At 42.9% G+C, this 62,646-nt stretch overlaps 5 protein-coding genes across 6 annotated transcripts; 4 read left to right on the top strand and 1 right to left on the bottom strand.

The window, feature by feature from the left end:
- Window positions 1–10,372: 10,372 nt before the first annotated feature.
- On the bottom strand, window positions 10,373–21,159 carry LOC103994953 (uncharacterized). The gene is made up of 8 exons (XM_009415422.3): window positions 20,847–21,159; window positions 18,789–18,848; window positions 17,114–17,284; window positions 16,848–17,030; window positions 16,549–16,679; window positions 11,317–11,485; window positions 11,081–11,210; window positions 10,373–10,708 (listed from the first exon to the last, which is right to left on the bottom strand). Exons 1-8 carry the CDS (start codon window positions 21,060–21,062, stop codon window positions 10,503–10,505), a joined length of 1,266 nt encoding a protein of 421 aa, XP_009413697.2. The 5' UTR covers window positions 21,063–21,159; the 3' UTR covers window positions 10,373–10,502.
- A 14,798-nt stretch (window positions 21,160–35,957) lies between these two features.
- Window positions 35,958–37,802, top strand: LOC135587591 (transcription factor MYB61-like). The gene is made up of 3 exons (XM_065079170.1): window positions 35,958–36,243; window positions 36,316–36,445; window positions 36,535–37,802. The coding sequence occupies exons 1-3, from the start codon at window positions 36,111–36,113 to the stop codon at window positions 37,514–37,516; spliced, it is 1,245 nt and encodes a 414-aa protein (XP_064935242.1). The 5' UTR covers window positions 35,958–36,110; the 3' UTR covers window positions 37,517–37,802.
- A 4,845-nt stretch (window positions 37,803–42,647) lies between these two features.
- LOC135587590 (protein phosphatase 2C 32-like) lies at window positions 42,648–49,670 on the top strand. Its single transcript, XM_065079169.1, has 4 exons — window positions 42,648–45,553; window positions 47,030–47,143; window positions 48,523–48,787; window positions 49,387–49,670. Exons 1-4 carry the CDS (start codon window positions 43,157–43,159, stop codon window positions 49,500–49,502), a joined length of 2,892 nt encoding a protein of 963 aa, XP_064935241.1. The 5' UTR covers window positions 42,648–43,156; the 3' UTR covers window positions 49,503–49,670.
- A 515-nt stretch (window positions 49,671–50,185) lies between these two features.
- LOC103994956 (germin-like protein 5-1) lies at window positions 50,186–51,344 on the top strand. Its single transcript, XM_009415425.3, has 2 exons — window positions 50,186–50,480; window positions 50,563–51,344. Exons 1-2 carry the CDS (start codon window positions 50,282–50,284, stop codon window positions 51,105–51,107), a joined length of 744 nt encoding a protein of 247 aa, XP_009413700.2. The 5' UTR covers window positions 50,186–50,281; the 3' UTR covers window positions 51,108–51,344.
- Window positions 51,345–57,765: 6,421 nt separating this feature from the next.
- Window positions 57,766–60,156, top strand: LOC135587589 (rhomboid-like protein 14, mitochondrial). Of its 2 annotated transcripts, none has more exons than XM_065079167.1 (2): window positions 57,766–58,229; window positions 59,041–60,156. In XM_065079167.1, the coding sequence occupies exons 1-2, from the start codon at window positions 57,972–57,974 to the stop codon at window positions 59,821–59,823; spliced, it is 1,041 nt and encodes a 346-aa protein (XP_064935239.1). In that variant the 5' UTR covers window positions 57,766–57,971; the 3' UTR covers window positions 59,824–60,156. The 2 variants fall into 2 exon arrangements, with proteins under 2 accessions (XP_064935239.1, XP_064935240.1); XM_065079168.1 differs by having other exon boundaries at window positions 58,097–58,229; window positions 59,087–60,156.
- The last annotated feature ends 2,490 nt before the right edge of the window (window positions 60,157–62,646 follow it).

The raw sequence follows: 62,646 nt of genomic DNA, 5'->3' as shown, positions 1-62,646 counted from the left end.
ACGGAAGTTCGCCAGAAACTCACCGGAAGAAGCAATTGACGCTCCGGAGCAAGCTGCAGAAATTGTCTTAGGATTTATCGTAGTTACGACAATGATTAAGTTAGAAATGGGAGGTGATCCCATTAGCTTAATCTTTGGGCAATTGGGCCCCTGAAAAACCCAAATTAGGCCGAATGGATCAACCCATTCGGACCCTGATTGTTGTGGGAGGTGCAACCGCCCAAGCCAGGAGGTAGCACCGCCTAGGCTAAGTCTCCGAGCGAGACTGGGCGGTGCAATCGCCCCAGCCAAGAGGTAGCACCGCTTGGGCTCAGTCTCCGAGCGAGACTGGGCGGTGCAACCGCCCCTGACAAGAGGTGGCACCGCCTGAGCTCAGTCTTCGAGCTCTGCCAGGCGGTGCAACCGCCTCAGTGAGGAGGTGCAACTGCCTGAGCTCAGTCTTCGAGCTCTGGCAGGAGGTGCAACCGCCCCTGACAGGAGGTGGCACCGCCTAGAGGCTCAGTCTTCGAGCTCTGCCAGGCGGTGCAACCGCTCCAGTCAGGAGGTGCAATCGCCTGATCCCGGAATTCCGGGAATTGACAATTTTGAGCTCCAAATTTGAACTGGGTTGGGGCCTATAAATACCCCACCCATTCAGCACTGAAAGAGAACAGACATACACTCGAAATCTTGATCTCTTTCTGTGATTCTTAGAGCTCAAAATTGTTGTAAAGGCCAAAAGTTCTTCTCCCTCTGTTCTTCCAAGTTCTGAGTTGTAAAGAGAGGAGAGAAAATTTCTGTATGGGTTGTCTCCTAAGCCCGTCAAAAGGAGTGAAACTGTAAAAGGGTGGTTGGCCTTCGCCTATTGAAGGAAGGCCTCTAGTTGACGTCGGTGACCTCGTCGGTGGAGGAAGCCAAAAGTGGAGTAGGTCAAGATTGACCGAACCACTCTAAATCTCGGTTTGCATTTACTTTGAGCATATTATCTTTACTGCAAACCTCCTCTGAAGCTTACTGCCTTCTGCGCTTTTACGATCGGGTTTCAATCCTTTTACTTTCCGAATCAGCGTTTAGACATAAATCTACTTTTTCGTACGATCATCATATTTCAGATTGCGTTTACGTTTTGAGCTTTACCATAACTGCAAACTGCCTTCATACTCTTGCTTAAACTGCATCTTGCCTAATCAAGTGATTTAGGAATCAGCATTTAAACGTAAATCAGCATCTTCGTACGAACGTCGGATTTCAGTTTGCGCCTATATTCTGGTTTTTATCATAGCTGCAACCTGCCTGCATAGATTAACTTTAATATCATCTTGCTTAGAATCGGATTTTACACAGAAATTGTTTTTATCATTCGAATGCAGTTTCGTTTTAATCGTAGAAAGTTTTCCACTGCACTAATTCACCCCTGTTAAATCTCGTATTTTGATGATGAAACTACTTGATATATGTTTATGATTTAATCTGCATTTTGAGTGACGCAGGGTGCTTCGATCAGGATGAAACAATTAAAGCAAGAACATCATGTTGTGCCGGAGGAACATGTCAGAAGATTGGACGTCGGGCCGGTGGATCGGTCGACGTATCGACAGAAGGCTTCGGGCCGTGGACTCGGGCATCGGGCCAAGAAGAGCGGGTATTGTGCCAAGGATATCGGAGTTGCGAAGTCAACTGGCCGATTGGGCAATAGGCTGCAGGAAAGGACGATGCGCCGAAGAATCGGACGAAGCGTCGAGGGACCAATGACATGCCGGACAACTTGGTTAATTGCTTAGGATTAATTGTCTCGATCGAAGTTTTGCTTTAATTGTGCAGGATTAGCTATGATAACGATGAAGACATAAAGTGAAACAAAGTGTCGGAGTCAAGCGCGAAGGATTTGTTGCAAGTTCAAGAGTTCGACGGAAGTCCGAAGGTTCGTCGGGAATGCTACCGGAACTAGCCGAGAATGAGTTGGGAGCTTGCCGAAGGGTTTTTCGGAAGCTCGCCGGAAGGTTCGTTGGGAGTTTGCGGAGCTCGCCGAGAAAGATCGGAGCTTGCCGAAGAAGCTCGTTGGAACTCGCTAAGAACAAATCGTGAAGTCTAGGAGCTTGCCGGGAGTCCGCAGAATGGTTTCCGAGAGTTCATCGGAAGACCGCCGGAAGTTTGCCGAAAGCTCGCCAGAAGAAGTCTTGACTTGCGGACTTTGTAATAGCTTATAAAATGTCTTTAAAATCATAGTTAGCACATTAATTAGGGTTAGGATTAGGTGTTAATCCTATAACCCAAGTAGGGGCCAATTAGGCCCAAGTTCGGACTGGTTTGGGCCAAGTTTGGAGCCAAACCAAGTGAGCTGAAATAGTGAAAGAGGTGGCACCGCCCCAGCCAGGAGGTAGCACCGCCCAGGCTATGTCTCCTAGCGAGACTGGGAGGTGCAACCGCCCCAGCCAGGAGGTGGCACCGCCTGGGGCTCAGTCTTCGAGCAAGACTGGGCGGTGCAACCTCCCTGACAGAGAGGTGGCACCGCCTGAGCTCGGTCTTCGAGCTCTGCCAGGCGGTGCAACCTCTCCAGTCAAGAGGTGCAACCGCCTGATCCCGGAATTCCGGGATTTGATCGTTTTGAGCTCCAAATTTGAATTGGGTTGGGGCCTATAAATACCCCACCCATTCAGCACTAAAAAGATATAGAACACACACTCGAAATCTTGCTATCTTTCTGTGTTTCTTAGAGCTCAAAACTGCTAGTTCTCCTCTTTCTATTCTTCAAGTTTGAGTTGTAAAGAGAGGAGAGAAAACTTCTGTAAGGGTTGTCTCCTAAGCCCGTCAAAAGGAGTGAATCTGTAAGAGGGTAGTTGGCCTTCGCCTATTGAAGGAAGGCTTCTAGTTGACGTCGGTGACCTCGTCGGTGGAGGAAGCCAAAAGTGGAGTAGGTCAAGACTGACCGAACCACTCTAAATCTCTGGTTTGCTTTCATTTTGAGCACTTTATCATTACTGCAAACCTCCTACATAGCTACTGCTCTCTGCGCTTTTACGAACAAGTTTCTTTGCAGTTTACGTTTACGTCTTGATTCTGTTTATAACTGCAAACTGATTTCTGCGAACGAGTTTCTTTGCAGTTTACGTTTACGTCTTGATTCTGTTTATAACTGCAAATTGATTTCTGCGAACAAGTTTCTTTGCAGTTTACGTTTACGTCTTGATTCTGTTTAGACGTAAAACTGTGTTTTAGACGTAAACTACTTTTAAACGTAAAACTACGTTTAGACGTAAAACTACGTTTAGACGTAAACTGCGTTTAGACGTAAAACTACGTTTAGACATAAAATTGCGTTTAGACGCAAACTGCGTTTAGACGTAAAACTACGTTTAGACGTAAAACTGTGTTTAGACATAAAACTGCGTTTAGACGCAAACTGCACTGCGCTTAAACGCAATCTGCGCTTAGACGCAAACTGCGCTTAGACGCAAACTGCGCTTAGACGCAATCTGAGTTTAGACGTAAACTGCGCTTAGACGCAAACTGCGCTTAAACACAATCTGAGCTTAGACGCAAACTGCGCTTAGATGCAAACTGCGCTTAGACGCAATCTGCATTTAGACGCAAACTGCAAACTGCATAAATTGCGCTTAGACGCAAACTATGTTTAGACATAAACTGCACTTAATCATAAGTAATCTTAGAATTGGCTTTTGCATCAAAATAGTTTTTATCGAACGAACGCAGCTTTCGTTTTTAATCGCTGAAAGATTTCCGCTGCACTAATTCACCCCCCCCCTCTTAGTGCTCTCGATCCTAACAACCCCCCCCACCCTCTTAGTGCTCTCGATCCTAACAATTGGTATCAGAGCACGGTTTTTCTCATTTCGGATTTACACTCGAGAGAAATGGCTCTTCATAGCTTTCAAGAGGGCTTTTCGGTCTTTCATCCACCATTGTTTAACGGATTGGACTACACTTATTGGAAAACTCGAATGAGAGTTTTCTTGATCTCTTTGAATTTGGATTTATGGAATATCATTGAAAACGGTTTTCAACTTCCCTCTAAACCGATAAACGAATGGTCGGATTTGAAGAAGTATTTCTCGTTAAACGCAAAGGCTATGAATGCCTTATTTTGTGCTTTCGACAAAAATGAGTTCAATCGGATTTCTACGTGCGAAACGGCTTTTGACATTTGGCGAACACTTGAAATCACGCATGAGGGAACTAGTAGAGTTAAAGACTCGAAAGTTAACATTTTATTGCATGATTTTGAGCTTTTTCGAATGCAACCAAACGAGACTATAGGCGACATGTACACCCGTTTCACGGATGTCGTCAATAGTTTAAGAGCTCTTGGAAAATGTTTTTCGGATTTTGAACTCGTAAACAAGATTTTACGTTCTCTTTCTAAGAAGTGGGATTCAAAAGTAACTGCAATACAAGAAGCTAAAAACCTAAACAACTTACCACTTGAAGAACTAATTGGTTCGTTGATAACATATGAAATGGTGCACAATGCACATGATGAACATGATGGACAAAATCACCTTCCAAAGAACAGGAAGGATTTGGAACTCCGGACAAATGAATACCACTTAAGCGATGACTCAAGTGATGAGGACAATGATGAACTTGAACTTCGAACACTAAATCTTAATAAGTTTATTAAACAAAAATCTAAAATAAACAATAAACTTGAACGAAGGAAGAGGCCAAAGAAGAAGAACACAAAGTGGGATGAATCGAGTTCCTCCGAAGATGAGGAGAAAATCAACAAAGGCGAGGTGGCAAACTACGCCTTAACCACTTTCGATGATGAGATAATCGAAATCCCCCTAATTTATTTTGAAATTACTTGATGCTTTCATGATGTATTTTCTTTTTTAGTTTAGAATTAATATTTTTAAATATATATATATATATATATATATATATTATGATCATGCTAGTAATTTCGAAAATGAAAATATTACATATTTTATGATAAACAAACAAAATGATTTTGATTGAAAATATGAAATCATGGTTAAGAAGTAATAATGTGTGTCATGTTGATGTCCATTGTTATTTCTCGATTTTGAGTATATTAAATCATATTTAATTTGAAGTTATGAGTATATATTTTTGAAATTATGTATGATGATTCTTGATAATTGTGGATTATCGATTTTCATGATAATAACAGTGGCTTTAAAAATTGATGCATGTTTTCATTTGACATAAATGAAAAGGCATGCTAACATGAAATCGATCACTTAAGATGAAACACTTAAAAAAGGGGAGAAATATATGAATTGATGCTATAAACACTATGCTATGATTATCCCATACTTGCATCATCAAGAGATATATGAATTGATATGATTGCCATATTTGCAATGCTTATATGAATTGATGCTATGATTGCCAAATTTGCATTATGCCATGTTTGCATCATGCGTTAAGATATCAAGAACTTGTATCGCAATTTTACGCATTGATATCTTACCATGTGATGAAATGCTATAATTGATGAACACTTAAAATGTAATCCTCTATCTTATTGATTTTTCAATAAATCTATGCTTGTCATATATGAATTTATTGAATGTAATTTTGAGGATGATTTCAGATTTGACAAATGATTGATTTGTATTTACGACATAAGATACACTTTAAATATGAATCATGCTTCAATCATTTTCTATCTCTAGAGTTCTCGATTTTGATGAAATACAAGTGATAAATTCATTTATGATATCTTGTAAATCACTTGAATTATGAATGAGTTTTTTTTATGATGTGTTAAAAGAATCACTTAAAAAGAAAATGTTTTTCCTATCTTATCGAGATTAATGATTTCATGATATTGTGTGAATCTCAAAATTGATTTTGATGAAATAGTAATAACGTTATTCATGTTATGAATCTTAAAAATGATAATATGCTTCATGTGATAATATGAATACATGAAACACTTATGATATGATTTTTATACAATTCCGTGTATTCATAAAATATTTATCTCATCATCCAATAACTCTTCTTGATATTCCTTATGAGATGAAATGAAATAATGCATGAAATACAAATGAGGAGTTAATGATCATGCATAATAGGATGTAATGAATTCTGACATTTAGATACCATCGTTTGAATATCTATGATCATGTTGTCAAAATGATATATCATGAATGCTTGAATATCATGTTTGATATGCTCATGATGATGATTGATTTTTCGGTATCGTGCATAAAAAAATAAAATGTAATGTTAATGAATTTGTGCATTGAAACTATAATGATGCACAAATAAGAATGATTACTTACCTTTGTCATGATTTAGAAATTGATATAAAGGGTTTTTCCCTTCTTTTTGACAATGACAAAGGGGGAGATAGATTGCTAGCACAATTCAAGAAAAAGGTAAAAAAAATTACACTTCTCAAAAGAGAAGAAATTGCTATCTTGAACATCACCGATAATTGCTAGCTTGAAATGTCAAGAAAATGTAAAAACTTGTTTACCTTCTTGCACATCTAAAGAGAAGATGCAAATGTAACACTTGCCAAATTGTTTGCTTGCCTTATGTAAAACATTATCTCTTGCTAGTTTGGCATTTTGCTAGCTTGCACTTTGCAAAGAAAGCAAAAATGACACTTCTCAAAAGAGAAGAAAGAGCTTGTTATCTTGAACATCACAAGCTTGCCAAACAAAAATTGCAAAAGTGCTATCTTGCCTATCTCAAGAAGCAAAACTTGCAACTTGCACATTGCAATAGGAAGCAAGAATCATAAGCTTACACAAGAAAGCTATCTTGCATTTGCTAGCTTGTATGTAGTAAAACTTGCATATCGTAAAATTTGCTAGCTTTTAGTATAAAGAGAAGCAAATAGTTGCTATCTCAAGAAAATTAAACATGCTAAACTTACACCTTGCAATGGAAGCAAAATTGCATGCTCAAACATTACAAAGGAAGCAGAAATTTGCTAGCTTGCAACTTGCATATTTCAAGAAGCAAGAGTTGCCTTCTTGAACATCTCTAAATTGCTAGCTTGCATGTTCTAAAAGTGCTATCTTCTATGCTGTAAAACCTGCATATCTAAAACTTGATAGCTTGAATGTTCTAAGCATGATGTAACACATTGCTAAATTTTTTGGCTTCAAAACTGCATGATGATAAAACTTGATATTATGTTTTTCATGCAATGAGTTAAACCAAAATCACAAACACTTGATTGTGGTACTTCTCCTTTTTGTTGATGACAAAGGGGGAGAAGTATGTTGATGACATGACATGTTATGCATAAGTTTATGCATAAGTTCATGATGACGTGTTGCAAGTATTCATGATGAATATTGCAATGACTTGAATTCAGTTTGAATTCAAGATTCTATCAATATGGCATATTGATAGGGGGAGTTTGTTTAAACTCCGGGAGTTAAGGTTAACTCCGTCATCAAGTAGTTGTCATCATCAAAAAGGGGAAGATTGTTGAATCTCATATTTTGATGATGAAACTACTTGATATATGTTTATGATTTAATCTGCGTTTTGAGTGACGCGGGATGCTTTGATCAGGATGAGACAATTAAAGCAGGAAAATCATGTTGTGCCGGAGGAACATGTTAGAAGATTGGACGTCGGGCTGGTGGATCGGTCAACGTATCGACAGAAGGCTTCGGGCCATGGACTCGGGAATCGGGACAAGAAGAGCGGGTATTGTGCCAAGGATATCGGAGTTGCGGAGTCAACTGGCCGATTGGACAATAGGCTGCAGGAAAGGATGATGCGTCGAAGAATCGGACGAAGCGTCGAGGGACCAATGACATGCCGGACAACTTGGTTAATTGCTTAGGATTAATTGTCTCGATCGAAGTTTTGTTTTACATGTGCAGGATTAACTACGATGGAAGTAAGACATGCAGCAGGAGTTGCGCCGGAATCAAGATAACGATCACGTTGGGAGTTCGAGAGTTCGACGGAAGTTCGGACGGTCATCGGAGGTTCTGCGAGAACAAATCCGAGAAGTCCATTAGCTTGCCAAAGAAGCTCGTCGGAACTCGCCAAGTGGATCGTCGCAAGTCCAGGAGTTTGCCGGAAGTCCGCAGGAGCATCACCGAGGGTTCATCGGATGATCGACGGAAGTTCGCCGGAAACTCGTCGGAAGAAGCGATTGACGCACCGGAGCAAGCTGCAGAAATTGTCTTAGGATTTATCGTAGTTAGCACAATGATTAAGTTGGAAATGGGAGGTGATCCCATTAGCTTAATCTTTGGGCAATTGGGCCCCTGAAAAATCCAAATTGGGCCGAATGGATCAACCCATTCGGACCCTGATTGTTGTGGGATGTGCAACCGCCCAAGCCAGCAGGTAGCACCGCCTAGGCTAAGTCTCCGAGCGAGACTGGGCGGTGCAACCGCCCCAGCCAGGAGGTAGCATCGCCTAGGCTCAGTCTCCGAGCGAGACTGGGCGGTGCAACCGCCCCTGACAAGAGGTGGCACCGCCTGAGCTCAGTCTTCGAGCTCTGCCAGGCGGTGCAACCGCCTTAGTGAGGAGGTGCAACCGCCTGAGCTCAGTTTTCGAGCTCTAGCAGGAGGTGCAACCGCCCCTGACAGGAGGTGGCACCGCCCAGAGGCTCAGTCTTCGAGCTCTGCTAGGCGGTGCAACTGCTCCAGTCAGGAGGTGCAACCGCCTGATCCCGGAATTCCGGGAATTGACAGTTTTGAGCTCCAAATTTGAACTGGGTTGGGGCCTATAAATACCCCACCCATTCAGCACTGAAAGAGAACAGACATACACTCGAAATCTTGATCTCTTTCTGTGATTCTTAGAGCTCAAAATTGTTGTAAAGGCCAAAAGTTCTTCTCCCTCTGTTCTTCCAAGTTCTGAGTTGTAAAGAGAGGAGAGAAAATTTCTGTATGGGTTGTCTCCTAAGCCCGTCAAAAGGAGTGAAACTGTAAAAGGGTGATTGGCCTTCGCCTATTGAAGGAAGGCCTCTAGTTGACGTCGGTGACCTCGTCGGTGGAGGAAGCCAAAAGTGGAGTAGGTCAAGATTGACTGAACCACTCTAAATCTCGGTTTGCATTTACTTTGAGCATATTATCTTTACTGCAAACCTCCTCTGAAGCTTACTGCCTTCTGCGCTTTTACGATCGGGTTTCAATCCTTTTACTTTCCGAATCAGCGTTTAGACGTAAATCTACTTTTTCGTACGATCATCATATTTCAGATTGCGTTTATGTTTTGAGCTTTACCATAACTGCAAACTGCCTTCATACTCTTGCTTAAATTGCATCTTGCCTAATCAAGTGATTTAGGAATCAGCATTTAAACGTAAATCAGCATCTTCGTACGAACGTCAGATTTCAGTTTGCGCCTATATTCTGGTTTTCATCATAGCTGCAACCTGCCTGCATAGATTAACTTTAATATCATCTTGCTTAGAATCTGATTTTACACAGAAATTGTTTTTATCATTCGAACGCAGTTTCGTTTTAATCGCAGAAAGTTTTCCGCTACACTAATTCACCCCCTCTTAGTGCTCTCGATTCTAACAAATATAATTATCTTAACAAAATAAATTCTATGGATTATTTTGGACTATATTAGGAAGTACTAATATTATTGTGATACATAGATAAAAATATGACATTAATGATATACAATTGTAACTTACTTTGCTAATTAGACTTAATATAGCATTATTCTATTTATTGAACTTATTAATATTTTTTTATATTCTCTTGCATATAATTAATTTTCAAAATTCAATATCAAATTGAATAAAATAATGTTTAAATAAATTTTATTTTATTTATTTTAGATTTTGAACCTTTCATATCTAACTAATTAATGGGTCTGGATGAATATTATATTATGTATCCTATCTAATTTGATAAAATTAGATATGATTAAATTATTATTATCGATCAATAGAAAAGAAGTCTGATTATGATAAAATTCCTTAGAAAATAACTTTGATACGAAAGACTCTCCTAATAGTCCTAATTACCTATTTTAGACCTTTTACTCTCGTCTATAAATAAATAAAACTTTATTTACACTATACACACAATACACGAATTCACGAATATATGAATACGTGAGAAATTACATCTCTTTTCTCATTTCTCTTTAATCAAGTAAATCAATTAATAAAAAATTATTAATTATCTCACATATCCTCTTTATTCTTAAATCTATCGTTCATAATAATCCTGTGACAAAAAAATGAAAGAAAAAAAAATCTAATTTTCCTTAGATATCGATATTACTATAGTTTTTAGATCTGACGATGATATACTCATAAATAAGATAAAAATTTTCTAAATAATATTAAAATTACACATCATAAATTTAAATCTAATGTTATTTGGTTTTAGATTATAACATTAAATTTTTTTACATAATAATAATATATTATAATTTTTATACTTAGATATTGAACTGAAGAATCAAATGATCGATTGAACAGTATGTTTATATATACATATCTCACCCTCAAAATCATGTGCTGCTGTTCTTTCGAAAACATGGAAAGAGCACCATGAACACAGCTGATGCCACATGAACTAAGCAGCCTCTAGGTTGAGCTTAGACAAGGTCTGGCTCAAGGTTTGGGCGGCCGCTTGTGAGCTTGTTGCTGCCTTCACATCTGGAGCCAGTGGTTCCTGGAGCCGAGGATGATGCATCTCGCCAGAAAGTTCGAGTTCTAGCTTCTTGAACTCTTCTTCGATGTCTTCTTCCTCCACATCCAATGCTTGTAAGGGCATTGATTCTGTAAGAAGGAAACATTATTACCAAATAAGCAAACCAAAATGATTCAGTTAGAATTTGGTACGTATGCAATGGATCAATCACATGCAACTATTTTTGGCTGCTATCAGAAGCTACTCAGATCAAACTCATAGCATATCTGGAGCGGGAATGTAACTCTCTGTATGGGGCAATGCATTCAGATTATATATGCCACCATGATCCTTTCAAAGTACAGTACTTTTTGAACTTTTTTAACTTTGCTGCTTCTTGTAGCACACAATTGCAGCACCGGCTGGCATTCGCATTTGGCCTATTGTTTCTTCCAGCAGATCACATTGCATTGGCACAAATGCATGAAGTAGCTCAGCCAATAGATGTGGTGAGAAGTTACCTAAGGATTCATCGACTTCCTTTTGTGCTTGAACATGTTTGTCAAGCTCGTCCAGGTGGTCTTTAACTTCATCCATGCTGATCTCGTACTCCTTCATCGCTCGAACGCCTATTTGGATGGCTTCATAAACCTGATATTAAGCAAATAGAGCTCAGAGTTCAAGATGCATGGGTGCTACTTACCCCAAGTACTACGAGATCAGATCTATTATCAATCACATTTCTATTGTAAGCTACCTTCTTTGTAGATTCGGCATTAGCAATGTTACTGAGAACCTTTTCCACCCGGTCCAAAAGCAACGTGTACTTTGACCTGCTTTCTGACAACATCTTGGACTGCCGTATGCATCTGAATGCAGCTTGTTTATTCCCTAGCTTAAAGGAGGTCAATGCCATTTTCCGAGAACTGCAGAAGCACATAAAATCTAATGATACAATCATCTTGTACAGGTTACTATGCTGGTCAAAAGATGGTAAAGATGGATATATTCACATCAATCCAAATGTGAAGATCTGTATAGAGTTTTCTGAATGGTTGAAAAGGAAATTTAGGGCCTCTTTGGTATTGCTCTTGTTTTGTGTCATTTTGCTTGAGAACTCAAAACCACAAATGCCTTTTTGTTCATAAAAAAGTACTTGCACTTTGTGACTCATGTTCCTTAACTGTAACCCCCTAACTCTTTAACAACAAACGGCCAAAAAAAATTATATAAATAGTATTCTTATTTCCAGTGATTTCAATAGGCGCTCGCCTATGCACTCGGGCGAGGCGAGGCGAGGCCCGAGCGCCTCGCTTCATTTCCAGGCGACGCGCTTCAAAGAGGCACCGCCTGAGTGCTCACCCGAGCCCAGGCGTTGGGCGCTTCGGACGAGCGCCTGGGTTAAACCAAGCAACCGAACCAGCGTTTTAGGTCTCGTTCGGTCTCCGGTGCTTTAGTTGGTTCGATCGAACCAACTAAAGCATCGATATCAGCGCGACTTCCGCAACCCTAACCCTGCTCTCCGTTCACGCTGTCGTTGCCACTGTCGCCGCTCCCGCTGCCACTATCGTCATTCCCGTTCTTGCTGCCGCTGCTCACTGCTACCGTTGCCACTTTCTCTACTCCCGCTCCCGATGCTCACTACTGCCACTGTCGCTGCTGCTGCTCCCTGCTACTGCTGCCATTGCCACTGTCGTCGCTCCCGCTGTTATCGCTGCCACTGTCGTCGCTCGCCGCTGCCGCTCTCGCTTTTCTCAATCAGCACCCTCGGTCTTCCCTTATACTCCTCTTCTCTTTCAATAGTATACTGTTAACAGTATACAGTATACTGTTAACTGTATACTAGTAACAATATTATTATTTATTATATTAATATTATATTATTTTAATTTTAATACTGTTATTTTTTATTTATTTGAAATTATTGTTAGGTTTCAAGATAAATGGCAAGTGTACAAAGCAACTCAATAGAATCTCCAATGGCATCAAAAAAAGATCCTGCATCGAAGTATAATTATCTAAATGATCCAAAAGATCCTAATATAGTGACTTGCATGTTCTGCGATAAGACTACTAGAGGTGGTATTTTTCATACAAAACATCTAGTATGAAATTTCAAGAATGCAACAGCTTGCGAAAAGTGTCTACTTGAGGTAAAATAAGAGTTGCTGAGTTATATGAATGAAAAAAAGACGCAAAAGAATGAATCTTACGGGAATTTACCAAAAGACAATGTTGAACATCTTAGGGATGAAGAAGAAGATTATTCGATGAGTATTAACCCAAGTGGGAAAAAAGTATACGACAAAAAATGAAAAGAAATTATAAGTACTAAGAATGATAAAAAAGGACCGATGGATCTATATATGTTTCAAGGATCACAAAAGCAACAAAGGCAAGCATGAGGCTCAAAATTTAGACAAACAAATATAAGTGATGCTTGTGATATAGAAATAAGAGAAAGAACAATTCAACACATTCCTCGCTTCTTCTATCAGACTGGTCTTCCCCTTAGTACAACTCGTTTAGACAGTTTTAAGGAAATGATTGAAGCTATTGAAAGATATGGTGCGAAATTAAAACCTCCAAGTTATTATGAGATGCGAGTTTCATTGTTGCAAAAAGAGTTGAATTATACAAATGACTTACTAAAGGGTCATAAAGAATCATGGGCAACACATGGTTGCTCTATTATATCAGATGTTTGGACTGACAGGAGGCGCAGGAGTATAATTAATTTTATGGTTAACTGTTCTTTAGGGACTATGTTTGTGAAGTCAATAGATGCTTCATCTTTTGTAAAATTTGGAGACAATATATGATTTACTTGATAAGTTCGTGGAAGAAATTGAAGAACAAAATATCGTTCAAATCATAACCGACAATGGAAGCGCTATGTATTAGCTGGTAATATTCATCTTTTGAATTTTTTTAATTTTTTAATTTTTTTAATTATTTTATCTTTAATTAAATATGTTAAACTCTTAAGTCTTATCATTTTTATTATCCTTTGTTTGAGGTAAATTGCTTGAAACGAAAAGATAACACTTATATTAGACTCTATGTGCGACACATTGTATTGATTTAATGTTGAAGGATATTAGAAAGATCTTAGACATCAAGAAAACCTTAGAAAGGGCAATTTTTGTTGTTAGATTTTTTATAATCATATTGGGGCTTTAAATATGATAAGAGAATTCACAGGAAACAAAGAATTAGTGAGATATGGTGTCACCCGATTTGTTACTTCATTCTTGACATTACAGAGCATGCATCGTCAAAAACATAATCTGAGAAACATGTTAATCTCTTAGAAATGGGTGATAAGCAAATGGGCAAAAGAAGCAAAAGGCAAGAGGGCTACTGATATTATCTTAATGTTATCATTTTGAAATCATGTAGTTTATATATTAAAGATAATGGGCCCTCTTGTTCGAGTCCTTCAGTTGGTGGATAATGAAAATAAACCTACAATGGGATATATTTATGAGGCTATAAATAGAGCAAATGAGACAATAAAAGGTCTTTTAATAAAAATTAAAAAAAATATGAGAAAATTTTTACAATTATTGACGAAAGATAGAATTGTCAACTTCATCGTCCCTTACATACAGTAGGATATTATTTGAACCCCAAATTATTTTATAAGATTAAATTCGTTGGGTTTGATGCAGAAGTTTTGAATGAGTTACACCAATGCGTTGCAAGATTAGTTCCAAGTCTTAAGGTGCAAGATAAGATTATTCTTGAATTATCTTTATATAAAAATGCCGGAAGTCTTTTTGAAATTCCAATGGTCCGATCCAGGACAACTACGTCTCTAGGTATTAATAATTTGATATAATTAATCTCATCTACAGTATGTTACTATATTATTGCTAATAATAACATAAATTTTGCAACCGAATAGTGGAGTCTATTTGAAAATTCCACCCCGAACTTACAGCAATTTGCTATCAAAGTACTTAGTTTGACATGCAGTGCTTCGGGTTGTGAGCGAAACTGGAGTGTCTCTGAGCATGTAAGGATCACTAAATATTTTTGTTTTAATTAATTTATTTATTTAGATATATATATTAATATATTTTTAAATTATATGAAATGACAGATTCACTCAAAGAGAAGAAATCGGTTGGAACATCAACGATTACATAATCTTGTTTACATAAAGTATAATAAAGCCTTGAAGGCTCGTCATGATTTACAAAATAAAATTGATCCAATCTCATTGCAAGATATTGATGATTCAAATAAGTTGTTGATGGGAGAAATTGGTGTCAACTTGCAAAATGCCGAAAACGAGCTTGTATTTGAATATGATAGATTGACATGGGGAGATGTGGCAAGAGCTTCAAGTGTTGGAAAATTACAAATATATACAAGACATATGACAAAGAGAAAAATGAGTGCAAAAGCATCAAGCTCAGCTCCTGCTATTGTTGAAGCCATAGAGAATGAAACATATTTTGATGAAGAGGAAGGACAAGAGGAAGATGACGAATTCAATGAAGATGATTTGTATAAAAATGACGATAATATTGATTATGATGAATGACTTTGATTTAAAATTTTATTGTTTTGAATTTTGAGACTTTTTGTTAATGTGACATTATGATTTTGTACCTTAGATTTTCTTAATTTAATAGCATATTTTTTATTTAAAATTTTAAATAATTATATTTATTAATTATATTATATATTTTTATATTTTAGCACCTCACTTCGCTCCGGCGAGCACCTCGGGCGTTTTTGGACCTTGGCGCCTAGCGCTTTTTAAATCATTGCTTATTTCTTGAAATGGGTGGTAAGTATATGAGACTTACAATCAAGAATTTTAATTTCGAATAATACCGCCCGTAGCGGGCGGTACGTAACGGTCCTCCAGCAGACTGGTACGCAGACCGCCTGCTAACGGATGGTACTGTCGATTAGGGCTGCTTTTGCCCTGTTACCACCCTAAATCGATCGGTGACGGTCGATTTCGACCATCGTTGCCCGCTATCGAGTAGTATTAGCCGAGGGAGAAGAAAATGGAGAACCTAGAGATCAAGCACCGCTCTCCCTCGATGATCTCGATCCGTTGTCGCCTCCATTGTCGGACACCGCAGATGAGATGTCGTCTCCTCACATGAGGCGATGAGGCCTTAGCATCGTCGACGACTTCTCCTCATCCGCAAGAGGAGAAGAAGCCTTGATGACATCGCGGGGAGAAGAAACGGAGCGTCGTCAATGCGACATTTCTTCTCCCTATGCGGGCAGAAGAAATGAGGTGACGAGGCGACATTTCTTCTCCCCTTTTTTGCGCGGGAAAAAGGAAACCTCGATTTCTTCTCCTCACGCGGGCAGAAAAAGGAGGCAACGTCGTCTTTTTTTTTACTTTATATATATACACACACACACACTGAGCGGTACACCCTCTATACCGTACCGAGCTATGCTCGAAACTTCGGTACGGTACAAAATTACGCTCCTTGCTTACAATGATGTAGGATATGAATACAAAGTCTTGCTAACTTCTACTAAATCAAAACTTCGGTACGGTACAAAGTCTTGTTAACTTCTACTAAATCAAAACTAGATGTGAATAAACCAGAAACAAGGCAGTTAAATCGCAAATTAAGGTTCGTCAATTATTTGAATATGGCCACTAGACAAGCATATTATGTTACAGTGCATGAACAATGGGTTCTTGCTGTCAGATAATGGCAGCACACAAGTTTTATTGAATGAGCTGAGAAGTGCTGCAAAGCGACTAAATGTGATAGGTGTTGAATAGTATCATGGCATCAAGTTTGCAGTCAAACTAAACACATTTTCTTAGATATTTGCAATCTAATACAGCAGCATAGCAAATACGATTCTTTTAACATTTGCATGCAGCAATTTTTTTCTTTCAATACATTAAGAATGAAAAACAGAAGTCAAGTATGCACCAGTTTTTATCTATTAAATATCTTGATTAAAACAGCTAGAGGCAGAGAATAATTACAGCTTCCAACGGTTGTCAATCACATTGAGTTGCTGCTGCAGTTTTTCTGTCGTCCAAACTAGATGCAGAACATCATTGTCCAGGCTTGAGATTCTTGTTAAAGATGATGACACCAGGGACACTTTCACACCCTAAAGACATCAACCGAAGTACATATACTGAATATAACTGTAAAATTAACATGAAATTTGATAAGTAGCATAGTACAGTTCTAGGAACATTAAAAGTGATATGACATGATATCATAGAGTCAACCATCACAGAATGTGTCCACCTAAATAATAGCCAGATCAGCTTACCTCAATAATGTCTTCCTTTCTGATTGATAGGTATTGTGCTTTTCCGCATCCACATAGATAACTTAAGACTGTAGAAGCTTCACCTGATCTTTTGCAGATGCTCTGAAACTTGTTCATTGTGATAACACAAGTGGAAGCCCAATGGTTCTCAGCAAGATTTTTTATGACATTAGAAGCACTCTCCTGATTTCAGGACAGAATTTACAGATCAGGGAAACATATCACATGAATTAAAATATGTCATGGAATTATGATTTGGCACTTGCCTGAAGTAGCGGTTTAAGGACGAGATGCTCTTCAAAATCACCTATTTTAGGTGATCGTCTAAATCCACCAATTAGCTGTCCTGCTCTTCTCAGCATCTGATAGAGATGCCCACTAGATGGATCAATCAGCTCTCCTCGAAGTAAAATATCACCATTATTATACATTTCTTGCTGAAAGAAATAACCAAAGACTGAATTGGTCCGAAAATTTGGAGTAAGAAAGCTAAAACTGAGAATATCCTAATATACAAGACAAAATCCAGGCAAGGTTCAGAACCAAACATAGTCTTCCTGTAAGTAAAAAAGCAGTTCTAGCTTCAGACTTAAGATAACCAAAGTATTTAACAGAAAGATGCCTCCATCAACATGGCATGGCTTTGTAAACAGTTCACTCTTCCTTCCACTTGTGGATTTAATCAATTCTTATCAACTGTCCATTCTAAAAGTTAAAGTAACCCACACTTTCTCCAACTATAGAGCATTGACAGTTCTCTCTTAAATTTTATACAAATGCTTCCAGTAAAATTCTTCAATCAGTTTAAGTGACTAGCAGCAGAAATATCCTGCTTACCTGAATATGATTTCCAGTATATCTCTAGGCATATATAAATTGTAACTTAGCCAAAAGAAATCCTAGTATACGGCACAATCAGAAATCAACAGAAACAAAGTTGGCAAAAACTGGATGAGAACATACTTAGGTGGCTGCCAAATCTTGGAGAAAATTAGAAATGAATAACTGGATGGGACAAGGTGTGGATGTGACATATATAAAGCAAGTAGTTATAAAAGAATAGAAAATTCAAAAACAATTGGGAATGACCAGCATATCTTTGGTATTAAGTACTCCTAGAATCATGCTAACTAATGGGGTTTGAGGAGAACCCTATGCAACCAAAAGCATGGATTTGTAGGTGATATCCCAACATGGTATGTACCAAGTTGCCACAGACTTCATGCTGGCTGGCAGAAGCACTACTCATTGTAAAGGTTGCAGTGGAGCCACGGGACTCTCGTCTCCGTATCATATTGCACTGCCGGCAGGTAGAGGAAGTAGGCACAGTTCTTGGTCCAAAAAAGTACCATCAAATGAATGCAAATTGTAAAAATAAAAGGTGTACAAGGTTTGAAGAAAATGATCAGAGGACAATGATCAAACTGATTTTTCTGAGATCCATTAATGATTTTTAATGTAAGAAAAGCAACAGACTTGGCACTACCAGAACCCTGAAGCTTCAGATGTTCTTAAGGATCCTTCCAACTGACAATGATCTCTTCCAACTTCTACAAAGAAAGAATCACCCACTTAGTAAAAGGATTGTCTAAAAAGCACTTTGTGTTTTCAAGAGGAAGAATCATCACAAGCATGCTACTTGCGGTTTATATTGCTGAAAGAAAACATTGAAACGATATTTGCAAAACTAAGAGGTTGTGTGGCAATAAAAAAAATCTGAGGCTCTTCTGGAGATATCAATGCTGGCAAACATATATAACATCAAATATGTTTAGACACATATATGATGAATGCTGTCATGTTATACAGGAAACAAGCTGCCAAACTTCAACAATTATCATTGCAGTTGACCATATTTTTGGGTCATAATTAGCATAATGATATATTTACATAGAATAAGTGCTCTCAAATGGACCAAACAAAAAGATAGATTTAGCTCACCAGAACCCTGTCAAGGCACAATGGGGTCAGTCCTCCTCGGGAAAACCATATATTCTTCACCTAGAAAGCAGAACATGAGAGTAGAGACAATTATAACTCTATTATGAACTTGAAACAATGAAGATTGTCCTTAAGGATTATTTACAGAATAATCATTTGCTGAATCAAGCTATAGAAAGGATGATATCATCAGCTACTGAGTGAAAGCGTCAGCACTCATGAAATATGCTTCATGACCAAAAATGACTATTATTAGCTTAGGCTTTAAAAAATTTGCCAAGGCATGAATGAGTTAGTGATGTGAAAATAATACGTTAATAACACCCTTCAAGAGACAAGAATTACTATATTTTTCTATATAAATCATGTAATCAATATCCATCCTTTGCTGAAGTTGCACAAGTGAATTGAAGTACTGGCAGTTATAAAGAAGGAAAAGAACACCATGTCACTATTAAAAAGAAAATTATGGTTGATAGTATAGCAGAACTGTACCATCCATGCATATATGACAATATATAACATAGACATCTCACTTTCTTCTGGATAAGGAGATTACAGAACTGTAGGGATGATCATCGGATGAATAGAAATGTACTCATAAATCCTGAACTCCAACAGCTCTTTTTCTAAAGGCTGAGAAGGTGTTGAAAGCATCCTCTAAATCAAGTTTCCTAAATGAGATAACAAGGGATGATGCTGCCTTGATCTATAAGTTACAGTTGTAGCATTTAATTTAACCAAGCGTAGAGGATCCATTATTATATTATCCTATAATAGAAGTTGCATAGGCATAAAATAATTATTACATGGGAGCTTATCCTAGAGTTATGGCACATGTTTTGCAAGAGGATATATTAGTAAGCTGGAAGTATCACAAATCCCAATTTGGTTTGAGAATGACCTCATCCTCATTCCTGCAAAACCTTCAGTTGGGAGAACTCATGTTAATCAGAGGTAGTATATCATTAACACTCTAAAAGAGTGTAGAAACTTTCAATTAATAAGTTTAGATGGCTAAATAGGTTGGCTCTTGCCCTTTCACACTATCACCTTTGATATGATGATAAGCTACTGATAGGGGATATATTGTCAGCTAATCATCTAACACGTCAACGCCACATGATGTTCACAGAAGGAAGAGAAGACGAAGCTTCCTTCTTGCCATTTATGATCAGAAAGGCAATCACAAGCTTCCTTTCAGTTATTTATAATCAAAAAGGCAATCGCAGACTTCCTTCTTGCCCCTAGTGACCAGGTATAAAAGCTCAAAGAAAGGAGAGGTAATAACTGTATCTTTCTATACCACACACGTTCGCACTCACACACCTCGGGTTAACTGACTTGAGCATCCAAAGGATCGGGTCAGGAAACCTTGCCTGACCTCGATCCTTATGCAGGTGGCACCTCGAGAACTCAGCGCTTCCATCTCGGAGACACCTCAGACAATCTTGGGCGAACAGGTCCGAATCACGTTGGGATGACCAAAACGTCAACGAATTTTTCCCTTAACAGCTACCAAAGACATGAGATTTAGAGATTATAAAGGTGCATATAATCACAAAAACTAACTAAGAACATGTCTTACACTCGAGGAACTTCATCATGCCCTTCAGAAATGCACATGAGCACAGAAAGGCAAGTGCAACACCATTAAATTACATCTTCTCTCCTAACGAAAGCAAGAACAACGACCATTCCGTGCTTTTATAACATCAATGCACAGCTATACCCCACTCTTTCGTGTGTTATGATTCCAAAAGCAGGTATAAACCAATTCTTATCCTACAAGTCGGAGATCGGTCGCTATACTAACAGAAGATACTTTGGGAAAAAATGGTCAACGATAAACATCTCAAATCATCTCGAAATCAGAGAACGTATCGACAAATCGACGAGACAGACCAACCTTTTCAAGATCCATGCCCCGTAAACCGTATCAAGAACCGTCAGACATGTTTGGCCAGACAATAATTCCGACCAGAAAGTTGGTTAAAGTCATCGACTTGCACAAGAATTCCAAAAACGATGACGAGCGAATTCGTGAGAATCACTAACCTCGGAGGATCGAACGGTGCATACTCCGAGATGGCGAGCCACTTTGAGGATGAGATCCCTCCAGAAGACAAACCTGGGTTCCCAATCCGATCGCTGCCCGCTGAAGGCCTTGAAGCGCGCCGTGGCCGCGACCTCGTCGTCCCAGTCCAGCACTTCTCTTCTCACAATCTCCTCCACCGCGGAAGAAGAAGAGGAGGGGGGAGGAGACGAACCCATTAGAGATCAACAGATCCCTATCTCGTGCGTTCAGGCAGACGCTCGTTAGGGTTCGAAGAGGGAGAAATGGGCAGGAGGGTCATTCGGAAGCATAGTAAGGGCATTATTGTATATATGTAACTTATATCGCCCGAAACGTTACAACACGACCCCGTTATAGCCCACCAGATGGGGAATTGATCATTTAAATATATACATATATATATAATTAAAAAGAAATATATATTTTTTTACATTTACTCATCAGGATATTTATGCTTTGCTATGGTGCTTCATTTTGCAATAATCCAGATAAAAGAACAACTCTAAATTAAGTAAATACGATTAACGCATGTTAGGTTAATTTTTAGATGGAATGGGAAATGAAATAAAATACTCACTTCATCAAATAGATCAGACAACCATAAATTATTTAATAACCATGTGCATGCACATGGGCCGGCCCAGAAGAAAAATAGCCCTGTTTTAATTTACGTGGGAAGCCTTCGGATTAGAATCCTACGCGCATTAATTCTACTTTAAACAGCGTCACCATATCTAAAAGATTAGTTACCGGATAAGACATCACATATTTATCTATAGATATAGACATAAGACTCTCTCTCTCTCTCTCTCTCTCTCTCTCTCTCTCTCTCTCTCTCTCTCTCTTGAATGTGAGTGCCCCAATGAGTCGAATTAGAATTTTGGTTCTGATACATTTTCGAACAAAGGTTTGATCTGGATGCTTATAAACACCGGATGAGAGGCGTCACCCTATTGCTTTATGGAGAGAAATTTGTGGAGGAGGAAGTTAAGGACCATTAAAGTTGCTTCAACACAAACCTCGGAAAACGGTGGTCCATCCGGGACGGCTGTTGCGGTGGTGGGAACTCCTCCTGCTGATGTCTCTCTCCATCAGTCTCCGCTGCGCAAAATATCACCTCGTGGTCTACCATCGCCTCCGGTGAGACGCATACTGCTCACAATAATGCACCATGTCGGTAAGCTTGGATCTGGAAAGAGAGACGAAGCATGGAATCTTAATCCCTGCTCTGTTCTCGTGAAAAAAAGGTTCTTCGGGTGCGACGATAAGACACTGAAATCACTCACCGTCCACTGACCAAAAGGAGGGGCAGCACTCGAGCCCACTCACGCATGTTTGAGCCTTTCTGACTCCTCTCTGTCTTCTCTTTTAGTGTGACGGTCTCTATCTTGGATCAAAAGCTAAACACCTTTTGGCTTCTCTCTCTTCGTTCTCCTCCGTTCCACCGTGACTCGAGCTAATCCTCCCCAAAAGAGAACCGTGAGATGCCTAGGATGTGTCGTAATCGACTAAAGGATATATGTTTATGGTAGAAGATGGAGTCATTGGCACACTGTGCCTGTCAAATACTTTAATACAAACCACATAAACAGCTGGATCAGGAGCTAAACAAAGCATCATCAACGAACGAGGCAGTTGTCATTTCCTGTCAACTTAGCTATCCTCTCCGAAGGCTGGTGAGGGGATTTGGAGGTTGTGTAATGATGGGTTCGGGATGATGACGCTCCAGTGCAACTTCTTATCCTCGCTTTGATCACTGGTTAAACCCTACTCGGCTTTGCTTTGCTTGGTGGAACAGCAAGCAACCACAGAAGCCTCATCTCGCATCTCCCCTGCTGATCCGTTGGCATCAATCACGCTCGTGCGTCTTTTTCGACGAGACGATAGAAGGGGTCAACCTCAAATCTATGGTATTATTAAGCGTAGTTAGCGGGTTCTATACAGGCTATCATTGGCCTTAAGCTCACAAATCGTTCGTGCCAAATCAAATAAATATTTTCTAAACATGATTTAACAAAACCCCACGTAAATATAAAGTCCCTAAGAGAAAGAAGATCATAATATTATGCGTATATATATGTATATATGTATAATGGATATGCATGGCACATGGTTTTTACCTTGCATATAAAATAAATGAAAGGATTCTCCGGAGGCCACGAGCGCCGGGGAGGCGGTGGGCGACGACGGCGACGCTGGCGGAGCCGGGTGGACCCTTTAGCCGACGACGGACGGCCGCCATCGACAGGGAAGTGGGGAGGGGGGGGGACCGACAGAGGAGCGGCGGGACCGCGCGCACGTGCAGCGGCGCGGCCCACGCCCCGGTGGGACGTCGCTCTCCGACGAGGAATCGGGGGTCTCGCGTAAAACGCGAGCGGCCCAAGGAGTAGCGGATTCGGAATTGATTGAAAGCCACCCTGCGCTTTCGTCATCTCCCAAAAAATAAGCCTCCTCCGATCCCCTCGCCGTATCTCTACGCCAATATATGTATCAGTGATCTTATTGTAATGTTATAGATTTGATACATAGATCAGAGAAGAACGTAAATTAGTTTTATCCGAATAAATGTGTTATTATTACTTGAATCACCTCTTTGAACTCGGTACGTGTGGGTGCAGATGCGATTGATAGATATGATGATCCACCTTGATGAAAGTGTGCGGAAGAAGGTCCATCAATTCCCTCGAGTGGTCCATTAAGCTCGTAGACATCTTCTACATTAATAGCGATCACCAAATCCCATCCCCAGTGGTCATGATCGCCGGAGCTGTACCCCTACCGACAATAACTCGGGTAGAAGTGATAGAGTGAAACCTTTTTGGCCACAGAATGATTGATCGAGTGCATGTCCATGATGACATTCATCACTCTCTCCGCGTAGACCGTGTAAACAAATGCATCCGACGATGACCACCACCACAAACTACATTTATTCAGCATGGTTGCATGAAGTACTCGTTCTCCATAATATTAATGGGCGACGAGTCGGGATCTTTTCTCCTTACATTGGCTTGCAGTGTGTTTGGAGTGCAGCCAAGGAGATCACCTGATAGCTATCTGTTTCTCGAGTCAACCGGAGGAGCGTTTAGGACAAAAGGAAGGGAGTGGAACACATACTGTCGTCGTCTTATGGTGAAGGGAAATCGAGAGCGAAGCTATATATGGATGCGTGGAGCCGCCACGGGGAAGAGCAACTTTACCTAGAGGGATGGGAGGTGGGTGGAGCTCTCCTCTCCTTTACATGCATGGGACAACGTCGACCCTACGTCGTTAGGACAGTGGCCTTCGTATTCTTCTGAGTGTCTTACCGGGGTCCTTAAATAACTCCGCGGCCAAAGCACGCGTGCATGGCAGGTCCTTGAAGAGGATGGGAGGGCCCCTGTGTAGGGCAACAATCGTGTCCTGCGGTACGTTCAACGGGTCGTGGCCTTGGAGATCCTCGTCCTCCGTTGCTTCGCCACTGCGCTTGCCATGCGTGCACGCTGAGTCTGCACTAATTAATGGCGGATGCATGAGAGTGACTCGAGTCTTTGGTCGCATGACGACGTGCGTGCGCGGGTCGAGGGCGGACAGGCCCGCATGGCGGTGGCGACACCTTCTTCGATCGGCCGTCGTCACCAGAGTTCCCCGAAGGGCCCGCCCTTGTCGGCGGTTGCCTCGTGCAGTTGCCAGACAGCCCATGGTGATGAAACTGTTGCGGAGAGGCTCCCGGGGCCAAACATAAAAAAGACGAAGGTCGTCGTTCCGAAGCTTTCATCAACCATGGCTTCCAAAACAGGACCACTGAGTTTGGTAAATCTTTCCCAGAATTTATGTTAAAAGATTTCTTTCATGCTACTCGTACAACCTAAGACCGCCAAAGATATGACGGACAGATCCAACTCCCAAGTCTGACTAAAAATTGTAGTATATCATTTTTTTTTTTTTCTTATTCATCAGTCATTCAAGTCCACCACCTTGGGCTTTATTTCACCGTGCAATTTAATAGCAGAGAAGCCATATAAACGGACATCTCCAAATCGTAGGGAAGAGAAGAAGATAATTAATTACTTGCGAGCTTCCAAGAACAAATGCAGTCTGGTGGTGGACATGCTTCTCGAGATCGTTTGCGGCAAGCTTTATCTTCAAGAAAATGCAGCCTGGTGGTATCTGTTGATGGATTGATGCGCCGTGGCTGATAAAGTCAGCACGGCCTGGTCTATAGGGTAATGTCGGGAGTCTCTGGTCGGTTGAGCTGGGTTTCGAGATCGATTGAACACCACTTTGAGCATCGACAGTGGGGGTCTGATCAACGCCTTCTAGCATGCGATGACAGCTTTCCTGCAAAAAAGACCGTCGTCGGATGTTTCCCGACTTTGGTCCCTCTAATGATCAAGTCAATGGCGAGTTGGAGTTTTTCTTTTTCGCCCTGGCCGGATAAGCGGAACAGTGCCATGCGGTGCCGTCTTGAGCTTTCCGGGACAGAACGTATCGAGCCATGCCTTGATACGGTCTCTGGCTCAACACGTGGGGGTGCTCCTTGCTGTAGTGCTATGTGGCATCGCTCGTGACGCGGCGTGGACCCAAAATATACCTTATCACTTCTCTCCCCCCTCACCCCTCCCCATCGAGGCGTGCCGTGGGGTCTTCGAGAGGGCGAGAGGCACGCCTAGGTCAGAACGTTGTTAATGTGGACTACTTGCGAGGGGAAGTTGGATCGACTTGTCGTGGGGCAGCGGCGTCCTGGCAGGGCGATATTGGTAGGCCGTCGGTCAGAGGACCGAGCCGTGTGATTCGAGTTAGAGACTGGCACCGTAGGCCGAGTAACTGATCTTGGGCTCAGGCTTGGTGTCGGTGAGTCATGAGTCGGGGATCGGTATTAAGTGATTCGGTCGAAGAGCTAGGCTGGCGATTCGCAAGTCGAGAACCGATCTGGAGTGACTCGGGCAATGAACTGGGTCGGCGAGTCATAAGTCGGGAATCAATCTGGAGCGACTCGGGCAATGAACTAGGCTAGCGAGTCGCAAGTCAGGAATCGATCTGGAGCGACTCCGGGATGCACAGAATGGCGCCATGCGGTGTCGTCCCAAGCTTTTTGGGACGGGACGTATCGAGCCATGCCTTGATACGATCTCTGGCTCGACGCATGGGGGTGCTCCTGGCTGTAGCGCTACGTGGCATCGCTTATGACGCGGCGTGGACCCAAAATATACCTTATCACTTCTCCACAACCCCCCCCCCCCCCCCATCGAGGCGTGTCGTGGGGTCTTCGAGAGGGTGAGAGGCGCGCCTAGGTCGGAACGTCGTTGATGTGGTCTACTTGCGAGGGGAAGTTTGATTGGCTCATCGTGGGGTGGTTCTAGGCAGCGTCCTGGCAGGGCGATATTGGTAGGCTGTCGGTCAGAGGACCGAGCCATGTGATTCGAGTTAGAGACTAGCACCGTAGGCCGAGTAACTGATCTTGGGCTCAGGCTTGGCATCGGCGAGTCGTGAGTCGGGGATCAGTATTGAGTGATTCGGTCGAAGAGCTGGGCCAGCGAGTCACAAGTCGGGAACCGATCTGGAGCGACTCGAGTGATGAACTGGGCCGGCGAGTCGCAAGTCGGGAATCGATCTAGAGTGACTCGGGCAATAAATTAGGCCAGTGAGTCGTAAGTCGGGAACCGATCTAGAGCGACTCGGGCAATAAACTGGGCCAGCGAGTCATAAGTCGGGAATCGATTTGGAGCGACTCGGACAATAAACTGGGCCAATGAGTCGTAAGTCGAGAATCGATTTGGAGTGACTCGGGCAATGAAATGGGCCAGCGAGTCACAAGTTGGGAATCGATCTAGAGCGACTTGGACAATGAACTGGGCCGACGAGTCGCAAGTCGGGAATCGATCTAGAGTGACTCGGACAATGAATTGGGTCGGCGAGTCGCGGGTCGGGAACCGATCTAGAGCGACTCAGACAATGAACTGGGCCGGCGAGTCACAGGTTAGGAATCGATCTAGAGCGACTCGGTCATCGCGCCACGTGGTGCACTTGTTGAGGCGGTGTTAGATCTAGCGGGAGACCATGCTACGCGTGGAGCCATACACCACGTGGCATGCTTATCGGGGCAGCATTGGTTCGGGCAGGAAGTCTTTTGTTGCAAGTGGCCTTTTGGCGGGAGATATCAGGTGACGAGGCGTTTCTGGCAGGATCTTCGAGACCGACGATTCTAAGGAATCTGAGGAGTTATGATGGTTTTAAATGCTACGACCATCTCTCTCCTCGGATAGCTCAATCGTCACCTTCGCTGCGGAGCAGCCTGCTCTTCATAAGTTCCCTCTGGAGGGGTTTTCACCATTTTGCTCATCTGCCATCGCCTTGTCATAGCCCTACTTGCCCCTTCGTTCAGTGGCCCGGCTTCTTCCCCTCATCCTTACTTCGAGATCGGGATGTCTTTGCCTTCTTCTTCTTCTTCTTCTTCTTCTTCTTCTTCTTCTTCTTCTTCTTCCGAGGGCCTAGGAGATGCCAATTTGTCTTCTGGGGGTGTGCCTATAGAGGCCATGGGGTCTTCTACCGTGCTTGCAAGCCTTAAGTTGTGGCATGATGTAGACTCGGTGGTGACCGAGGAGCTTCTGGGGGAGCTTCGGGATTGTTATTGCATCCCAGAGTGTTACGATGTTTTTGCCCCTCGGGCGAGTCAACGGCCATATGATCAGTTTCCCCAGGGATTTGGGCTGACAGTGGGTGCCCTTGAGATGGGATTGCGGTTCCTGTTACATCCCGTTATCGAGGATTACCTCCGTAAGTGGGGTATATCGCCGTCCCAGATGGTACCGAACTCTTGGTGCTATTTGGTGGCTTTTCTCGAGGAATGTCGTTCGGCCAGGATAGAACTGTCTAGGGCTCTATTCTTGGCCTGCTTCCGATTGTGTAGGGGGTGAGGCGGTTATTACCTGACTACCCACAGTGGGTTTAAGATTAGTGGCGCCCCTTCCAACAACAAAGGTTGGAAGAGCCACTTCTTCTTTATCAGTTGCAGTTGAGGATGGGGTTTCAACACTGGGCGGACTTCTTGTACCATCGATAATGTCCCCCCGTCGCTTTCTGGCCGAGAGTCAGCAAATGTGAATCGTCTGAGGAGCATTCTGTCTTCATCTTGGGAATCAGGGAGATGACTGAGGAGTGACTGGTCAAGGCGGGACTGAGCTTGGCCGCTAGGGGTGTGGTTATTTAAACGCCATGTACTGTCCGCTTGTCCTGAGCTGTCTGACCGGTCGGGTTGTTTCTTGCAGAGATGGTGGATCTTCGGTTTGTGAAGAAGGTGCCTCATGCCAAAGCCTTTATGCCTCCGTCTCAGGGCGGTGAGGGTTCCAGAGCTGGGGATGTCCCGTAGAAGGGCGTGCCTGAGGGGGCATCAGGATCTCCGGAAGCGAGTCGCCCTTCCAAGAAACTAAAGACTGTGGTCTGGAAGGTGTCCGTGAGATCGACCGTTCTTGGGCAAGCCATCCCGGGGTCGACTAGGGCCGCTCCCCCGGGAGAGGGCTCGGGTAGCGCCAAAGGGAAGGGGGCAGTCGGATTGTTTGGCGGCGATCCTGCAAAGAGAGCATCTACGCGCCCGAAGTCGATGCAGGATCTGTGCCGCATCAGTCCTCGGCCTGAGGGTGAGGAGTATCAAGCCTTGAGCATGGCTGGCCTTCCTGCCGGGGAGCTGGGAACCCCCTATGTCACTCGGTGGCCCGATCTCAGAGCTGACAACCGTATCTGGGCCGACGGGCCGACGGCCCAGGAGTTTATCCGGGGGCGTTGCACTCGACTATGGCCAAGGAACTTTATTGTTGCACTTCGGAGGTGCTAGCAGATCGGGCGGCCAAGTCATTGGTCTGGGTAAGTGGCAGCGTTACACTCTTCGGTGCCTCCTCTTTTGTGTGGGTCCTGATGTTACCTCTAGTGCAGGGTCAACACTATGCCATGGCGCTGATTGACCGAGTCTTTGACGCCGGGCGAGTGATCGAGTGTCAATCAGACACTTATGCCGCCCTTCGTCTAGAGAACTAGGAGTTGAGGAGCTTGTTCGGTCCAGAGGTCATGGCCGCGGTTGAGCAGTGTGCCTCGACTTTGGATGGAGAGGTGAGCCATCTGAAAGCCGAGCTAGAGGAAAGTCAGTCTCACGCTCAAGTGCTGGACGACGAATTGTAGACCCTCTTGCACGATGTTGAGTCTGCCAGGTCTTCGGCTTGGGCTGTCGAGGAGGCTCTGAAGGAGGAGTGATTGGCGTTGCCTGAGAAGATAGAGAGGGCGATTGCTGAGTATAAGGTGTCCGCCGGGTTCGAGCGTGGCCTGGTGAGGTCGGGACGGGTGACCTACAAGTTCGGATACTGGGTGGCCTATGCTCGTGTTCGGGTGGGGCATCCGGAATTGGAACTAGAGTCGGACCCTTTTGCCGACCATCCGGCGGATCAGTTTGTCGATATGCCGACGAGCATCCCCTTCGACGATGGGCCTGAAACTCCTCCTCCAAGCTGAAGACTTGTATTTTTCTTTTCTTGGTTTTGGTCGGGTCGACTTTTGGAATTATGTCGCCCGACCGCCATATGTGCTTCCTTATTTAATAGCAAAATTCTTGTTTTGGAATTCTGACTGTCTTTTCTGGTGGTGGATGCACATGCTTTTTAATAACACATCTTCTAAGCATCTCGACCTACTTCTTCTATGGGTAGAACTTTTTTAGATTTGCTACATTCCATGTCCTTGGTAGAGGACTCCCTTCTATAGTTTCGAGTCGGTAGGTCTCTTCTCGGACCACATCATAGACCCGATAGGGGCCTTCCCAGTTGGGCACAAGTTTCCCCCTTGCTCGGGTCGAGTCGCTTACTTCTGCCTTTCGAAGGACGAGGTCCTTGACCTTGATTGGTCGTGGGCGAACCTTGCGGTTGTATATCCGAGCTATAGCCTTCTTGTATGCCAAGGTACATAGGTGCGCCTCGACTCTTCTTTCTTTGAGGAGATCTAGGTTTGCTCGTAGGCCTTCCTCGGAATCTGCTTGTTTGTAGTCGGAGGTGCGCAAGGTTGGGAACACCATCTCGGGTGGAAGGACTGCTTCGGTTCCGAATGCGAGGCTAAACAAAGACTGTCCTGGGGCAACTTTTGGAGTTGTTTGCATCGCCCATAGGACGCTAGGGAGCTCGTCTGCCCAGGTTCCGTGTGCACCCGTGATCCTCTTCTTGAGGCCCTCCAGGGTCGCCCGATTCATTACTTCGGTCTGGCAGTTAGTTTGGGGGTGTGCCACCAAGCTGAACTTTAACTGTATCCCATACGATTGGCAATAGGCCCTGAACTTGGTGTTATTGAACTGAGCTCCATTGTCGGTGATGATAGCTCTCGGGATCCCGAATCGAGTGATAATGTTTTTCCACGTGAAGCTTTGAACTTGTTTTTCGGTGATGGAGGCCAAAGGTTCGGCTTTGACCCATTTTGTGAAGTAGTTGACCACCACTATAAGGAAGCATCGTTGTCCCGAAGCTGGAAGGAAAAGGTCCGAGGAGGTCAAGTCCCCACTAGGCGAAAGGCCAGGCCACCTCCATCGAGGTGAGAGGGACCGCTGGCTAGTGTTGTAGTCGGGCGTGTCTCTGACACTATTGGCATTGTTGTACGTATGATGCGGCATCCTGACGCATGGTTGGCCAGTAGTAACCCTGTCTGAGAGTCTTGAAGGCTAAGGTTCGTTCGCTGATGTGCTCCCCACAAATCCCCTCGTGGAGTTCGACGAGGACCATTTCGGCTTCTGGCGGTGCGAGGCAGCGTAGGAGAGGTTGAGAAAACCCTCTGCAGTATAGTTTTCCACCAACTATGTAGTACCAGGCTTGGGTTCACCTCAGTCGTCTCGCGGCTACCGGGTCGTCGGGCTTTGTCCCGTCTTTCATGAAGCGGAGGATTTCTTCCATCCAGTTCGGTGAGACTTGAGTTTCAGCGACGTCGTGGGACGGTATTGTTGCCGCCATTATGGACTCGGTTGTCAGGGTTGCTTCCAGGCTACGGGTGGAGGACGACTTAGCTAGAGTATCAGCCTGTGTGTTCTGAGCTCGAGGTATTCGAGTGACTGAGAGATGGTTGAAGAGACGGGTGAGCCGTCGTGCTTCCGCCAGGTATAACATCATGGTCGAGCCTCGGGCTTCATAGTTCCCGTTGACCTGTCCTGTTACCAGTTGGGAATCGCTGAACACCTCGAGGTCGACCACCTGCATCTCCAAGGCGAGGCGTAGGCCATGGAGTAGCGCTTCGTACTCGGCCTCATTGTTGGTGGCTTGGAATTGTAGCCGGAGCGATCTTTCATAGGTTTCTCTGGTTGGGCCCTTGAGGATAAGTTCGATCCTGGCGGCCTCAGCGGTGGCCGAACCGTCCACATGCAGGGTCCACGTGTGACTGTTGTTTTCCTGTTCAACTGTATGATCTTGAGGGTTTAGCTCGGAGATGAAATCGGCCAGTACTTGAGCTTTGATGGCGGTTCTAGGAGAGTACTGAATGTCGAACTCGCGGAGCTCAACCGACCACCGCAGTATTCGACCCGATGCATCGAAATTGGATAGGATTTGTCGCACCGGTTGGTCGGTGACGACTGAACCACGCGCGTGCTGGTCCCCTGAAGGTGGTCGGGAATGCTCGACACATTAATTCATCGGAAGTGCCGTAGAGGGCCATTTGAGCCCGAAACACGGCGACATACTCCGTAGGGTCAGAGCCGCCGTCATACGTTTCCAAAGCTGGCAGCTTGAAGTTGAGGGGTACAGGCTTTTCTTGTATTTCTTGAACAAAGGGGGATCCGCCTAAGCTGCCCTCGTTCGGCTCGCTCCGCGATTTCTGAAGCTCTCATTGGAACTCGTCCAAGTGATGGTTGACCCGAGATAGTTGCATCCTGAATGAGTCGTCCGTCGAGTCGGGCGATATGGTGTCAGGCTCAGGGCAAGGCAGTGTGACTTGGTAGGGCGTAGGTGCACTCTGCTCAGGCGAGCCTCTTGGATCTACCATTCTATCTCGAGCTTCTCCTATACCGACTTGCTCCCTGGCTGGCCTTTGCCGGGTAGGGTCGGTCGGGATAGTCGCCAACTATAAGATCTGGGGGATGAGTGGGACGAGAGTCTGCATTATCCCCGTCATTGCTTGTACTTGTTTGGTCAGGTTGAGGAACGCCTCAGGCGACACGACCGAGGGTCCTATGGTGAGTTCGGGGGGCAACAACCTCGGGTCATTGAACAAGCGCCAGTATCGATCTGGCGTCGAAGCCGGTATTCCCCCGTCCCTAAGGGTGGGGAGGGACCGATCTCCGGGTCTGACAGAGGGATGATCGATCGATGGTTCTCCTTCGGGGAGGGCTCCTGTGAGATGCTCTTGCGACATGACCCTCCTAGTACCAAAAATGTTGATGGATTGATGCACCGTGGCTAATAGAGTCAGCACGACCTGATCCATAGGTCAATGTCGAGAGTCTCTAGTCAGTTGTGCTGGGTTTCGAGATTGATCGAACACCACTTTGAGCATCGGCAGCGGGGGTCTGATCAACGCCTTCTAGCCTGTGATGATAGCTTTCCTGTAAAAAGGACCGTCGTCGGATGTTTCCCGACTTTGGTCCCTCCAATGATCAAGTCAGTGGCGGGTTAGAGTTTTTCTTTTTCGCCCTGGCTAGATACCGGCCAAGTGCTTTTATGCTACTGTATGAGGGTCGATCGTACGCGGGTGTAGCGACCGATCCTCGGGAGATGAGGCGATACTTTTGTGCGGCTGCCGCTTCGGGATGCGTGGAATGGCGCCATGTGGCATGCCGTCCTGAGTTTTCCGGGACGGGACGTATCGAGCCACACCTTGATACGGTCTTTGGCTCGACGCGTGGGGGTGCTCCTGGCTGTAGCGCTACGTGGCATCGCTCGTGACGTAACATGGACCCAAAATATACCTTATCAGTAACTACATTATCTGAACTCGTTTAAGATCCTATTCGCATGCACTAGTGGACGTGGATCGCTAATGTCGATCGAGTCCGGCGGTTCTTCCAATAACACCGTTTTAATCGAAGGATAAGATATATGTGGAAGGAGGACAAGCTACATGGAATACGATGCTCTCTCGCTGTCCCATTCCCGTGCACATCCTTGGGCGAAAAAGAAGAAGGGATTCTACCACGCCCTTACGGTCTCTTTTCTCTCCCATCAGTGTGTTTCTTCTCAAGATTCACTTCAGCGGTAAAAAACATTCCACCGCAGGACATTAGATCGCAAGTAGCTTTCCAAGCTTAATGTGTGTCGTTAATGGCATGATGGAGCGAGAGATGAAGGGAGAACTACACAACATGGGAGTGGGCCTTGGGATCACTGTGTAGAGGAGCTGCGTCACCTCTCTCTTTGCTTTCTTGTCGGCCCCGAGAAGTGAAACGATCAATATCCAACGCTGTTTACTTGTACAATTTCTTCTTCTTCTGCGCCGAAGTTGATGCGGAGACCGCACCGCGTCTCCGATATGCGTTCTTGGGGACGCCATCGATAAATCACACCGCATGCAACAGGCGGGTGTTTCTATATGGAAAGATGCTGAGATCATTAATTGCGGTGGAACAAATCAGGAGAGTTTGTAGCAGAATCCTATGATTAAAAAGGAGTGACAGGTCGAAGCTTGATGCAGGCCACGTAATGTTTCTTTCCTGATAACCTAGTCACCTTCGCTGACCACCAAATGTGTTATTTGGAGAATATGGTTTTCTCGAGAATAATTAAGAGCAAATCTCAATTTCTTTTCTTCGAGAAACAGGAAAAAAAAAAAAAAGAAAGTCATTTGGTCTCAAACCTTTTCCCCACCACCACCACCACCACCACCACCACCACCACCAAACTCACCTGAAGAAGCCCCACAGCCACAAAGCAACGCACCCATTTCAAGCTATGTATACCTAAATACAACTGTTTGTGAGCGACCTTTGCGCCTCATCATGTCATCATCATCATGTAATCATTCATGGAAGTTCTACGCTTTATTGGTCCCAACTCGTGAGCAACCTTTTGGCCTGCGCACAGCATTTTTACTCCTTATTGGTCCCAATTATATCGCGAACAAGCAACAGTGTTTTCACCGACTCTCATCGTCGTTCGGTTCCGATCAAACCGGAATCGAATTGGTTTGTCAGTTCGTCGATGCCAAACCAAATTGGATCAACTACGATTCCTGATTTTTTTTTTTATATATATTTTATATATTATTTTTTAATTAAAAATAAATAATAAAAAAAATCTACGAGTCAAACTAGAACCGTCGATTCTAACTTTAGTTTCAAAACAAGTCTTGCATGATTCGATTTTGAGTTTTTTAAATTTAAAAATTAAAATCATCAATTCCAGAATCGTAATCAATTTTCACCCGATTTTTAATTTCTCTGATAGAAAAAACAAATAGATTCCACGTTCAAATATTTGTGGAGGCGATGATCAACTACGAGTCGTGGATAAAAAAAAAGATCATACGTGGCACTGTGGCGTAATGTGTCAGGTACTGCTACGAGTGCCCACACCACATGAATATATCGAGTTGGATAACGACCTATTCTAGGGCACTTTGATCATTTGAGTAAAAGGCTTCGCGATCTAACGACCGTGCGATGAGGACCTTGGTCATTGCAGTGGCAACGGAGTGACTCGATAGCTTACTGATGTGATTGATCTGAGACCAATAGGTTGGACCACAATTGTTGTCGTTGCCACCCCTAATTTATTAGTATATTATATTTTTATAACTATTAGTCAATTATTATACTAATACAGACCAATACGACCACAATTGTTTGGTAGGGGGACCGGACATTTGCTGGAAACAGCAAGGATTAGAGAGAGGCACAGAAAAGACATAAACAATTTGACTTGTATTAGGGGGTCCAAAGCAAGTGTGATCACAGAAAATAATAGGAACCAGAATCCAGAATTATTGTAGTAGCAATTTCTAACCCTTTTTATTTAATGCAGAATTACTCAGGGAGTCACATGGCCTCAATCATGCGATGAACAGTTCTAATCATTGATGGAAACCAAATCAAAATGCCAACACACACACTCATTACTTAATTTCCCCTGTTGCCCACCATCCCCATTGATAATTTTGCTAGCAACTTCCTTTCCTTTTTTTTTTAAGAAAAATATTTTATTATTTAATTTCAAGGGAAGAAGATATTTTACACTGAGATGTGAAGAGAAAAAAAAAATTCAATCTCAAATTTAAGTTTACACCGTAGAGATTTTACATGAGAAAAAAAAAAATACACCAGATTAGAGTTCAGACTCATATACAATCCATATATTTCTAAAATAAAGATTTTATTTTATTATTTCAAGTTAAATTTAAGTTGAGTATTATACTAATAAGCGGGGATATAAAAATTTGTTTAATGCAAGATTTGAAGAGAATAAATCAATAGATTAGAGAGGAGAAAAAGCATCAAATTTTACTGCAAGTTTTAAAGAGAACAAAATGTATCCTTAAAATAAAATTTGAAGGAAGAAAGATGCCACTTGTTAAGCAGCAAGTGGATAGGATTATGTTCCCTCCTTATACCCAATGATGGAGGTTTGTATGGAGAAGGATCATCATGTGGGAACTGCGGCATCCTAATGGATAATCTTATTTTCTACACTTTCTTTTTTGTTCCATCACCACAAACCCATCCTACTACCATGACAGAACCTTCTTTCACCGATCATGGCTATTTCTTGCCACCACTAGACTTTCCACCTCCCCCTTTCCATGTCTGTAGCTGTCTGTCTTTGTAGGATACGCTTGTTGTATGGAACGGCAGGAAAGAGCAGCATGGTCTTGCTTCAAAACTAATCCAAGCAGAGAGAGAGAGAGAGAGAGAGAGAGAGAGAGAGGGATAAAAGAGTCCAAGCCCTGGCAATGGCCTCTCTGAACCTGCATCCGTGTTTCCTTGTTACTTCTACTGGATTGACTGTAGAATTCTTACGATCAATTGCCTCACCATGGTAACACTGCACATCACTTCTACCAAGGTGATGAGAGAGAGAGAGAGAGAGAGAGAGAGAGAGAGAGAATCCCCGACTCAATTCCTACAACCACTTGACTGTGACCTTTCTCTCTCTCACACACACACTTTTAAGCTCAGTCCACCTCTTAATTCCAACTCCTCCTCCTCCATTGCAGCTACGATTCCTTGACATCCACTATCCCTTTCGCCCATATTCTCCACTTCCTAATTCACTAGAACGACCTTATTCACGCAGCAATTCCCCGAAGGTTTGTTTCCGAGAATGGGAGGCCACTCCTGCTGCTACAAGCAGAAGCTAAGGAAAGGCCTCTGGTCTCCCGAGGAAGATGAGAAGCTCATAAAGCACATTACGCAATTTGGCCATGGGTGTTGGAGCTCTGTCCCTAAACAAGCAGGTACACCGTTCTTCGCTTGCTTGACTTTCCAGCTGCGTCGTCTATCATCCTGACTCCTGCGACAAGTTTCAGGTCTCCAAAGGTGCGGGAAGAGCTGCAGGTTGAGGTGGATCAACTACCTGAGGCCGGACCTCAAGAGAGGTACATTCTCGCAGCAGGAAGAGGACCTCATCATCGAACTACATGCAGTCCTGGGAAACAGGTATCACCCCCTCGTCTTCTCCGTCTCCCAAGCCTTTGACTTCTCTGATACCTATCTCCCTGTTTCTGGTCGTGTGCCGGCACCATCAGGTGGTCGAAGATTGCAACGCATTTGCCGGGAAGGACAGACAATGAGATTAAGAACCTGTGGAACTCCTGCATCAAGAAGAAGCTGAGGCAGAGAGGCATCGACCCCAACACCCACAAGCCGCTCGCCGAGGTGGACGGCGGCGACGATAAAGCCCTCGACAACAGCGAAAAGAATTCCGGCTCCGGCGGCCTCCAGCTTCCTGTCACTCCCGAATTGGCAATTGCTAATCAGCTCTCGACGGTGGATAAGTCGATGGACGAGAGCACGACCTCCAAGAGTTCAGCAACACCAACCAAAGAATTCTTTTTGGATCAGTTCCTCGCGAACCACGAGAACTCCTCGACCTGCCGTTCTCCCAATCCGATGGGCAGTTTCCCTCTTCCGCTGCTAAGCTTTGGTCCCGACTACAGCAGCAGTCTGACCACCTCGGCCGCTCTACCCTTCAGCTCCAATCCACTCCTCTGGCTCAACCAGACCGCAAGGCAGCTCGACGCGACACCTGAGTTGAGCTGCAATGCCATATCCGCTGCCGTATCGTCCCTCTCGACTTCGGCAATCGCCCCACCGAGCTGTGCTGGAGATTCTACCATCTCAAATTGGCACGCCGCCAATTGCAACAACAACCCCGGGAGCAGCGTAAACGAAAGCGGCGGCTTCATGCTGCAGAGCAGCTGTTCCTTCGACAGTGGTATCTTCCCCTGGTCAGAATTGACGCCCGACAAAGTTGTGCAAGTCCAGCTCGGAGGCGAGACCGAGGACCTCAAATGGTCGGAGTACCTTCACGGTGCATTCCCGGCGTCGGCAGCGGTACAAGCCCAGAGCAGCCAACCTTTCTACGGCGACATCAAGGGAGGAAGCCAATTCACCATCAGCGGTTTAAGTATTTGGCAGCAGAACCAGCAACTCCAGCATCAGTTGCAAGCTGCGGATATAAGCGGCAAAGATTTCCAGTCCGTATCTGTGGGATTCCAACAAATTTAGATCCTGAAAAGAGACGGGTAAACGATTCTGCTACCCAAAAAACAGAAGAAACCAAAAAAAAAAATCTGGATTTGCAAAGCTTGAGCAATAAATTCTTGAGTCATACAGGTGTGAATGCCGTATACTTCTTCTCATTCATATGGGACTGCTGTCGCAGCAACTTCATCAGCTCTTCTTCATGTATATTTCCCCGGAGAGTGTCTTTTCACTTTGTTCTTCTGCATTCGTGCTTTGGTGGCTTCGCAATCTCTCACACTAATTCTACGCTGTTACCATAGTTTTTCTAGTTTCGGTTTTCTGCTGCGTCTTCTTTTGTTCTCTGTGATCTCCTGCCATGGCCTCGAAGTACTTCTTCCCGAGAAGCAAATCCTATCCACTTTTGCAGCAGACAACATGGACGTCCACGAAGGCTACTGACATCCTGCGTGCACTTCTGTCAAGCGCTCGCTCTCTTCATCTGATAGCTACTGAATGCTTCTGATTGGGAGGTCTTCAGTGATACAGACGTGGGTGAGAAATGATTTGCGTAGTAAAAAGTGGTGATCTTGAGCCAAATTAACACTGACCATAAAGCATTTCTGACCTCTTTGCGTCTGATCATCGTCTTAAAGCCACCTTGGTCCCAAAGCTAAAGATTTGGGAGTCATGGGACATAATTGAGATGGATAATTTGGTAGGAATCGTGGCTTGACTTGGTCGTCACATCGGAAGGTCATGGTGCACAACCTAGAACACTGCTCGAGCTTTGCTGTGTCGGTAGGGGGCCACCGTCTTGCATTTATCTACGAATGCGACTCCCCATCATTGACTCTTCTCAATGCTGAAACCTTGGTCGTGGAGATCAACAGAAACATAAAATGGCGCGGGTATTTTAGCCTCTCCTTCTATTTTATTGCTCTTTCCACTGCGATTCTGTAGCCACATAATGTAAACTGCTGCAGACAGATGCAGCAATAGCGAGAGCCAATCTTCTTCACATCACTGCAATTTACCTGCTGCTTATCACGGTCATGAAGATGAGAATGATCTGTGACTCCTGAACCATGGATAGTAGTAATGTCTTCATCTCCTCATCTGTTTGCTACAGATCCATGTCAGCCTCTGGTGAATCTACTGGCTTGCTTGAAACAGAGAAGCGAGACTGAAACCTCTGCCATGATCCCAACGATTGCGGAGGTTTCTTCTACAAATGTTAGTCGAAAGGGAGGAACGAAGAGATGGGAAGAGAAGATCTTATCGAGCTTGGAGAAATTTGTTGGTCGTCACCGTGCATCTGTCCTTCTCGTCATCTGCTATTGGCCTTGTGAAAGCTTGAAACGATGCAGCTTGTGTTCTTCCAATTGTTTTGGAGCCAAGTCGATACCGGATCGAACCGCCTCTGATCCGGCCCAGGCGAGCGGGCGCAGCGGTCCAGGCTGCCGGCCCATTAGAGCCAGGAGACCGACCGTTACGAACAACCTGGAACGGACGAGCCCAAGCGAACCGGATCGGGTGCAATCGAGCCCAGACGGCCGCCAACTGAGGTTGATTTATAAGGTTTCGAGGCTCTTTTTGTAAAATTATAGGGATCGATTCGTAAACGAGCTATTATTATTATTATTATTATTATTATTATTATTATTATTATTATTATTATTATGTAAAAAATAAATAATTATGACGGAATTCGATCCCAGTCAAAGTCTTTATCAGCTAAATTAACTGATACGTTAAAATCTGATTTAGATTATTTATATATCATCCGATCATAAAAATCTTATATATCTAACTATCGAAGTCTTATATATTTGCATGAGATGATACCATAAAAATCTAATGGTCCCAGTCCCTGATACCAGTAGCGTTGACATCGCATTGAAGTCGATGTCTCTTCTGGCCGGTTATGGTCGTGACATGCAACTGTTCCATCCGAAACACAGCGTGGGGAATTGACCTCAAAAGCATCGGAGAGGCAGAGATAGCTGATATCAACTGAATCGTCACATCCGTCTGGTGTTTGTAGAAAAGCCTTGGGCATCCGATCCTTTCAGAAAGGTCAACACCTGTTTTCTCCCATCCCCAGTTTCCGTGAATCATTCCTAGTTTCGAAAGAGAAAGGACCGATCTCATCAAAACTTCCTGTGCTCCGCTTGTTCTGCCAGCTCGAGGATTTCTTATATGATGGAGAGACTCCTGCCTTGGCCTTGGCACGGCATCAATGGTAGTAGGGACAAGTACCTACTCTGTGTGAATCCACCGCAATATTCAATTCCCCAACTGCAGCATTGTTGAGTTTTTAAAAGTCCTTGCAGGTTGCAGTTGGGTCTTCCACCTAATCCCCCTTCGTTACTTTTTGACACTGCAGATAACTGTGATGCTGTTCCGACATGACCTTAATCTTGTTTTTGTTAATGCATTGTGATTCGAGACATGTCTGACGAGGAAGCATTGTAATTGTGATGCCCGAACTTAGTTTTCCGGAACAACAGAACAGAGCACAAGGAAAAGGTAAAAAAGGAAGCCGTCAGCTACTGTGATTTCTGTGTTTCAGGGATGCAGCTCATTTATGACGAAGGGGGCCGAGCAGAACTGAGAGTCCTCCTGGCCGAGCAGTTTGGCTGCATGGGCAGGATGGACCATGCATCCAGTGGCACTCCAAAATTGCAGTGGCAAGGCAAGGGGTGGACCCTTCCATTTTGATGGCCAAGGACAAGGTCTGCAGGGTCATCTGTAGGATTGTGTAGCCTCTGCCAGCTTCTTCACATGCTACTGGAAACCAAGATGTGTAACTTGAGCCTGCAGCTTAGTTGACCCAAATTAATTGGGGAAGAATGACATCTTGTACCATCCACTTAGAGTGATGAATGAAGTCTTGATGAGACCACAAGGCAAACATGTTGAAGACCTCCAAGAAATATTTATGTGGCTGTTGTATGCATGTGCATGCATCACTGACTTCCATCCTGTGCTTGTCTGCATCAGATGGTCTGCTTGTGGGATCAAAGAAAGACATGCACAGGATGGAAGTCAGTGATGCATAATACATACAACAACCACAAAAATATTTCTGGGAGGACTTGCATCAGATGGTCTGCTTGTGGGATCAAAGAGAGACAACTGGAAGGGCATAGGATATGAAGTTGTGAACAAGCAAGCACTGCAGCCAAGTTGGTCTACTGAATGCAGTGACACAGAGAAGTAAAATCTGGGGCTTCTTATGGAGATGTTGCAGCATCATCTACCCCACAACCATCAGGATCCTACTGTAAGAGAAGAGAAAACTCCTTGTTCAAATGTCCAAAGTGGTCTATTTGTCTAGAAGATTGTGAGGATTCCAAGTGAGTCTTTATAGGCTCTTCTTTTGAATGGTGCTTTTGGGGGTTTGTATTTAATTACATTGTGATGAGAGTGAGTCAGTTGTGTGATAATTAACTGTTGGCAAATTACACTTTACCCCTTGGGTGGAATCACACTTCTTTTGAACCATCCCAGGAAATTTTATTGACAGTAGCTGCAACAAGTACTGTTTGTTTTTATTATATTTTGATATATATATATTTTTTTTCTTACCTTGATTTATTTGAGAATATTATTACTGACAAACAAAATGTTTTTTTTAGATGTAGCATCTCAAAAACTTGTGCAAACAGTGTTCCCCAGTTTATTGTGTTTTGTTGAAAAAGGAAAAAGTACATGCAAGATCATCAAGTAGTGCATTGACTGTGGACTTTGATGTGGGATGTCAACTCTCAACCACTTCCTCCAGGCGGTGTCATTGTGAGTGAGTGAGTGAGTGCTATAGGGTTTGATGGAGAAGCACAAGCAGAGGCACAACAAAGAACATATAGGAGCATGATGGCATGACAACCTGTGATTGCAGGATTGGTGGAAGGGGGTAATGGAGTTGAGCCACCAAAAGGATGACATCAAAGGGTTAGACTCTGGGATTCGGAGATGCTGACTTCCAACTGCTTTATTTTTCACAGTGGCATTATAGCATACATGTCGATCGCATGGTTTGTCCGCACCCCCTTGGAAATTTGCTTCTTGGTCAGAGCAAATGTGATGGTCTTGGGTTGAGGACAAAATGGGATGGAGGGGGGGCACTATAGATTATTAGTCAACATGAGGAGAGATGGGTTTGGTGCTTCCCATGTGGAGTTGGTCTTTGTGGGGGCCATCTCCAATGCCCTCATTCCATGCTATTCATATAGAATACCAACCACTCTTTCAGATTTCACCATTCACAGTGATGTGGCCATGTCTTGTCCCCCTTTTTTTTCTTTTTAATTTTAATCTCATCCATGCACCATTTTCGCAATCTGTTCAATAGTTTCTCATGATTCCCTCTTTGTGTGGTGGTTGCCACCAACATAATGACAAGGGTCCAACTTTCACTTAAAGAGCATTTATATGATGTCAGCACAAATGATCTCAAAGATCAATAGCACAATATTCCTGTCAATACAAGCAAGATATGAGGAGGAGGTACTGCAAATGCATCATAATATTCTTTAATATATGTATGTGTACATATATGCATTATCATGGTGAAATTTTAATTTGGAACATCGTGATGGAATGGAAAGACCATTGTACTCACTTGTATTCAAATAGCTTATTTAGTAAGCTCTAGTTGGATCTTATCCTACTTGTTCTTCTTTTTCTTCTTTTCCCATTTATATAGTTCCATCGGATGCATGGTCATATCCACATTTAGTCTCATGAATGAATTACAAATTGGAATCATACAGGATTCCAATTTAGCTAACACGACTCTTACCATCACCGTCATAAAACATAATACAAGTCTTGAAGAAGAAACATTATCCTACTTTTCCTAATGCATTTAAATGGTTTAAAAATTAGAGAAAACATGTAATTTGATCCACCCCAATGTCATAATCATGATAGTGACCATGATGATGCCGATGATGGATGGCTAGTTTTCTCTGTGTTTGACTCCTCTCACCCCCCACCCACCAAATCCTATCATGCAAGAGAAACAACTTGGAGAGAGAGAGAGAGCAGCCGAATGCAAGCAATCGAATCCTATTCCTAGTCCCTTTTCACCCCCTCCTAAACCATTTGATCTCCTCAACTCCAACAAAGAAAGTGACATCTCTCTCTAAAAAGGCATCATCTCACCTATTCTTCATATACTTTGTTTTACACATCCATCCCCACACCTCTCTCTCGTTCTCTCTCTTGCCCTTTTCTTCACTCTCACTTTCCCCTCCTAACCAAATCTAATTTGGGGATTCCTTATTTTTTTGGTTTCCAAAACTTCCCCTCTTCTGCTCTCTCTCTCTCTCTCTCTCTCTCTCTCTCTCGCTGCATTCTGCTCTTGCTCTCCTCTCACATCATCCCCACTCCTCCTCTTCTAACTCAGATCTGTTGAGGTGAGATGGGTGGCGCTCCCTTTCGCTGCAATCACTGCTTTATCTGGGCTGTGGGTAAGCGGTAGTCTCGAGACCATCGCCGCCGAGCTGCTTGCTTATGATGCGAACTCACCGGGTGGGGAGTGGTAGGGTTGAGCGGTGCTTCGGGTTCCTTCCGCGCCTGCTCGTGGTGCAGGGCAATGGAAGCCCTCCGTTCCGGGGATCTCCCTTCCGACCCGCCGCGCCTCCTGCTTTGATGTCCTTGTAGTGCTGCGCGCCGATGGGGAACGGCACCTCTCGAGTCGTCGGTTGCTTCGTACCCGTGGGGAATGGGAAGGGCGGGGTCGATCTGGAGTTCCTCGAGCCCCTGGACGAGGGGCTCGGCCACTCCTTCTGTTATGTCAGGCCGGTCGTCGTCGATTCTCCGGCTATCACCCCGTCCAACTCCGAGCGCTACACCGTGGACTCGAGCACCCTGGATTCCGAGACCCGCAGCGCCTCTTTCCGGCAGGAGATTGCTGCGGAAGATTTGGCTGGCCTCCAGAGGGCGAGCAAGGGCGCGTCCGAGACCACCTTTAGGGCGATTTCGGGGGCCTCGGTGAGTGCCAATGCCTCGACCGCCCGGACCGGCAACCCGAATGTGCTGGCCTCTGGCGACGCTCAAGAGCCTGCCGCTTCGTTCGAGAGCACGGCCTCGTTCGCGGCGGTCCCTTTGCAGCCGGTGCCCCGTGGGTCGGGGCCCTTGAACGGGTTCTTGTCAGGACCCTTGGAGAGGGGATTTGCCTCGGGGCCGTTGGAAAGAGGGGCGGGCTTCATGTCAGGGCCATTGGATAAGGGTGTTTTCATGTCCGGCCCTCTTGATTCGACTGATACAAGTAACTTCTCAGCTCCGCTTGCTTATGACCGGAGAAGGGCAAGGCTGGGACGTCTCGTGAGGAGCATGAGTAGACCAATGAGAAGTGCTCTTTCTAGGACCTTTACAAGGCGTCGACATGGTGGTGGTTCTGGTTGGATGCAGCGGTTCCTCTTGCATCCCATGACCCAGCTGGTCTGGCATTCTAAGGAGCCAAAGTATCGGCTGGAGCCTTCAGCAAACTGTCTGGAGGCTGGAACATCTGAACCTGAGTATAGCAGCAGCCGTAACTTACAATGGGCGCATGGCAAGGCTGGAGAGGATAGAGTTCATGTTGTTCTCTCTGAAGAGCAAGGGTGGTTATTTGTTGGGATCTATGATGGTTTCAATGGTCCGGATGCACCTGATTTTTTGATGAGTAACCTTTACAGAGCTATAGATAAAGAATTGGAGGGTCTTCTATGGGACTACGAAGACAAAGCTGCCGAGGCTGTACCTACATCTGATATTACTAAAAACGGTGCTACCAGGACTTGTTCTAGTCTTGTAGAAGAAGATGAATGTGCCAGTTCTCAGTTGCACCCTGGTGAATCACAGAATTCTCAGTTGCTTGATGAAAATGCTGGCGACAATGGTGAGACAGGAGTTCTACATGTCCAATCCAATGAAGACAACCATGGATCGGAATCTACAATCGACAAGGGTTTGGATGCTGAATTAAGTGGTAAGGATCAAGCTGCGGAGGGAATAGGAACCAAAGACGTTGACAAACAACCAAGTGAAAGTTCCCATGTCCACAATGCAAACACAGGTGATGGAGATACGGATACCAAACACCATGTTGATGTGCCCCAGAAGGAAACCTCTTGCATGCCAACAACAAAATTAGAGAACAAAACTAGGAAAAGCAAATGCCTTTACGAGCTTCTTCAGATGGAGCTTATGGAAGACCAGGACAAGGAGTCTTGCTTGTCATCAGGTCATGCCAGTGTGAGGGGTTCTTGGGATATGCAATTTAGTGCCATTGAAGACCTGCGTAGCAGAGAAATCTCATCAACAGTAAATGCTGTTTTGTGCTCTTCCAGAAGCAAGAGAAAAAGTTCAGGTCTGGGTGAAGATATTGGTGGAAGAAGAGAAAGTGATGATGTAGTCAGTGACGAGTCCAAGGACCCAAAGCAGAAGTATGTGGTGCCATTTTCTGCTTTAGGACAAAAGCAGATGATCAGAATATCACTGTTTGGATCAAAGTTGAGAAAAATATACAGGAAGCATAAATCATCACAAAGGAAACTTTTCCCTTGGAGTTATCATTGGCACAGAGATGCATCCAATCTTGATGAGAGGATAGTTAATTCATCAGTGGTTATCAGAAGATGCAAGTCTGGTCCAGTGGATCATGATGCAGTACTCAAGGCTATGACACGTGCACTGGAAGCCACAGAGGAGGCTTATGTGGAAATGGTGGAGAAGGCACTTGATAAACACCCAGAGCTTGCACTGATGGGCTCATGCGTTCTTGTCATGCTGATGAAGGACCAGGATGTGTACATTATGAACCTTGGCGATAGCCGTGCTATTCTTGCACAAGATAGACTAAACCAAGGCTACAGTAACCCAATTCTTGCCAAAGAAGATGTGAGACATCGAAGCAGGTCAAGGGAGACTCTTGCTCGTGTGGAGCTAGACAGGATATCAGAGGAATCTCCAATGCAGAATCCTAAAGGTCAGCTTTGCAACATTAATAAGACCAGGGAACTTTCTCTATGTAGCTTAAAAACACGGGCCAGTCAGCTATCTTCTGACCATAGTACAAGCATTGAGGAGGTATGAACCAATTAAGAATACTTTCTGTTTTTCTCCCATCTCGAGAAATCTAAATGGATATTTCTTATGACGCATCATGCTTGAGCTTGTGGTTGTTTGATGGCAAAGATGTGTGCACAAGCACCTAGTATCTCTGTGAATTTTTTTTTCTAATAATTGTTATAAAAATTGTTCAAGAATACTGGTTTTATTGCAAGATACTTACTCGAGCTGACATACATTTCTGAAGACTTCTGCCTTATTGTCAGTAGTTAATTATCATAAGAACATATTCTAGTATATGAAGTATAGTTAATTATTATAAGAACATATTCTAGCGTATGAAGTACATGTACAGTAGCAATGATGAGAAGAGAAAAGAAACTAGCGTATGATAGCTGTGAAACTATGCGAGAGATAGAAACTGTGTGATACTGGTGAAGGGTGAAGATTTAATAGAAGTAAACACAATTCTGGGTAAAAAATTATGTTTATGTTTGTTTGAATATTTTGAAAAAGGTATTCTTCTAAGTCTTTTTCTATGCATGGAGAAATTGAGGATTTCTTCCTGGTTGGCTGAGCTAAAAGTTGGAGTTTCAACTTGGGATGGATACTAGCGAGGCAATGCCATTGAGAATTTCCACATGCAATTGAAAATGCACTGTACCAAATATGCACTAATGAATCTGCAAGTCATTATTGACATACATCCTTCATCACATGGGATTGCAGGATAAATATGATTCAGAGTTAGTTAAAATTTGAGTAAATTAAGAGAAATAAAGTTCTTTTGTGGTAAATGTGTTGCAAAGTGAGCATTTTATTCAAACATTAATGTCATTCATTTTTAAATTTTGCTAGACAGGAGGAAGATGACAAGTTACTTCTATGATTATATTCTTTCATGTGGATGTTACTGGCTAGATCTTGTGTTAAAGAAAGGATATTTCAATTTTGGTGTGAAAAGTGTTTATTGATTGGTGAACTCTCATGGTATCTATGTGAACAACACATTTGGCTCTGAACATAACTCACATCCACATGTGCACAATAGATCATCTTGATGGCTAAAATCCTCCGACAATCTTATTCACAATATTTTGTGAAGTTCATAGCTGACAAAGATGAGTTCATTCCCCTTTTACCAAGATGTTCAATAAAGCATGAAGGTAATCCATTGATGTTCCTGGTGAAACTACATGGAGTACAATTTCAAGGAAACATCAAGAGGCCCTTGTGGTAAATGAAGGAATGAGCCATGAACCAAGCACGCATGCTCCTAGAGAAACCAGGAAAACATTTTTCTTTCTGTAGCTCATAGCATTTACTTTTTTTCTTGTGGAAATGTTAGCTTGCTAAGCATTCAAAATGATTGTGAGAAGGCTTTTTCTTTGAACCATTTGCTGTATCATATATGATTTCCTCAATACTGTGTGTCTGTCATAATGACTTATCGTTTGCCCTAGTTAATTGACCTTTTCAACTAAATCATTGCAGGAAGTATTGAGAATTAAAGAAGAACATGCTGATGATGCTCAGGCTGTCTTTAATGACAGAGTAAAAGGAAAGTTAAAAGTTACCAGAGCATTTGGTGCAGAATTTTTGAAGAAGGTTAGCTGATACATAATGCAATTTAAATTAATAAGCCCCTTTTAATCTATGTTTGCATTCTTTGTATCCACTAAGTGTGTCTGGTTCTGGTGTGATTCTGTTCACGCTAAACTTCATTGAATTGAGAGGTGATTCATATTGCAGCCTTGGAAGGTGGTTCATTATCAGAAAGTTAATAACTAAACCTTTAAATGACATGATAGCTTCTCTTGATATATCATAAATCCAAATTAGCCAGGCAGTGTCAAGTAACCGAGTCATTGGTTTGGCCATATCTGGGGTAAATTCCTGCTCGTACCTGGGAAAGAAATAAGGTATTGAAATTATATATGTATCTACTGTAGATCATTGGCTGTGTAAATGGCTGAATAATAGAGTAATGTATTATCATGGTGATTACTTTAAACATTTTTATCTTCGATTAGATTGCTTACTGGTGCAAAACCTAATCATTGGCCGAGGTGCACTCCTGCTTATACTAAGGAAAGATGTATGGAATTCTAAACTGTATGTGTAAAGTAGAAGCTATGTATTCTCTGGAAATGAGGTGAATCAGTATACATTATTTTTGGGTATGTGCATTCATATTGAAGGGACTGTAACAGCAAAGGAGAGCAAAGAGAATTTCAAATCATTTCAGTTCTTGATTGTGGCAATGAAAATTCTCTTAAGCCCACATATTAAATCTTTCTATCCTACCTTGTGTATGAGCCCAACCCATCCATGACTAGGCCACTCACAACTTGCGGCATCCCGGACCCCAACATCCAAGCATGATAAGAAAATTCCATTATGTGTGGGGCCTGGTGTACAGAAATTGTGATCGGCCTTGTGTATAGGTGGAGCCATAAATGGGGGGGGGGGGTTGGCAGGATTGAAAAAATCTCCTTGTGTTGATCCCAGTACAGTTTTCCTTTATTTGTTTGCCTGGCAAAAGTTCTGATACTTCTAAATAGCGAAGTCTAGTGAGATACTCGTTGCTCATGTTTAAACATCTATAGGTAGTTGAGAATTGAAATCTCAAAGCAGTGTTATGGAATATTCAATCTGAGCACGAGACAAATGCATGGGCACTGCAGTGCCATAATCTTGTATATTTGGTGGCATTTCCCTCAAAAGATCTCATTGGTGTCAAACAAAAAGGTGATTATTTCTTGTTGTAATAAACATGTAGTTAGAAAATTGGAATAATAATGTCCTGATCTAATGTAGAATATGAATTTTTTTGCAAAAACAAGGCAAGATGTGATATGCCATACATGACTGAAAGAACAGGCATTCTCATTGCAGTTGTTTTAGTTATCCACTTTTGGTTATATTTACTGGAAAGTTGATTTGTTTGATGAGGCTGATTGTACCTTTTTCCCTCTCTGAAACAGCCAACCTTCAATCAAGCTCTTCTTGAAATGTTTAGAGTTGACTATATCGGGAACTTGCCATATATTAGCTGCATTCCCTCCGTTCTTCATCATCGTCTCAGCTCAAGTGATCGATTCTTAGTCCTCTCTTCTGATGGGCTTTACCAGTATTTCAGCAATGAAGAGGTGGTTTCACATGTCACATGGTTTATGGAAAATGCACCAGAAGGGGATCCTGCACAGTATCTCATCGCAGAGCTGCTACTTCGTGCAGCTAAAACGAATGGTTAGTCCATTTATGTGCTCATTTAGTTCCTTTTTTGTCATCACTTATGAGACGCGCTTGCATTCCTCTTAGAGTTGCCCTCCATCTTATCCTTCAGTTGCTTTTTAAGTTTCAATGGCTCGGTTCTTGCCACTCATTACTTAACTGTGTGCATAGTAATGCACCCAGTACGTATGTTCCTCGAGTCATGTTCAAGCCAGAGCTCCAGCGGGAGCATAGTAATAGTCATCCTTGACATGCTAGAAGATTTTAATGAAGGGTCAACTTTTGAAGCTGTTGTCATCATTCATTCTTTGACGAGTTGATAGAGTCACCTTTTCCAAAAATTCTGTCAGGTCTAACTTGAGGCTTTCTCTCTATTTTGGCAATCAAGTTAGAGTTAGCTTCCGAACATGGAATTGCCTCTGTAAAACCTTGCGATTCAGTTATGGGTGCCGAATATTCTTGTTGCCTGGGTTAATCCGCCTTGCATTTCTTTCTTGGGTAGAAATATGTCTTTCCGTGTCGGTGGTTACGGGTTAATCTGCCATGCATGTCGAATATTGAGTTTCTCACTGCATAATGATTCACATGGTTGTAATTCCATGTTTGCTTCACAGGGATGGACTTTCACGAATTGCTGGATATTCCACAAGGTGACCGTCGTAAATACCATGATGATGTTTCCGTCATGGTGATCTCCCTGGAAGGAAGGATTTGGAGATCATCCAGTTGATCGTTGCTGGGAGCAATCTTTTGGCCCTCCGTCCTCATCCCGCTAACAAGCGAGAGGCATTCATGTTCTTTACACGTTCTCACCATCTTTTGATGTACTCTTCCATTTAGTGGGTTTCATATGTGATGGCCATCGCTCTCATCCTCTCGGTGAGCCTGCTGATCCAAATCGGAGGCCATTCTGTGGATAATTACAACCCGAAATCATCGTCAATCATTTTTGCAATCCCTGAAGTGAATCCATTTGACTTGCCACGTTGGGTTCCTTGAATCCAATCATCAGTCTCAACTCTCGTGGCTAAACGGTGACCATTGACTCCTTTCGACCCAGCTCTGTCCTGTGTCTCTGTCAGCTCATGCCACGGCTTTTAGGAGACGAGAAGAGTTAGGGCTTCAGAATGGCATCGCACATGCATTACCATGCCTTCTTCTTCCTCTTTATTCCCCTTCTTTGGAACCTACTGCCGCTGTTGAGCTATCCATAACTACGCGTGGGTAACCAATACAATTAAATGGGAAGGCTACGTATATGCATGTATATGGGTGTGTGTTCGTCCTTCACATCTGGATGCAGAGTAGCTCTTTTGCCGAAGCTGGATCTCAAGGCTTTTGGCATGTGGGTTCATGATCAAATTATGCCAAAGGAACATGGAACATGTAGCTTCTCTGAGACTTCCACATCATCGCACAGGATCAGCTCATTTCCATCGTGATAGGGATTTTTCTTCCTACAGGATATGAATATTGAGTCGGCAAGTGGGCAAATCAGGTCCCTACATCATGCTTTTATGTGCATCGTCGCTACCTCTTTGTTCCTCTTCTCTTCCTTCCATCTCACCCTCTTCAGCAGCGGCAAGCAAGCGAGCAGCCACAATGGCCAAGCCTTCCCTCCTCACGTTCTTCTCCCTCCTCGTCGCTTCCACCCTTGCTGCGGATCCTGACATGCTCCAGGATATCTGCGTCGCGGATCTCAACTCCGGTAGCTCATCTTCGCCATCCCTTCTTGATTTCTTTGCTTGATCTGCCGTCTTCTTGCTTATGTGGTGGAGCGACCACTGCAGCCGTCAAGGTGAACGGGTTTGCATGCAAGCCGGCGGCGGAGGTGACGGAGGCGGACTTCTTCTTCCAGGGGCTGGCCAAGCCGGGCGCCACCAACACCACCATGGGCTCCCTGGTGACGGCCGCCAACGTGGAGAAGATCCCGGGGCTCAACACCCTGGGCGTGTCCATGTCCCGCGTCGACTACGCCCCCGGCGGGTTGAACCCGCCGCACACCCACCCGCGCGCCACCGAGATCGTCTTCGTGCTCGACGGCACCCTCGACGTGGGCTTCATCACCACCGCCAACAAGCTGATCACCAAGACCATCACCAAGGGCGACGTCTTCGTCTTCCCCCGCGGCCTGGTCCACTTCCAGAAGAACAACGGCGACGTTCCCGCCGCCGCCCTCGCCGCCTTCAACAGCCAGTTCCCGGGCACCCAATCCATCGCCGCCACCCTCTTCGCCGCCACCCAGCCGGTGCCCGACATCGTCCTCTCCAAGGCCTTCCAGATCGGGACCAGAGTCGTGAAGAAGATCAAGAGCCGCTTGGCGCCCAAGAAGTAGCGAGATCGAGACATGTTCTTGTTCGGAGCTCGAGATCAGTTCATCCAATCACTGGCCATGAGCATAACTCCCAATCAAAGCCTAATGATGTCACTTCTCTTTCCGCCATTAGGATGCTATGTGTCCTATCTTTCTTCCTTGATTCAGAGTGTGATTCACCTAATTATCAAAGAAGCTGTTTGAAACTGTTTTTCCCTATTTATATAAGTTAAGAGGGAGAATTTTAAATTTTCTCAATAGAGTAGAAAGATTTTCTCATTCAGTTAGGGAAATCTTATCTGTTATCGTACCCCCGCAAGATGGTGCTCCTATACCAATGTTGGATCGATGCAATGCAAACAATTTATGAGCGAGAGGTTTTATGAGTGAGTCATATGTACATGAGAAACACGAAGTTGATGACGGACAACTTAATCTCGCACAAAGTGAAAATCGATAGCAATATGTTTCATGCGGGAGTGGAACACCGGATTAGCACACAGATAGATAACTCCGACATTATCACAATATATTATATGAGAGGAACTGATGTTGAGTTTCTTGAGTAGATTTGACCCAATTGAGTTTTGCAGTGGCAATGACATGGTATTAAGCTTCAGTTGTAGACCGTATGATTATCTTTTGCTTCTTAGAACTCCAACTGATTGGATTAGCGCTAAGAAAGACAATGTACCATAATGTGGATATTCGATCATCAATGTTGCCTGCCCAATTAGCAAAGGCATGGAGATGAAGTTGAGAGTGTTTACGAAGAAAGAGACCATGATTGAGGATCCCCTTAAGATATCGCGGGATTCGTTTGACCGCAGACTAGTGCATAGTAGATGGCCTCTGCATAAACTGTGATAATTTGTTGACTGCAAAGGAGATGTCTGGACGGGTGAGAGCTAAGTACTGTAAGGAGCCAACGACTTGTCAGTATTGAGTGGGCTCCGTAGCAGGATTGCCATCAGACAATTTGAGAGAGCCACTAGCAGAGAGAGGAGTTGTAACTGCATTTGCATCTTGCACGTTTGTTTTTGATAATATATCTTGAATGTACTTTCTTTGTGAGAGAAAGAGACCGGAAGATGTGAATGTAGCTTCTACGCCGAGAAAATAGTTCAAGAGTCCTAGATCTTTAAACAAGAACCGATCCACCAACTGCTTGATGAACGCTTGGATTTCTACGGGGTTATTGCCTGTGACAATAATGTCATCCACATATACCAGAATATATATTGTGTCACCATGATGTTGTCGGAGAAATAACGAGATATCAGATTTGGAGTTGAGAAAGCCAACCGAAGTCAGAAAAGAGCCAAGTTCTATATACCAAGCTCTTGGAGCCTAACGAAGTCCATAAATATCTTTTCGCAGTTTGCAAACATGTCTTGGATACTGAGAATGAGTGAAACCAGGAGATTGTTGCATAAAAATAGCTTTAGTTAGAGTCCCCTATAAAAAGGCATTATTAACATCCATTTATCGTAATTGCCAGCCCTTAGTGGTGGCTAATCTTAGGATAAGTCGGATTGTAGTCAACTTAACAACGAAACTAAATGTCTTAGTGAAATCAACTCCAGGTCTTTGATAAAACCCTTTGGCGACGAGGCATGCCTTATATCGGGCAACGGAGCCATCTGGGTTCTGCTTAATTCAAAAGACCCACTTACACCCGATGATGTTTTGTGTATTATGAGTGGGTACTAGATCCCATGTTGAGTTATGGAGGAGGGCATTATATTCCTCACACATGGCGGTATGCCAATGTGGAGATTTTTGGACTTGAGTGAAGGTGGTGAGTTCAACTGTGATGGATGAGGAATCCATGATAGTATGGAGGTCAAGGACTTGACGCGGTTTGAAAATATCACTCTTAAAGCATATGGTCATAGGATGGTTGGGGACTACGGGATTGTGAGGTTGGGTTGGCGGAATAAGTGGTTGAGAGTCACTAACATAGGCCGGGTTAGGTGTAGGTACGTCAGTATCACCTGATCGAGAAGGAGATAAAGATAATGGATGTGTTTCGAAACTAATTACCCCAACATTTGGAGAAGAAAGAGGTGGAGTGGGAATGCAGGGAATGAGTAATTGCTAAACTGGAGGAGTGATATAGTGAGGATCATGAGGGGAGGAACGGGACGATGTCATGGGAGGCTCATCCAGTTGGATCGGAGGTATATTCCAGTAATGAATGGTTAATGAAGTAGTCTGCATGGTAGGAAAGACATGGTTTTGGAAAGGAAAGACTGACTCAATAAAAATAATATGACGTGATACAAAGACTTTGTGAGTGTGGAGATTATAGTAGCAAAAGACATTATGTTCAAGAAAGTAACCTATAAAGATGCAAGGATTAGATCATGATGTTAACTTATGAGAGACATAAGGATGTAACCATGGATAACATAGATAATCGAATACTCTAAGTTTACGAATATTTGAGGGTTTGTGAAATAGTGTGTCAAAGGGGGACTAGTAATGTAGGACTAATATATGCATCATATTAATAAGGTAGATGACAGTTTGAAAGTCTGCTGTCCAAAAGTTAGAAGGTACGGAGGCCGATGCAGAAGTATTAGCCTAGTTTCTACTATATGCTTATGCTTCCGTTCGGCAGAGCCAACAATTTAAGGAGTATGCGGGGGAGACTTGAAGTGTTGAATACTACAAGCGAAGAGATAAGATGTCAAGGCTTAATATTCACCGTCACTATCAGAGTAAACCATTTTGATTGTAGACTGAAAGTGATTTTCGACAAACTTTCGAAAGGTAGGAAAGATGGTGGACACGTCAAATTTATGGTGAAAAGGATATAACCATGTGTACTTAGTGAAATGATCTTAAAAAATAATATAAAATCTGAATTTATCAAAAGACAAGATTAGAGCAAGGCCCCAAACATCTGTATAAATAATTTTAAATGGTTTAGAGGAGGAAATGAAAGATGAGCCAAAGGGCTGTCGATGACTTTTATTACTAAGACATGCATCACAATGTGTTACAGAACTATATGATTTAAAAATAGGAAGAGAGTAACGAGAAAGTAATTTCTGCTGAATAAAGGACGATGGATGACCAAGACGACGATGCCACACATCAACTGGAGCCGCAACGGAAGAATGAACAGTGGGCTAGGTTATTTGTGGAGTTGACGGCCATTCGTAAATGTTACCTCTATTCGGGCTCTGGTCTAAGGATGCCCCCGTGCTCAAATCCTTAACAAGAAAGGAATCATGAAAGAATTCAATTGAAGTATTATTATGTTTATAAAATTGAGAAATAAAAATGAGGTTGCGTTTAATATGAGGGGCGCATAAAACATCATCAAGTGTAAATGTGATATTATTAGAAGTAAGCGTTGTGGAACCAGTATAAGTTATAGGAAGTCCTTTATCGTCACCGATGATGATATCTTCATCACCGCCATAGGTGTTGTGAAGAGATAAATTCTTAAGATAAGTGGTGATGTGATGGGAGGCGCTAGAGTCGATAATCTAGATGGGCTAGCTAGTTGTTGGAGTAGTTAGAAGATTTGCCTAAGGCCAATATGACGGAGTAGGGAGGCAGGGTCGAGATCGACAAACTTTAGTTGAGTGTCCGACTTTATCACACAGTTGGCAGACGACCTATCTTTGTTGGCTTGGTGGGGCAGGATGGCAAGACAGACGATTATTGGAGTTATCAGTTTGCAAGAAGTTATGATTAAGAGAATAAGAGGGTTTTGCATGGGATCCATAGGATCAAGATGTGTATGGGCCAAACCTTTGGAGATGGTCAGAGGGTACCGAGTGCCCTTCCTCTTAGACTTGTGACTGACTTGAGCTGTGATAGTTGGTTCGGGCGGCTTGTCCTCACACTTCAAATACATCTCATAATCAGTCAATTTGTCATAGAGGTCTTCAAATGATACTAGCGTGTCACGTGCCCGAATTGCAACTGCCAATTGCTTGTAATCATCTCCGAGACTATTAAGGGTATAAATGATGATCTCTTCGTCACATAGGGAATGACCTATCAAAGCCAAATCATCGATGATAACTTTGATATTTTATAGATAATCAGTGATAGTACTTCCCTCTTGTTTGGTCATCATCAGCTTGGACAAAAGACTGAGCTTGTGAGTATGCGAATGATTCACTAAGGTTGTTTGCAGTTTAGACCATGCTTCGACAACAGTCCCACAAGAAGATATCAATGGAGCGACGGAACTAGTAACTGAGGCTTGAATAGATTAGAGGATGAGACGATATTGATGCAACCATAGTTTGTGAGCTGGATTTGGTACTAGATTGGGTTCGTCGGGGATGTGGACCATAGTTGGAAGACAACTGAAGGAGTTGTCAATATAGCCTAGCAAGTCGTAACCAAATAAGAGATTAAATAATTGAGCCTGCAAGGATACATAGTTATCACCCTTTGATAACTTGAAAGGGATTAGCATGACAACATTGATGGAGATAAGCTCAGTAGGAGAAGGACTAGGAGTCCCTGCAAACATAGTAATTGGAATATCGGAAGAAGATAATGAAGACATCCTAGACATTCTCTTGTCGGATTTTTTTTTTTTTTTTTTTTTCTGCTGAAGAGCAGCGGCGGTCTCATAGTGAAGAGAAGTTGAGGGTTTGGAGAGCAGTGGGATTTGAGGAAATAAGAGCCTGTAAGAAGAGCAAGAGCAGATTGCTGCTATTGCGGCTACAGCTGAGGAAGCTGCAGCAGATGAGGAAGCTGTAGCATATGAGGAAGCTGTAGTAGACGAGGAAGCTGCAGCGATGCTGCAGCTATGCTAAAAAAATCTACAGCGATTAGGCGTATAGAGGAAGAGCTCCATCGGCCTCAATGCAGAGGGAAGCAGCTACGACAGAGAAAAGCGACTGCTGCTGCTGCTGCTGCTGCAGAGGGAAGTGACTGCTATGGGCCGGGAAGCGACTGCTGAAGATGTCACAGCATCCTTGGGATTTTAGAGGCTGTGACAGTGAAGGAGGAAGACGCAACAACCACTGTTAAGCGAGGAAGACACCACCGTTGAGGAGGTAGTAGGAGAATGTTTCTCTTCTTGCGCGGCGGCGGCAGAGAGTGTCTGCTGTAGGCAGCAAAGTAGGAGAGTGGGCAAAAGGCCGAGGAAAAAGAGAAGTAGTGGATGAGTAGAGCCAAGACAGTGCTCATTAACGCTGGCTTCGAATCCGCATCCTGGTGTGTCATTCATTGTTGTGTCCCAAGAAGCTTCTTCAATAACTCCGCTTGAAGCAACGTGTTGCTGCGGCCGCTTGGCCAACACATGGAGATATAGTAGAGCTGGTGCTGTCGTCGAGGAGGAAATCAATAGCAATGCTCTGTCCTACTTAAATCGTTGGTCGTCATCACCTGTCCCCTTCCAATCTTCTATTAGTAGTGTTGTGTGTCCAGCTTTCAACAATAGGTCAACAGATCGATCGACCTGACGCACAAGTTGGGCGGACAACTTGATTGGATCGGACTAAACCTCACCGCTTCAAGATATATTTAGTTCAAGAGGAAGAATATCCATAATTGTTTGAGGACATAAACATCAAATCAATCATATAATAAAGGACAATAATAGAGAGATCTACTACCACTTTTTACTTTTAACTTATTATTGATGGTCCCTTTTTACTATCGACAATCTTATTTACTGTGCATGCAACTCATCACCCATCCGATGACTCTGTTTGCTATTAACGTTGTTGACGCTCATCGTTGTTATAGACGAAGGGCCACTTGCCGCCTTTTCGCTCGCTATCAACGCCACTCAGATGTCGTTCAACCCGTCCACTTGATGTCATCCTTTGAAGAGGCAGAAGAAAATGAGAAGGGGGAGGAAGAAGGATTAGATGCGGAGGAAGTCGAATCGGGTATTTTTGTTCATTTATCGATGGATAATTTAGAAATATTAAATATTTTGAAAATAAGGTTATAAGTAGTAAAAAGAGGGTTGCGAATATAATTGATTTTAAAATTTTTTAAAATTTCAAAAAATATCCCTATGTAAATGGATATAAATTTTTTTATCCTTTTTTTCCTTCTTCTCTTGGAGCGACAAGTAGCGTCCAGGAGAAGGCACAATTAGCTAGGGTTTTGTCAAGGTTTCTCTTGAGCAAGATCATCGTAAAAGTTCATGGAGAAGGCGTCATTTTCTATTGAGCAAGGTTTCTGGAATTCGCTTGCGATATTGCTTGAATTCTAACAATCTTGACAATTGATTTTGTTTTGCCCATAACGTAATTTTCTATTTTTGTTTTTCATCGTAACAAATGAAGAAAGAATTGGATAATCTCGAGGACATAGTGGATGCAACAGCGGAAGCCTTACCGGAGGTGAAGGTAAAAATAAATAAATAAATAAATAAATAAATAAATAAATAAATAAATAAAAGCACAAGGAGAAAAACTCGAGACTTGAGCGACTAACCGTTGTCACGAGAGAAACTATTGCATCCAGCAACGTTTCTCACAAATAAAATAAAGGATTATGAAAATAAAAGTATAATCGATAATTAAAGAATTATAAATAGTAAAATTATATTTTATTATTTTTAAAAATATTATTAAAAGGAATGGGACTGCTGTAGCACAAAGGTTGCCGAGGGGCCCATTCGCGACTCTTCCACAGGGTTCGTCTCGGATGCGAAGCAGGGTCGCTAAGGCACGGGCGATCCGATGCTTCTGGACTCGCTTCTACTCGATTAGGAAGTCATCCCTCCTCTTCCTTCCCCACCGTTGCCATCGCCACACTTTGCTTGGCTGCCAAGAAAAGAAGGGAAGGGATCGCATCCCTTAATTATCGACAAGGGAACCATCACGCATCTCATTACGATTTTCACCAGGCACAAACGAGAGCAGCGGAGGAGAAGGAGCCTCGATGGCTTGGTACTACTACAACAGAAGCAACAACGGAGGAGGAGGAGGAGGAGGGGGGGCGTGGGGGAGGCTGTCGAAGGGGCTGCTACCGCTGCTGGCGCTCCAAGCGGCAAGCGAGTTCCACCGCATCGGCCGAAAGCCCCCCGTCACAGCCGGCCTCCTCCTCGCCAACTCCCTCATCTACCTCCGCCCCGCCTTCGTCGACCGCCTCCTTCCCACCCTTTACGAAGTCTCCTTCAACCCCCATCTCATCCTCAAGGTAAATCTACCGCCTCCATGATTGAATAGAACTTAACATGGGCTTCGCCATGTGATGATCGCGCCCGTGCTATTCCGCAAATTAGGGTTTTTTTTTCCCGTCATGCCTCAAATTCTTGGTGCCTCACTTTCCAAGATCTGATATGGTAATGACAGAAAAACACTCTGTCTTTAAGGTTTCTGCAAACTCGATTATCACTCAGTTACACATGAACTAGGGCTTTTCCTTGTACTCTCATTATTCTGGGAAAAATACCCCTCAATTGCCGTATCGTCTCTTCTCTGTTGACATTAGGTACCATAGCATATTACCATCAGAACTGGAATTGGTTCTCTTCTAGTGTGCTAAGGGTCACCATCCATGATGTTTATAGGAATTGACTATTCACTTGTGAAGAGATATACAGGCTTACACAATATGCAAAAATGCTATAAGCATTATTAGAATGAGATATTTGAGGCTCAGATATAAGACTGGTGTGTGACATACCAAAATATTAGATCATACCAAGTTTGTGGTACTGACCTGAAGTTGTACTCATAGTGCAGTTTCAAGTTGTGCTAGTATGCCTTATACACAACAGTTTACGATTTTGCATCTGATATGAAGTTTGTACAAAGTTTTCATGAATATGCTGATATAAGATTTTACTAAATTCAATTGGAAAAACCTACTAAATTGTATCCCTCATGTTGTAGCTGCAGTTAGTAATGAAATTTGAAACACGGGTTTTAACTTTCCCGTCTTGAGCTATTCTTTTCCATTGTTAAGAAACTTGTCTTCCTTTCTAAATATGTATCTTCTTGTGCAGCATGGTGATCTGAAGCGATTCTTCTTATCACCATTTTATCATGTAGGTGATGCGCACCTATTCTACAACATGACCTCACTGTTGTGGAAGGGGATCCAGCTTGAAACTTCGATGGGTAGTCCTCGGTTTGCATCCATGGTAGCAGCATTGCTTTGCATGTCACAGGGCATCACACTAGTTCTGGCTAGAAGTTTACTCCTTTTCTTCGATTATGAGGCAGCATACTACAATCAGTTTTCTGTTGGGTTTTCTGGTGTTCTATTTGCCATGAAGGTTGTGCTGAATGCACATTCCGATGAGTATGCTTATCTACATGGAATTGTAGTCCCAGCACGTCATGCTGCATGGGCGGAGTTGATTCTTATCCAACTTTTTGTGCCAGGGGTGTCTTTCCTCGGTCACCTGGGTGGGATATTAGCTGGTCTTTTGTATCTCCATTTGAGAGGTTCATATACAGCGGTAGATCCACTGACTGTGTTCATCAAGAAAGCGTTTGATTTTGTGAGCTGGCCTGTAAGGGTCATCCGGCGCTTTCTGAGTTTCCAGCGGCCCCGTACATCAGGTAGAGGAAGAGTTGGAAGCAGCCAAGCTACAGCGGTTCCATCTGGCATCTGGAGATGTCCGACATGTACTTACGATAACTCGTCTAGGGTAGATGTATGTGAGATGTGCAGCACAGCTCGTAGGGGCAGTGGCTTCACACCATTGCGCCAATATAACCGAACGGGTGACCTGTCGACTGAAGAAGTTCGTCGCCGGCGGATTGAAAGATTTGGTGGGTGAGTCTGGATTTGCTGATGTGGCAGGGAGGCTGGTGGCTGGTTATTAGTTGCACATAATACATCGTATTCATAATTCTAGTCGGTTCCTGCATCAAAGTTCCAAGGCCATAGAAGAAACATTGAGGTCAGCTTATATGGTTCTTTTTTTGTGTCTCCAAAACCAACTTGTGTTTGGCTGATCCAGGTATTGAGCAGATTGGAACTTTGTAAATAAAGATGAAATAGGAAAAACCTTGATTGAATTTTCATGTGGTACATTTATGTAGCTGGACGGTCTGAAGAAGGGAGACATGAACACGGATCCTATTCAAAAAGATTTTATTGGTTTTCTTCCTGTTATGCTCAATGTTGGAGATTAATGATTATTCACTTGGGTTCTCATATCAGATAATAATTTTTTTATGATCAGGAACTTTTATATTTCTCTTGACATTTCTTCATTTCTTCATTTCTTCTGTTCACAAGAGGCGATTGACTATACCTATGTATACAAATGTCGGTTTACGGTTTTTTTGTAACAATTAAGACAGTGTTGACACTCAGATGAGCTTACGATGTATGTGTTAGAGAGAGGAGGGGTTGAGAACTATGAAATGTCCCTAAACGATGGTATATGAACATGTAAAGATATAGTCATTCTCATCGATCGTCAAATCCCTAACATTAATCCCAAATGATCGATCGGCCGATTGAATCCTCAGGCAGATCAAACTATTTCTAATCGGACTCCCTCCACCGATCCGATCCAATCCGGAAGAGATCCAATATCTATCGAGAAACCCCCATCCCGCCCAATCTACGAGATCAACATGACGACAACAATCTGAGAGGGGACATTGCAGCTTCCTTGCGTAGAAGGTCGGTCTACTGGACGAGGGGTTTCGGGAAGAGGCAGTGATTGGGTGCTGCTGTTCAGAATTTTAAGGGCTCACATGGATAATTTAATATATTAATTTATTATTATTTATTAATAAAAAAATTAAAGTGATTCAATTAAAGTAAAATTATTTGACTAAGAGATATAATTATTATTATGAAAATTAATTATGTGAATACTATCAGTCATATTTCTATCTTAATGACGAGATAAATTAAGAATATGAAACTCTTGAAACATAATTACATATTCATCAATTATGGATATAATTATAATTGTAGATTCATCAGTTATGACTATAAATAAGGTTATGATCCCCGGTTGGAGTATGGAATGAAGCTTTTCTTCACTCGTCAACGAGAAATCTAAAGTTCTTAAGGATACTTACAATTGGAAGACCAAATCACTAATTAATAAAAAAAAAATACTCTAATGGATTCATTAGGTACGCTTCCATATTAATATATTTCTTAATTGTTATAGGATTTCATGCATATTATAATAGATTTAATAAGTTTTTTGGAAATATTCTTAATCCATTATTTTGGATCTATAAAGCTTGTTTTGAATCAAAATTTTCTATAAAACAATTGTTTGATCCATATTTGATATGTTAAAGAACCCAACACCTGCTCCTTCTCGTTCCTATTCTTCTTCTTCCTTCTCTTTGGGTTCTTGCCTTCGATGCTCTCCAACTTCGAGATGGGGCGAAGGGGCAGGTACTTTGCCTTTTTTCTCGATCTCGTTTCGACGAAATCATCTTCGCATCCATCATTCTCTAGATCCCTCTCATTTGGGATTTCTCTTGTGGTCAGGCATAAGATCAAATTTACTTCTTTTATAAATGTTCAGATATTTTTTCCCCTTTTAATAGAAATAAAAGATACAATAATAAAAAAAATTACTAGTTATGAGGCATAGATATGATAAACACAAAGGAGTCATATGAAATAAACAGATCTCAAGTTGTGAATATCAAGATCTCAAGTGAGATTTATTTAGATAAATTTTTTTAGTAAATAACAAAAAGATTCATAAAATAATAAATAATAAAATATTTTGATTCATATAAAATAAATCTCAACTTATAAATGTCAAGATCATGATTTGTTTGTATAAATCTCCTCTTTAGTAAATAGTAAAAAGAAGAAATCTTAGAAGATAAAAAAGGATTTTGATTCCAATAAAAGATATCAAAAGTCAAGAAATCAAGCGAAAGTTCATGATTCAAATTCAATTTGTCAAATCCAAAGCCATCATCAAAATCACTTTTCTTACATTTTGAAAATTCATTGAAAGCAACTTAGATAGATTCCTATAAGATTAAAAATAGTTAAAATTCTTTAGTTCCAATTTGTACGATTGATTTTATACTAGCATGCTCTAGCCTTCCATACAAAAGCCATGCATCATCAAAAAATAATCTTTATCATAAAAATCATCAAGATCAATCGTAAACCACCTTCAATTAAAAGATTTATTACCAATAATTCTAATTCAAATAGTCTTTCTTTTATTATTATTATTGTTTCGACTAATGAGCTTTGTGAAGTGTGTTGGATCTCTGGTTATATGTCTTGAGTATACATTATCAAGAGATTAATTTTTGCTCATAGCTTTCAATTGTAAAGATGTCTACAAGAAAGGTGGATTTGTTCTAGGTACCCATTTAATTTTCGGTCTCTCATGGTTAGATCTACCTATTTTGTCTTTTAGCATTAAGTTATTTATAGTTCATTTAGGAACCCAAACTAATTTTTGAGAGCTATATTTTTTAAATGAGCATTCATAAGCATAATGACCACATCTACCATAAAAGTTACACTTAATTTTAGGAATAACATGCAATGTAGGTCCTTTAACAAATATAGTCAGCTTTAGTTGAGTGTTACTACTCCCAAAGTTGATTCCTTCTTTTCTATGTACATGACCTTTGTCGATCATGTT

Source organism: Musa acuminata, chromosome BXJ1-8, assembly GCF_036884655.1.
Source record: "Musa acuminata AAA Group cultivar baxijiao chromosome BXJ1-8, Cavendish_Baxijiao_AAA, whole genome shotgun sequence".
NCBI classification, from domain to species: domain Eukaryota; kingdom Viridiplantae; phylum Streptophyta; class Magnoliopsida; order Zingiberales; family Musaceae; genus Musa; species Musa acuminata.
This window is presented reverse-complemented; position numbering and strand designations above follow the sequence as displayed.

Excerpts from the sequence above, each read along its gene's own strand:
- LOC135587589 (XM_065079167.1), top strand. The coding sequence starts at position 57,972 with ATGGCTTGGTACTACTACAACAGAAGCAACAACGGAGGAGGAGGAGGA. Across the intron at positions 58,230-59,040 it reads ACCCCCATCTCATCCTCAAG|CATGGTGATCTGAAGCGATT; the intron begins GTAAATCTACCG and ends CTTCTTGTGCAG.
- LOC135587591 (XM_065079170.1), top strand. The coding sequence starts at position 36,111 with ATGGGAGGCCACTCCTGCTGCTACAAGCAGAAGCTAAGGAAAGGCCTC. Across the intron at positions 36,244-36,315 it reads CTCTGTCCCTAAACAAGCAG|GTCTCCAAAGGTGCGGGAAG; the intron begins GTACACCGTTCT and ends GACAAGTTTCAG. Across the intron at positions 36,446-36,534 it reads CATGCAGTCCTGGGAAACAG|GTGGTCGAAGATTGCAACGC; the intron begins GTATCACCCCCT and ends CGGCACCATCAG.
- LOC103994956 (XM_009415425.3), top strand. The coding sequence starts at position 50,282 with ATGCTTTTATGTGCATCGTCGCTACCTCTTTGTTCCTCTTCTCTTCCT. Across the intron at positions 50,481-50,562 it reads CGTCGCGGATCTCAACTCCG|CCGTCAAGGTGAACGGGTTT; the intron begins GTAGCTCATCTT and ends CGACCACTGCAG.
- LOC135587590 (XM_065079169.1), top strand. The coding sequence starts at position 43,157 with ATGGGGAACGGCACCTCTCGAGTCGTCGGTTGCTTCGTACCCGTGGGG. Across the intron at positions 45,554-47,029 it reads ATAGTACAAGCATTGAGGAG|GAAGTATTGAGAATTAAAGA; the intron begins GTATGAACCAAT and ends AAATCATTGCAG. Across the intron at positions 48,788-49,386 it reads TCGTGCAGCTAAAACGAATG|GGATGGACTTTCACGAATTG; the intron begins GTTAGTCCATTT and ends TTTGCTTCACAG.
- LOC103994953 (XM_009415422.3), bottom strand. The coding sequence starts at position 21,062 with ATGGGTTCGTCTCCTCCCCCCTCCTCTTCTTCTTCCGCGGTGGAGGAG. Across the intron at positions 18,849-20,846 it reads GCACCGTTCGATCCTCCGAG|GTGAAGAATATATGGTTTTC; the intron begins GTTAGTGATTCT and ends TCTGCTTTCTAG. Across the intron at positions 16,680-16,847 it reads GAAAGGAAGACATTATTGAG|GGTGTGAAAGTGTCCCTGGT; the intron begins GTAAGCTGATCT and ends TGATGTCTTTAG.